This window comes from Coloeus monedula, assembly GCF_965178545.1.
Source record: "Coloeus monedula genome assembly, chromosome: 4".
NCBI classification, from domain to species: Eukaryota; Metazoa; Chordata; class Aves; order Passeriformes; family Corvidae; genus Coloeus; species Coloeus monedula.
In genome coordinates, this window is record NC_138784.1 from 44,509,530 (window position 1) to 44,581,618 (window position 72,089).

Consider the following 72,089-nt stretch of genomic DNA (forward strand, 5'->3'; position numbering starts at 1 on the left):
GCTCATAATTTATAACAACACCTTATGTCTTCTGTAAGTCTGGTTGGTACTTGGGAAAAAGCAGGCTTGGTGTTTGGTTTCTCACTTTCCTGATTTGGGCTTGACAAGTGAGTATGAAATTCTGCCAAATGTGACTCACTTGCCAGGATCTTGGGGCATTCAGTACTCACCAAGCTGAAGCTGGCATTTATTTTGTGAATCAATAAAGCTGACCAGCTGGGTGGTAGTCAAAAAAGACCACTGTCCTAATACTTGGAAAATATAACTCATCCACTTAAATCAGGATTGTTTTATTCTTTATTAATGCTGTGTGGATTTCAAGATTCTTAAATTAATGGAAAATGTATGAGGTTGCTACACATGAATAGTGGAATCCTGGTTCAACCCATGTGATAGCATCTCTGTCACTGATTTGAGTGGACTTGGGATTTCCCATGCAATTTCATAGGAAATATCTCCAACTGCTCTGGCTCAGAACAATTCTGCTGGAGCCCAGCCCACTGCCCCATGAACTGAAGGCTTCTGACCAGGCTAAGGGACGTGGCTGCCACATTCTTGTTTGTAGGTCCACCCAGTGACAAACATGAGCGTGACTCTCAGAGACACACATATGGTCACAGGTGTACTGAGAGCTTCGAGAGGAGGTAATGGAAGCAGCATTTTTTACTGTAGAGGTAGGAACTGAAGCACTGAAAATTTTGGTACTTGTCCTGCCTATTTCACACCCACAGGGCCTTCAGCAGCTGCCAAGGCATAGAAGATTTAGCCTGCTTGCTCCAGCAAAAACCTCAGATCATCAATAACATAGTCTAGTGACCTAATTATACCATACTTCCCTTCTCTCACAAGATTATCTTGATTACACATTTGCACTTGTCAGCTTTAGTGCACCACTAGTCCTCACCTTTATTTACCATTTTACAAAATATTCCCATTATTCTTGTCTGTCAGACATTAGTCTAGTTACTAAGTTACAACTGTATGCTCCACTGTGATCTCCAAAACAAGTTTCACATTGGAATAATATTGTTCTTTTCACATTATTTTGTTCTGCTGATGCTAGAGTTTTACAATGTTTAATACATGAAATATTAATTACCTTTTCATCCTGAGAAGTCAGAATTTTGATGATATCAATTTAATAACCAACGATCCCTTTATTTCAGCCACTTTCTTTCAAATTCTTACTTCTAGGGAAGAAAAAGAGTAGAAATTTTTTTACCTGGGTTTTAAGCCAAAGAAACCTACTTCCATGTTATTAATATAGGTCAAAATATCTGACCTATTTAGAGTTGTTTATCCTTGATAATGCTTTTATATTTGAGATCTGTGGTACTGCCTACTACTGCATCCCACTTTGTCCTGTTGTAAATCTTCTTTTGGACCCCAGTTAAGGTTTTGTGCTCAGCATTAAAATGACTAAGCCCACTCAGAATCCTTTCCTCTGTAAATAGATAACATTTGGGTTTAGTTTGTTTGTTTGTTTGTTTTTTCCTCAACGGTGCTTCAATGTCAAAGATTGGCGACCAATGTGTTACCCTTCCACAGTGGAGTCTTACATTTTAGAATTATAGCTTCAATTCAGAGTTAGAGAGCTTCCTTGCTGTGGCAAGTTGGATGATTCAGGATGTCCAATGGAAAATTATAGCCATTCATCAACTAAGGCTAGGCAGTCATCTTATATTATAAAACCTTTAGTTTCTGGATGATTGTAAAGTACAGCAGACAAAAATACTCCCATTGTACTCCTAAGGGACCTTTTGGTTCACAGGGAAGAAAAACAGGGATACTGATTTTTTTTCTTTCTTTCCTTCCTGTCTTCCTCTTTTTCACCTTTTTTTTTTTCCCCCCTTTGAAACAACAATCTTCCAGGTTGCTTTAAACAATAATGGGTTGAACGTATTCCAGATTATAGTCTGTGTTTATTCAGTGGCTGCTTTAATTTCCAAGGAATTTGACAGTTATTATATATATGTGCTTCCAAATGTGTAGGAAGAGTGGAAGCTGTGCTCTCTCTATTGATTGCTTTGGACAGAGATGGAAGAGAGAGTTGACTTTAGTCTGTTTTGTAGTGAAAGAATGAAAAACACTGGAAATGGGTTTTTTTGACAAAACTGTTTGGTTCACTGCAGGACAATAGAAGAGGTTTTATATCAGTTGCAATAAAACATATGGTTCAACAGTCATCCTACACAATGTGGCATGATTGCTGTTATCTTTGCTAACTCTTTATGTGTTTAATCTATTTCTTTGTATTTATGGGGAAGATCACAAAGAAAAATAGGAAAGCAGACTTTCATGAATTGAGTCTAAGCAGCAGTTAATTTTAGCTTTTGTCAGTCTCTTATCCACTATTTTCATGATTCTGCTAAAGCATTGTAAAGTTTTTGAAAAATTGTTTTAAGCAACTAGAATTCTGTTCAGGTATCACTGTGTGTAAAAATTTAAGGATTTATGTATTGCAATGAGCAGGACCTCAAGTCATTACCCAGGTGTAAAAGTAGAATTCTCAAACTAAAGTCAATAGAGTAGGAGATATGAACTTGCATCAGTTAAGGCAGCTACCAGAGGATTCCACCTAGATCCTTAAACTGCTGCTTGCACATAATTTTCTACATCTTCTTTAGTGGCACAATTTTGAGGTAGAACATATGTCCACAGTAGGGACATGTAGGGATTAATATCTTGTTTTCTTTATTTAATTTTCTTTATTGTAATTTTTTTTTTTTTTTTTTTTTTTTTTTTTTTTTTTTTTTTTTTTTACCAGTATATGCTAACATTTAGCCTTGCAGGAGTGGAATAGCCACAGATGATTTTGTTTTACATTGCATGAATTAAGTAACTGAATGAAACCAGAAGGGAGGAAGTGTATATGACTCTAGCTTTCAAGGGATGTGGCCCTCTCTTGACAGAAGACCCTTCCGGATTTAATGTCATCCTCATTGTACACTTCTGTAGTGATGTAGGAAGAGACAAAATTTCCTCTATCCATGTCCTCTACTTAAAGAGTTTTACAATTCTGTAGTGAAGGCAATCAAAGAGAGGAAAATTGTGGTGCTGAATCCCTGAGGGATAAAGATTTTAATGAAAGGAAAAAGAAAAGTAAATTCTGCCTTCAAAAGGCAAAAGGGTTAAAGCAGAAAAACAAAATTGCTAGGAACTTTCTCCCAAGAGCTGGGAGAAAATTATTCTAAATAGCTCCACAGAGATTAAAAATAACTTCCAATTTACTTCTCCTATATGCCTATGGTAAAGGTTATTGAATGTGCTATGTTGGGTGTATCTCTTTGGAATTCCGGAAAGAAAGGATAAAGTCTTTTCAGTGTTTTGAAATTTTTTGTATTTTTTTTAAAATATATTTTATTTTAGTATTTCCCAACAGAGCTGTACCACCTTAGTGCTATGTCATCATATTCATTAGGTAAATACACAGAGCTGTGGTTGTTATACTCAAACAGAGCTTGTGAATTAAGGAAATTCAGAATTAAAGTGTGCATATGAGAAATCCCAATATTGTGATATAGAAAAGAACACTACAGCACTGCATGTGAGATAGTACCTACTTCAACAGTCATGTAATTATGATGGATGCATTGGTTCTTAGCAAAATTTTAAAATTTGGGTTTTGACTTTCCTACATCCACGCTTACCCCCTTACATGAAGTGTAACTTTTATCCAGTAAAAATCCACTTTTTGCTACCATTGGTAACATTATATTTAAAATCCAAAAGCTGTGTAAGACATATCTGCTTTGGTATTTGAAAAGAGACTTACTTTTCCCTTTTCTCTTACCTTTTTTCCCTCCCTCCCTCTACTCCCTGGGGGAACTTTATAAAGGAAAAACATTCCTGTTTTAATTTCCCATTCATAGTGCTTTTTATGCCAGGATTTGTTTGTTTATTTAGTCAATAACTGCTTTTGCTGATGTCACCTAAAATTCTTTAAAAAAGAACCAGAACAAAACCCCCAAATCTGCCCTAAAACTTCCAGATGAAATACAAATTGAAGCTCAAAAGTTCTCTTAGACACATATTAAACTCATTTATGTTACTTTGTAATTATAAGCTATACAGGTCTCTTGTTTAGGTAAAATGAAAACTTCCCATTTTCATTTGCAACTCTGAAAAAAAGCTACTCAGTATATGTTTAAAGATATTTTTCTCTCAAATTGTGTTTGGATGTTTATGTTGTGGCAGCATATCTTGTCTCTAAAGCATGATGATTGTAAAACAAGTGAAAAAATGATCAAATAATCACTGAGATGATTCATCCAAGGTGAAATGAACTTCCTAGTAACCAAATCATATAACTCACGTACGTATGTCCTAGTATTTTTTTGTTAATGGTAAGTAGTAAGGTAATATCTTCAGCTTTAGTCAGGGAATTGTTTAGCCACAAGCTTTTATGCTCCAAATTTATAGGAAGAGGCAGCACACCTGATATATATTTAAGCAATTAAAATAATTTATTGTTCATATAATGGAAATCTTCAGAATCTAATCATTCTCAGTCCAGACTGAAGTGTTATTGAATAAAGAAACATTAATAATGTACTTCAAATTGTTATACACACATTTAGTTTTTGTATCTTTTCCTGATGAGCTCACCCTTCTCTGGGCTGTGAGGTTGGAGGTTTAATTCTAGCTGTGGGGTTTTAAAGTAAGTCTTTGGCATCCAGAGTCTTTCATCAGCAGGAGGGATGCGGTGTTCTTGTTGATGGTTCCTTCCTGCCTCTAGGATTCACTAGGGGTCATTTTTGTATGTTTGTCTGCACACTTTCACGCATTTCTCTTTCTTCTTTAATCTGAAGCTCCAGGTTGCACCCAGATTTGCCATGACTAGTGACTTCCAGTATGTTTGACATCAGTCTTGTGTTCTGCTTGTACCTCCTAAATGCAGTTCTGTGCAGTTCCAGGTCTGCATTTCTTTAATTGACCAGGGCTGAGTTGTTTGTAATTGTGTGGTCTCTGGTGCCAGACTGTGCCCATCTCTTACCATCCTGTGTCTGCATTTCTCAGTGCTCCATCCTGTGTCTCCCCTTCTTAAGGCTCCTGGTATCCAGGTCTATTTTTCTCTTCACTAGAATATCATGTAAGAGTCATAAATATCTCACTATACATGAAATAACTGCTTGTTACTGCTATCTGCATAAAAATTATACTATGATTCTACAATTCTGCAATACAAAGATAAACAAAAGTAAAACAAATGAGCCATAAACACCTGCTCGTTTAGAGAAACTACAGTTACAGGTAAACCAAATAAAACAAAGTTGCAGATAAGAAAGTCTGGAAAATCAGTCCTGGAACTGTGTAACCTAAGTACAAAGCTTATGGCCTGTTAATAGCTTTGGCAATACTTTTTTACAGGCTGTGTTCTTACAAAATGGACGATATACCTGTTCTTCTTCATACAGATCAGCAACTGTCTCACAACATATATAGATCATTAGAGGACAAAGTGAATAAAAACAGCACTTGTAATAACACTGCAGAGGTACTGAAAGAAAGCAAAATATTTTTTTCCTCCTAATATTTTTGCTTTTGGAAACAGTAGAATTATGCTTGAAATTCTTACAAATGAGCACAAACCAGATCTTATATGCTGTTCAAAAGGATAGGAATTTGCAGAAAGGAGTGTTCCTAAATGTCATCCTAGTGAATAGATCAATGCTGAATAATAATGACATAGCAGCATCATTTAGTATAACATGCTTAATATCCTTGTTCAATGAGTATTAAACAAATTATGTTTAGTTAAACAAGGTCTGGTAAGCAAGTAGATTATGAAACAGTATTCTTTCCATAACTTCTAGTGAAATAAACAAAAAAACTGGAGGATAAAGGGATCTTTAAATGAAAATTTTGAAATTGTAAGGATAAATGGAAGAAAATTTGAGCCATCACTGATGTAATAAAACTGTAGTGGAAATATGTAAATAAATCTTTTTTGGGTTATCCAACAAATCAGTAGAGAACAGACAAGCAGCTTTCTTTCTCAACATTCTCTCTAATTTGATGTGTTCAGAAGACATGGTCTCTAAGATATGCCTGGCTGCAGTGCACAGAAGCACACAGGAGAAAGAGCACCTAACAGCAAAAGTTTTTTAAATCTAAGAAAACTGAAGAAAGTGAGCTACATTTGTACTGATGATTCATGCTTAACCTTCGTGGTTTGCTTGCTTGCCATATGCCAGCCATCACTAACCCAAGGGTGCCAAAAATTACCATTGATCAATAGTTTGAAATTGCAGCACTTGAACTTTCACCTTTAATTCTGCTGTGCTGTAGTATGTGTTCAAACATCAGCCTTTTAGAATTATTCATTCTGGCTGCAGATAAGCATTGCATAGACATCTGCAGAATGTTAAACATACATTTCTTTCTAGCATGGAATAACAAAGCCAGTTTCAGTATAGAAACATGGTGTATCTCATATATTCTTGGTTAAAGCAGATGGTCTGGGGGCATTGGTATCTCTGTGTGGTCAATTTAAATTTTCCTTTGAATCGGATATTACAAAACTTTTTTTGACATTAGCATAGTTATGTATATGAGAGTTGGAATGGGTGTGATTTGATCCAGGGACTTTTGAAGTACATGCAAAAATTTACAGTGACCCCAGTGGGCTCTGGAAAGGAGTCACCAGACCATGTTTTCAAAGAGTCTTTAAATCTTCAGAGACTCCAGGTGTCTCTCTGCAGTTCTGAAATGTAATGCTGGGCTTTTGCAAATTCCTGCCTAATGTGTGAATAAGATCCGTGAATAACAAAGGACTTTGCACGGCTAAGGAAAAGTCCTACTTTTTCAGTAAAAAAAAAAAAAGATAATTCTCAAAACAGACACCCTATGTAACCTTATCATTGTGATAAGAAGCAATGGCTGAAACATAAAGTGCACAGTATTATAAAAGTGATGTTCATATTTTCATCTTTTAAGGATGTGGAAGAGGAAGAAAACTCTCACTAACTTAAAGGAAATTCGGTCATAGCAACATTGATTCTTCAACTTAATTTTCCCTGTTTAGTGTAGGTATTCAGTATGAGATTCACTTTAGTTGTCTAAGATTTGGCATCTGATCAAGCCATTTAATTTATTTCTTGCTTTTATCATTCAAAAAAGTGAGGCATCTCTAGCTGGTAATTTATCCCCATCCCCTTTTAGGCACCTACACAGGACTCTCCCTCTATAAGTGTTTAATTTCTACTGACTCTGCAAATTGCTTAGATAACAAGATTAGGCTGAACACCTATGCATGGCTAGAAGTAGATAAAATGAAGAGCCACTTTTAATGACGCTCCACCTTCAATATACATAGCTTTAGTAATTTCAGATGGAGCTCTGTAATATTCAAGCACAATTTAAACTAACTGTGTACCTTTATTGCTAGAGAGGTACTAATATCTCTAGACTTTTTATTTCACCTAAGTGCTTGCTTATTAAAAGCAAATGAAAAAATAATTAGGTTCTTTGTTTTCCTATGGAGCTTAGTCTTCCTGTATTGCCTGTAGTCCAACACCAAGACATTCTTTGTGTGGTTGGCAGGCTTATTAGGAACAGGAATTTCATGGATTCATAAAGCAATTTTAGAGAAATTTGTCATATCAAAAGTAGTGTCCTGCAATTCGAACTTTTTTTTTTGTTCCCTGGTACAGTGTAATGTGCAAAAGGCCAGAGAAGACAGAGCAAAATAGTAAATACTAGCCAGAACAAGAACTCAGGGAAAAAGTCATTAGCAGTGCCAATCACAGGAGTCATTACTCTGTTCCTACCTAGCCTGCAGCTTCTCAGTGCTATCTGCTAATAGATGTCGGCTTGAGTCTAAAGTATCAGTGCCTGGAAAGTTCCTATTTCAAAGAAAACAGAATCTCTCTAACAGGACAAGATATACCAGCTTTTATCATCAGCACTGCTACTACTGTCTGGCCAAAAGAAAAGGCAAATAGGTATGAGCATTAGTAAAATATATAAAGAACATAATAGGGTAAGACTTAAAATTATTTATTTCATCAGTCTGTCTGTCCTTTTCATTTCACTAGTACTGTTTTAAAACTATCTTTTTATCTGTTACAAGCATGTATTTAGTAGCTATAAACAGTATTAATTATAAATGCTGTTCTGAAAAAAATCTTCAGTGTGAGAAAATATAAATATTAGGAAGATCTATTGATTTCTCTCTCTCTCTCTCCATATATATGTATACACATATAATTCTTCATTTATACTTGCATGCAGATGTACAGAATAAAGTATGCCACCCTTCAGTTTGAGACATGTTCCATGCATATTTATATTAACAAAAGATAAGCATTTTCTTTAGAGAATCATCTGAACTTTTAATCCTCACCTTAAGACTTCCACCCTACTGAAAAACTGAAATATTTTCTTTTTTTTTTTTTCTGGTGCATGGGTTTTTTTCCTCTCCTATCCCCCATGCCGTTTCCTGGAGTTTGTTACATTCTGATGACTTTTTGATACTTTTCTATGTATCTGGCACATTATAACACCTGCAATAAAATATTGTAATATATATACCGTAAAAATTAAATATTCATAGTTCCAGTCAAACTTATGTGTATACACAGTGCAATAAAGGCACCTAGTGCCTTTTAAATTTTTTTTTAGTAATGATGTTGTAACAAAATTTTTTTCCTTTAATGTAATTCATTTTGAAAAATTTTTAAAACAAAATTTAAAACAAAACCTCTGGTTGCAAGGGTATTAAGTACTTGTTTCAGTGCTGTCCTAATATATAGAGAAAATGAATTGTTTTAAAGTAGTACACTAGGAGAAAAAAATAAAAATAAAAGAAAAATTATATATATGTAGCTTTTTGTATACCTGCAAATACCATTTCTCAGGTGAGCAATCAACTGGATGTCAGGCTAATTCTCCATTCTATTCTATCTGATAGTTTTTCCTCTCTCTTGCTTTACAATAAAGCAGTTGCCACAGCACTTCATTCAGGAGACTGTAGTAGAACTTATAACCAGTAATTCTATATTTTATGATAAAGATATAAACATTTTTGTTCCCTTATTGTTGTATTCCTCTTGTATTTGTCTTATGCATACCCATACGAATCTAATTCTATATCTAGACACAATGTAACACAGTAGAAATAAGGATTACTGCCAAGAAAATGGTATTCACATCCTGTGGGATATTGTGGCACCTGGAAATATTGCCCCAGTCAGAAACTGTGGCTCATAATGAATATTTAGTATGAAACATATTTGGAAATATTTTTACTTCTAATGGTGTGTGGATACTGTCTTGGGTTCAGTTAGTTCGAGGAAGTGGTAAGGGTGAAGTACACACACCTGTTATAAGTCGACCAAATAACTTCCCTTCTGTGCCAGCAAGAGAACAGGAAGGGAGAGCGAGAAAAAGAGTGAATGAGACCTCCAATATTGTCTCTGTTGTGTCAACTATTGCTATATTAGACTGAATGTCTGACTTTTAGACAGCTAAACATGAGAGGCAGCCCCTTCTGAACTTGTAGCTCTCTGGATGAAGCTGAGGGAAGGAGGAGGTGGCGTCAGTCTATGCCTGGGTGGGATGTATGCCTCTCTTTGAAAGCATTTCTCATCTGTGGGAGTGCAGCCAGATATCTCTGTCTGCATCCACAGTGATGGGGGACCATGAGATCAAAGTGAAGTCTAAAAAGTGTTCGTGTTTTGTCACAGAGAAGCACTAGAGGTGCTGAAAATGTGCTGGTGTCTTGGGGGTTGGTGCTAATTAGTCTCCATTGAGGCTTGTCTCCCACTCCAGCTCTTGTGTTACTGTAGTCTTCTACACTTATCAATGTAATTACTTAAATGCTGATGTGAAAAGGAGCCAAAATTAAAATGCTGGTAAAGATAACTTTTGTCATACTGTTTCTCAGTATTTGAAACTAGTGTAGGTTTATGTTTTTCTTGTAAAAAGCTCTCCTGATGTAGTGTTCACAATATAAAATTTGCGTTATTTATAGATCACACTATAGGTATAACTCTATGAGAGTTATATATTATGTATTATTGTTTGACCACTACATATTGTTGTAAATATATGGTTATGCTACCATAAAGTACAATATTTTACTAATGACAGGTGTTTACAGGTATGGTAAAATTAAAAATCATGAATTCTCTTGATTGCTTCTCAAACCTTCTAAACTGTCAAGAAATAGTTTTAAGACTTTTATCAGTGGCCTGTTTTCTGAGTGACTGTGACTTTCAAAGTCTTTTATGTCTCACAGCAGTTATAACTAGACTTAACAAATTTTAGGAACTTTACGACTGAGTGCATATTACTGTATCCCACAGCCATAGGGAGGAGAGGAGAGAAGATCCAGCAGGCAGGAATTGTGCAGCAAGATTGATTGATTTAATTATTTCACAAACTCTTTTATAGACTTTTTTCTTCATAGTCTAATTGGACAAAGGATCAGCCACCCCTGGGGTGATTGGCTAAAATCCTAAGCATTCATTGTCAAAATACTTTTCTACTGTGCCATAAATATAGTTCTACAAGGTCGCAGGTGTTCATAGTTTACAGAACTTCAGCAAATATCCTCATGAGAGAGAAAAGTATCTCACGGGCTTAGAAAGAAGCAAGAAAAATTCTTGCTAGCAGAAATATTGTATCCACAAGTGCACTCCATGATTGTAAAATAAAGGGAAAAAAGAGGGCAGATTATTTTATGTATAAGAAACTACATATCATATATTGCTGTAATTTAGTCATTATGTCCCACAAAGCTGGAAACATCATAGATCTACATTCTGGAAGTTTAATCTATATTTGGACTCCATATTTTGGACTTTGGTAACTTTCTTACATTTTCCTCTATTTCTTTTCTCCATTTATATAGGGTTTTTTCCCCTTTAAATAATATACACTAAACATTAAATAAAAAAAACTTCAGCATGAATTTTCTTTGTCAATTTATGTAAAACAGTGTAAATTGTGTAAAAGCCATTTGAAATGATATAATATTTTGAAATATGCCTACCCCCTTTTTAATACTTATAAACACAATTTCACAGCCATTCCTTAATAAAAGTTTTCATAATGTCTGTTTTTCTTATTTAGACTCTCTTCCCAGCTCCCAGATATAAGTGGGTTCCTAGTCTGATCCTAGTCCTGAGTTTGTAACTCAGCTTAAATGCATCACTAATTTGGATAACATTTGGTAGAGAAATTGGCCTACCATAACCACAATAACCTTCTGAAAAGAACAAGCAGCCTTGAACCTGATTTAAAAAAAAAAAAAACAACATACAAATATCTTTCGCCTTAGAAAGGTTTTTTTTTTTCTTGAAGATCATATTTATGTTTTTCTTAGTTTTCCCCATCTGTCTGTTTTCTTTGGGTGTTCTTTTAAATGGTGGATTTATTTTCTTTGCTCCACCATACGTTTTGCTTTTTCTTTTTTTGTGCCTATACACTTATTCATGCTTCTTCTTTCTGAAACCCTTTCACCTCTATCACCCCCTGAGACTGGCTGGTAAGTAAAAAGCAGTTTATTGACAGCACATGTGATACCTTTTTTGACTTCCTTAAGAGTCTCTTGCTTCTTAGGTTTCAGTCTAGATTTTATGGTGGAAACCCATCCTAAGATTCACTTGGATTATCCATTTTATATTTTTACATTTGCTATGGTTACCATATGTTCAGGTTAGGTGAATAAGGAGCTACAGCTCTAGATTTGTAGAATCAGTGACCAGTGATTGAATATGTTTACACACACGCACAAACCTACACACACACACACAGAACCTATCCTACCCCTCTTTTGTTTTTTTGAATACTGTTTATTTTAAGATAAAAACAATTAGCAATGTTTGACATGTCTAGATTCCCAGTCCTCTCTTTATCTTTATTGTTCACATGGAACTTATTATCTGCAGGGCTCTGCCAGCTCTAAGGTGTGGATATCATAATAATGAAAAAAAACTATAACAATTTAAAAAAGTGAGTTTTATTTCAGTAAGAATTTTTACCTGGATATATGTTCCATTTCAGTGTTCCTCCTTCCCAAATAGCATTTCAAATATTTGTTAGAGCTTTGACATATCATTTCCATATGCTGGAGAAAAAGATGCTCAGGTTGGAGGAGAAAAAATCCCAAAGAAAATTATTAGCATCATTGTTCTGCAAGGGTTGCTCAGGATACCCTTTACTATGAGGCCTTTTTTGTCTGTTTTTTAGTTTGGTTGGTTTGTTCATTTGTTTGAGGTTATTTTCCTTAGAAAGTTTACTAGAAATTCCTAAAGGCCATTACATTTTTTAATTAAAAATAAAACATATGTTCACATATGGCAACTCTGTCTTCATTCTGACCTGTATTTAGCCACACTTTGCTTTATTTTCTTATAATTTAAATCTCTTTCGCAGCCTTGCTAGCTAATATTTTTCTTTTTGCACATGTAGAGTCACATTTTCTGTGGCACCTGACTTCTCTGGTCTCCAGGTCCCCCTTAAACTCGTCATGTTCAGGGGTGGTGCCTACTCTCTCTATAAAGAGAGGCAAAAACCAGTGCTGAAGCACTGCCTAGAGAACCTTTCTGACAGGGATAAACACCAGCTGCTGCATTACTCCACTGTTTTTTGTTTTAAAGGTTGCCTCTGCTGGAGAGCTCAGAGGCTGACTAGAAAATATTGAAAGGAGCAATGATTCTATCAGAGTCTGTCTGGTGTAAGGACGTAGTGCAAACCAAGGGCTCACTTATGCATATTTTATCTAACCCAGTGGTAATACCCTTTCTGACCTAATCAAATCCAGAACTCACACTAAATCACTCTACAAAGAACATGATTTGGGGAAAAAAACTGGGATAGTCTATTAAGCTGTTTTATAACCTTTACAAATCATGTGCGTGTTTACTATTTTAAGAAAAAAAAAAATAAAAAGCATGGGAAAATATGTTGCAATTACTTGCAATTGGAAATTTAGATGTCACCAAACTAGCGTGAATTCGTTTGGCTGTAGTGCAAGGTCTTGACATTTTTATATACCAAATCAGCACTTTGGCAGGTGAATTTAATGTATCAATTTGCAGCTGCCTCCTCTCCTGAAACACTAAGTGGTAGGATATTACAGCAGCATTCCTACAAGTCTCAACAAAGGGATGATGTTGTTAGTGCATGCAAATCTCCATTCTCTTTGACAGATGAGAAAGAAATTGTTAAAATTTTTACCATATCTGAAGATATAACTTCAATTTATTCTTATTTCTATAATTTGCTATTCTGGATTTTTTTCCTTTCACAAGTTTATTCTGATTTTGTTTAGCAATTTGTTTTTTCAACAATGAAGTCGCTAACGATATTAAATGTTCTAGATGCAGATTTAAGTCTGTTCAGTACACTTTAGATTCACACACTTTGTCCTATTTCTATCAAAGTGAGGTTATGCATATGAGAGGCTAATCTGTCCGTGTTTCTATTCATGATAGCCTCCAGGAAACTTCCTTTACTGGAATGAAGATATTTCAAGCAGTGAGAAAATGAAAGCTTGTGACCCATATGGCATTCCTATTGAGTTAAAAACCCAAATACTCTTACCAGCTGATGTGACAAGAAAAGACTGTAGCAAAAATCTTCACATTGAAGAAGAACATGAACTGTTTCCATGCTTGCTGTTGCTTTGTGCTGAAAATCTTCAGATGAAAGTGTTCCTAGATGCTGAAAGGAGTGCTTCAATTCTGATAACTGCAGGCATGCACATACATTTCCTCCTGTTGCTATAAAGAAAATCCTTTCTTTATTTTTCTGTTTATTTGTTAGACTGAGATTTTCTACACTTTCAACCTTTGTCTTACTGTCTTCCCAGAAATGAAACAGTAAAAGAAATGGCAAACAACAAGTACGGCTCTCTGAGGTAGGTTTTAGGGCTTACAGTAGTGAATATACATGCAGACATGCTGCCACTGGTATATCCAGGAGTTGCCAGAACAAGGTCCCTAGTGTTATAATTCATTTGTTCATATGTAGCCACTTCAGCTTATGCAGGACCTCTGTAAATCTAGTATATTTCTCAGCATTTATCTGTTTTGGCAATTTCTTAAACAATTTGATGGCTTACCTCCCAGTCTGTCAGGAAAAACATTTTCAGAAAATGTATCAGTCCCCACTACTGTTTAAGAAAATTGTGAGCTTTTCATATGAACTCTGGACTCTAATTCAGATTTTTCAGCAGATGTGGTTAGAGGTAAATGTATCTGTGCTCTGTGACGGCATAAAATGCAGGCATTTCTCTGTTGCAAAGCTTAAAACTGTTGATTCCATAGCAGCTGGGAAAAAGGTAATGGCAAAAACTTCAGGGCTGCAAATTCCATTAAAAACAACTTGAAGCACTATAATCACTGAAACTCAACTAGTTATTTTCCATTGGGATCTTCTCTATGTATGTTCCAATAATGATGGTACTCAGTTAATTACCTAATTTAATAAAAAGGGTACCACAAATCTATAAGGATAACAACTATTCACTGTTATTGCCAAATGAGAGCCATGGAGTGTCTTGACACCCACACAAGTTACTCTTGCTGCTAGCTGTGGCCAGGTCTATACATTTCATTTAATATGGTGTTCCAGGAAACCACTGAAACTTCATTGACTCATGAACTTTCCCTGTTAAGTTCCAATGGAATGTGGTAAGAATATTGTTGGGTAGTCTACAGTAGTTCATTTGTGGCATCTTTTAATATGGAAGTAATGTCAGTTAGGATTCAGATAACATGGTTTTCACCTCCCTCTCTTTTCTTCTCAAACTTCTTCCTGACGTTTTTCTATCATGGTCTTCTCAATAGGTATAAATATGGAACAATAGTTCAGTGACCCAGTTTTCAGAGTAGTCTCCATCATGGGAGAATAAATTCCTTCTGCTTTGTTAGTGGATGATTTTATAGGCATTAAAATGGAGTTTTGATGTCCAGGTTAGAAAGGGAATGCATGGGCAGCATAAAAAGTTTTATTCTTCTAATTCAGTGGTTATAATACAAAAATCCCAAGACAACAATGGCTGCTTCTTGAGGGACCAGTGAACTGAAATACCTTAGGAACCTCACTTTTGTGGAATAGAGGAAAGGATGTTTTTCTATGGGTATTGATAAAATCTGCCCATGGCAAGCCAAATCTATTTATATTAATCAGAACATGTCTACTTAAGTTGGTTATCCCAGTTAGAAAATACTTTGTATTTGTCACTGCATGTTTGCTTTATTTAGCTTTTTATGTTTTGAGAAAAAGTTTTGATTACTTTACATTCATGTACTGATGGAAATTCAAAGTTTATGTGGAAGTTTGGAAGCACCCTCAAAGATGAGGACTTTCTTTCTGGGTTATGCTGTATGTTTGCATAATATGCTGAATTTGAAATTGAGAAAGTCATAATGCCTAAGTGATGATGTGAAGAGCACTTAAGATTTCCTCTTTGCTTTGTGAATTGCTAAAAAATAATGAGCAAAGAAATCAAAGAGTGACTGCAAAAATTCAGAAACGCACTTAATGGGGGTGGTTCTTTTAACTTGTGTAAAGAAGATGCAGTAGTTATGCTGTCTTTCATTGCAAACATGAACTTTATGTGCAAGAATGCTTAAGCATAGTGGAAACAATGTATGTTCCTTAGAATGTCCCAACATGACATACAGAAGAAGTCAGAAAGATGAACATGTGAAACAGAATCAGGTAAACTATTGCCTGGACAGGCTAATAGAATATTGCAAGAGTGTTTTAAAATGGAAATGGGGCCTGCTCTTAATTCCTCTTTCCTGTATAGGAAAGGAGAAGTGGAAACAAGATACTCTTTTCTATATGGTTCTTGATAGGGGTGAACGATATTTTATCTTGGATGCAAAGTAATACCTGTTTTATATGGAGATTATGGTGATTTCTTGGATGCTCAGAAAATGTATCTAAAATATAGTAGTGTAACATAAGCCTTTTCTCCATTTTAGAACACATCTATACATTTCTACATCTTTGAATGCTGCTCACAAGTTCTTCAGAACACAAACTGTCATTGGTCTCAGAGTGAAAATGTTATGAATTCTTAGCTGCTTGGAACCGAAGTGTGTGGAATGTGTGGCTTGGTTTAGGTTTTGTCTTGGTTTGGTTTTTTGTTTGTGGGTTCGGGGTTTTTTTTGTGAGGTTTTTTTTTGGTTGGTTGGGTTTTATTTCTGGGTTTTTTTTGTTGTTGTTGTTGGGTTTTTTTGTTGTTGTTGTTTGTTTGTTTGGGGTTTTTGTTTTGTTTTGTTTTGTTTTTGGTGGTTGCTCTTTTATTTTTCCCCTGGCATTCTGAATTTCTAGAATTCTACTTGGTTTATAAAACCACTGTTTCCAAAAGTGCTTGCAAAGAAACATGTATCACAGTCTGTACCTCAAAGACCAAATACATATTTTTTCACTAAAAGCCTGAAAAATCTTCTGACCAACTTTGAAGATGTTAGAAATAAACAAACAGGACATATTCCACTACTAAGTAAAGTCTTGTCTACATATTTGTTGGTAGCTCTAATACCTCAGAAAAACCCATGAAACAGATAAAATTTAAGAATATAAAGTGCAAGATCAAATACCTGTGAATAAATAACAACAACAAAAAAAACCCTACCCCTAAACCCAAAAACCTGAAAACCAAAAATATGTAACTGTGGACACATCAATAGAATATGATAGAGAAGGATGACTAATATTATGTTGTCACTATAAAGCTGCCATGAAAAAGGGAAATGTAGTGTGAAGAGTTACCAGGCAAATATTTCTTGGTGAAATCGTCAATTTTTGCAGGAAGGACTGATAAGAGCTCACCTGAACAACTCTTTACGTGACAGATAGTAAATGTTTAAAAAATGATAAAGCCAATCTTCAAAAAGTGTGCAAAATTAATTTCAGAAGACCATTTCAAAGTGTTGTCTCAGAGGGGACTGAAAACTCATATGATGCAGCAATAGGAAATTGAGCTTAAATATAATTGTTGTCTACTAACTGGGAACCGTGGCTGGAGATATAGTTCCACACTGTAGAACAGTGCTGCTGTAAAAAAATACAAGCTTAAAACAAATTAATTTAACATATCTATAAACTTATGAGTATTAATCTCCAGAGGGTTTTAGAAGTTTGACAAGTTTTTAAGTAACACTTGTTTATTGTATAAAAGGTTTTATTTGGAGCTTTATTATGCAAATAGAAGCAATAGTATCTGATGACATGCAATTACAGTTCATAACTTTGAAATTTCTACTAACTTTTTTTTAAAGGTCCTTGAACATTCCCAGAAATGTCATTATCCAACACTAAAATGTAATGGCATGCATAGTTTACCAAATGTTCATACTGGTACAATTTTATAAGTATACATTCTAGTCTATATAAGACACATTCAAATTAAATTCTGATAAGAGTTCTCTTCAATTACTTTCATTTCTGTTCCAGTTGTAATTCTAGCATTTTACCTGGAACTTCCCGCACCCTCTCTCTGATGCTCCTTCAGAGGTCATAGAGCTCTTCCTGTATCACTCAGAGCATCTGTGCTTGTGAGGGCAGGTCTGACACCTGCACAGGTGATAAAGCTTGGACAGATGTATAGCCAACTTTATAAAGTTCAGTAAAGTCTTGGCAAAGAATTAGTCCCCCTTCTGCTCTAGTCAAGCTAATTTTGAAACAAATAGTCAGGGACTTCAAAATTCTTCTCAAAGTGTGTAGATGTTATCTCATGCTGTTTTTATTTTTTAATGCAAAGGAAGTAGGAGAACAGGAAGGTAGCTTGTTTAACATCACCCAGCAGATTCATAGGAAAGTTGTGAATAGTTACCAGAAGTACTAGTCTGGCACTTGAGTCTTCAGACGGCACCGTCTTTAGCAGTTTGAGTTCATACATTATTTATACTTACTTACAAAATGACAGTATTCTGCAATACTGAAGAATTAAATTAGGCAACTTCCTGCATTTTGCAAAGATCAATTAGAAGCAAGGATTTTGCCAGAGCCTAGAGATGCTTTTCTTTCCTGAAATACTAAACCAAGAATGTCTTATAGAGTTATTCTGGTATGCAAAAGGACAGACTAGGCTACAAAATCTCCCCTGAAACTCAGATTTGCAACATCTAAATTGCAATTTGTTGATTCTTTTTTTTTTGTTAGTGGTAAATGTATGAAAAATTTGCAGCTTGATGTTTCAGTGACATCAAAGAATAATGATACAAACAATATAAGTAATATAAGATAATCAATAAACCTTGTGAGATAACAAAAAATATATTAATGGAATAAGAAGGAATTGAGGTACATTGTCATGCTTAAATGACATTTCAGTGTTCTTTGAAGTGCATATCAAAGATTCTTTGAGAAAATAATATGCACTAAATGACCACTCAAGAGTTCTTTAAATACACCATATGAAAAAAATATAATATATATGTATTTATTACATGTTATAAGTAGTAATGCAAGAAGGATTATTCTGAGTTTCAAATTAACTATTTGGCCTGATAAAATACTGGGGAATATTTTTCTTCTGAAGAGCTGAAGAAAAACATTACTTATATTTCAGAATGGAAACAAAAAAAGTTGTTTCTTAAACAATAAAAATCCAATTCTTCTCTAAACTCACATTTCAGTGTATTATGCATTTTTCCACTGGAAGATAATATATTTTAGACCATGCAGGAGAAAGAGAGAAACATTTAAAGAGCCTAAATAAAAAATTTGCCAATTAATTATTGCCAAAGCTGCCTACAGGCTCAGAATTAAAGAGAGATTTTGAAACATTAGTAACCTTACAGACATCGTGAAAGTGGTTAGATTTATTTTTGTCTAGGTTACCTTTCCATAAAAACAACAACAAAACTAAATTGACCTTGACAAGAAGTGAACATTAAAAATATTCACACAGTTCACTGTTCTGAGTAAAGGAGAAACATCACTGGTTCTCCTGCTACCATTTTTTATTTTCTTCTACTGCACTTCATCACAGTGTTTAAAAGGAGAGGCTTTTATATTTTAAGAGAAGGCAATGGTTTATAGCTTATTTTTACTGCTATTAGGATTAATCTATCACTTGTTCTGTCGATTGTATTTGACAAGAAGCCTCTTACACTTGAATTTTATCATGTGGTGACAGATAATTCTGCTTGTTTGTGCAATTTCCTGCTTTGCAGAAGCTTCTCTATGAAGTGTCTCATTATTAATCACCAGCATTAGATATGATTTTTATATGATACAGGCTTAAAAAAGGGAAAGAAACTTCCAGCAATAACCAAACCTGTTGATGAATGTGGAAAGGATGAAAGGAAAAATATCTTCTTAACATCACATTGAAATTGTGGCAAACATTATTTCCCCAGGAGACAGGAAAGTGCAATTTGTTGGAAGCAAAAATATACTGTAAATAAAATACCTACTTTTCAGATTTCTCGACTTGTGCTCCCGTCAAAATTGTGGAGATAATACACATGACATATTAAGTATGTTTTAAGCACCGTAAAGAAACACATCTGAAAATACTACTATTTTTGTGGAAAATATTTATGGATTCATGTGGAAAAGAAACTAATTATTGTTGGTGTGATTAATTCTGAGGAATGCAGATGTGTTTGGATTTGTGGAATTCTTTGTTTAGAGCCAAGTGTCCCAAAATATCTTTGCAGGGGATCTACACTAAATCCACAGAGCCTATTTTCATTCCTCCAGTGGACATCAACTTTGCTTTGATCAGTCATTCAGCAGTGAGAGCAATCTCTGTGCCCATTCAATTTTTTTGTTAATTTGCTAGCAATATTGTCACAGAGACTGGCTGTAATAATATGTTTTTCCCTCCTACTTTGCCAAACAAGTAAAGGGTTTGTACGCTTTCTGTCTCTTTAAGGGTAAAGAACACTGCAATCTAGGAAAAATGGCTTGCATCCCTTCTCTTTTGTCATGAGTGGCTAGACAGAGTAATAAGGGAAAGGCTTTATGCAGGGAAAACTCCCAAAATTATTCTGTTAGTGGTTTTGCTTTAAACGAAAAATTACTTGATGTTAAATTTTATTTTAAGGATTGCTTTAAAACACTGCTATATTTTAAAAAGAAACATTAAGATAGAGAATGTTTCATTCATGTTTTGGACATAACCTGGGAGATAATCTATTTATTATATTCACAAGAATTTAAATTTATTACAGTGTGAATGTCACTCCTCTGGTATATTAATATGTGCAACATTTATGTGAAATTTTAGTAAAAATCCATTCTTCTATCAATGTATCTACACGGAAGAGTTTGCTGTTGTCACACTATTCAACTATTCTGTGTGACTTTGGAGTGGCTTAGCTGAGAGAGGTTTTCATTTTTGCATAAAGGTTGAGAAAGGAGAGTAGAGCTCAAAGGGACATCCAAGGACATACGTTTGCATGGAGGCAGTAGGCGCTTGGTTTGGGAGGCCAGTCAGCCTGCACATTCCCCAGAGAGGTTTTAGGGTCCCGAGAAATTAGTGAAACAACTCATCAAGGTTAGTTTACAGATAAATTTCCTATCTCAAGCACAAAATTAATCTACAGAGAAATTCCTTGTTGCTCTGTTGAAAAATCAGGCTTTCTCTTTTCTCTCCTTTTTTTTTTTATTTAAAGTGACTCTGCAGCTTGTAACAAATCAATACAGAAATATCCATACATTTTCCATTAAATGACATCTAGGACCTAGTCTATCTCATATATTGCATGCTGCTTCAGGATGCACACAATACATGCAAGGATATCTCAGTCAATAACATGAATATAAAAGCATTGTCATTATAATTATACATGTCCCTATAGAATGCTTTGATAGACCAGACTTCACACTGATTTGACACTGACTGAACATAGATCACACACCTGTTTACAAAACGTTGCAATACTATGAACTGTCATAATGCAATAGTGCATTACACCGGACTTTGGTTATAGAAAAAGTAGAAAGGTATAGATCTACATCACTTCATGGGAACACACTTACATGAAAAAAATCTCAAATAATTCCTATTTTTATCATAAAAGATTTCCTATTTATTGAAATAATATCTTGCTGTTGTTATGTCTAGATGCTTACCAAGAAAATGAAAGAATTTTATGACTCCTATAAATTGGTTTGAAAATCTCTACTGCCATATGCAATGATAGGCATGGGGTTCTGCGAAATATTGTTACTAGGACCCTTTTCATTTTTCAGATATGAAGCATTAATTGGAATTTAAGATACAGTACCATAACATTCTGTTCAAACTTCTTAGACAAATTTCTCTAGTGGTTGCAAGGAAATTATTTTGATGACATACGCTAGAGTAACTTGTTAATCTTCTGGAAAGTACCTGAGAAGCTTTTTTGGGTTTATATAAGGTAGCATGACATGGCACGTCAGCACATCTGATCAGCAGCATCACACTTTTTTAGCAGCTTGAATAACCTTTCTGAGCTGAGATAGCGTCATTTTGAAGGGTGAATAAGAAGTGTAAGATCTTTCAGAAAACAACTTCTGCTGAGATTTAGCACCCATGGTCAGCTACTACTCATGGATTTGTACAAGCTCCACTCTTTCTGCCACAGTGCAACAACCACGTCTTGAAATATGCTGATTATAATTTTATTGTATATTCTGATATTACCTCCAAGGGATAAAAGTCCTCTAAAAAGAAGCAAGTGGAATGAAGAACACAAGAAAGCAAGAGCACAAATTTGCAAAATAATTTGCTCTCCTAATTTATGTAAGATTCTCTATAAAATGTGCACTCTGTAGTTAGAAAAACCACTGCTCAGCCACTCAGCCACTGCTCTGACTTTTTTTAAATTTTAAATATTTTCTGCTTTCTGTAGTTAACACCAGATTATCTTCTCCTAACACCCCCATAAAATAATGCAGGCAAACGTGAAGAACTGGACATGGAGCACACAACAAAACTATGTGCCTCTTGTGCCTCTTTAAAAATATCAGATCAAAAAGACCTGAGTGAGTACCAAAGGATATCCAATATTTATTTCCATTATTAAATTATTCCATAGTTATCTTCAGTACATCCAAGACCACTCCTTAACAGGTCTTTGCTCCTCCCCTCTAGATAAAGGGTTCGTAAGGCACATCTGTGAGCTAAGCCTAAAGCCCTAGAGATGTGAAGATACTCTCTAAAACTGGGATGTAATTTGTAGCTCTAAGATTGAGAGGAAAATCTTTGTTCCAGTAATTCAATGGATAAACTGTTAGTTGCAGGTTTGCTCCAAGTTAAGATCTTGAGACAGGCTCGTCCTTTGTAAATATAACTACAAACTCTGAGGTGCTTTAAGATACTGAAATTGCATTCTTTCATGAACAACATTGGGAGATTTAATTTTTTTAGTAACTTTTTATATTCAGATCTATCCACAGTCTATACAAATCAAGTTAATAATTATAGGTATGGCATGAAGATTTCCTCAGGTTTTTCTTCTCTTCCATTTGTGCCATTGGTTTATTCCTGTTGACTATTTTTAGCTTTTTTGAATGCAGTCCCAGGAATACCTGCTCAGACAGAACTTGGGAAATGTATAAAATTAATAAATTTTGTCTAGGATGGTGTCCAACTCATAGCATTTTAAAAAAAAAATTGTGTCTTAGAGAGGAACTGCTGCCAGACATGGAAAGCCAATGCTGACCCTATTTCCAGATAACAATGGTAATGACACCTAATGACCTTCTTAGGATAATAAGAAGTTTGTATTGATTTTTCAGACAATATATTTCACATAAATACTTCTGACTATAAGATGATCGTGAACAACTGGTGTAATGACATTTTATGCATCATTCCAATTTCACAAAGTTTAACATGTTTGTTATTTTTGGAAACCAACTAATGCCATCAGATATTCACAAAGTCGGTCACAAGTTAATTAATAGTTTCAATAAGTGGAAAATTTAATTAACACTAAGGATTTTTTTTCCCTGTAAAGTCAGTTATGTGACTGGAGTTCTGTAGTTAGAGAGATGAAGTTAAGAAATGTATGTGTAGCCCAAGAGCAAAGCAGAAATTATTGCACACCTTGCTAAACAGTGGCCTATTAAATAATTTTCAAAAGGAGATGGAATTAAGAGGCATACTACATTAAAGATGGACTTAATTATCAATGTTTTAAAATGTAACTTTAATGAATGAGTTCAGTGGCAACTTGAGCCATAAAGAAGAATGGAATCTGCTTTCCAGAAATTCAGAGACAAGAGAAAAAAATACCTTACCCTGCATTTTATGCTATGTAATAGGGCTGAAAGGTCTTAGGTGTAGATTTGGAGACTTTCCTTCTGCCTAAAATATAAAGAGGATTTTTTAGTACTCTTGCAATAAGGGTCATGAGAGATCTAAGTGGGATTTAAACAGCATTTCTCCATTGTCTTAACAGTGCAATTTTTTTCAGCTATGTCACACATTCAAATATATGAAAAAGTATAGAATGGTTATTTTAATACTCCTGGTAAATAAAGATGCAAAACTCAAATTTTAGGATTTGAAACCATGGGGTTTTCTACTTAAGACAGACCCTTCTCAAATGGATATTATTTACCTTGCATGGGCTTCTTGCATATAAATTATGGTTGCGTGCACAGTCAGATGGAAAACAAATTCTTTTAAGCTATCTAGTACAGTGCATGTTGTCTTTTCTTCTGTATTTTAACCTCTGATATACAAAATCAAAGTAGCACTTTGAAGCCATGAATTAAATGATTTAATGTAAAATTTAATGATTTAATACAGCGGTGCATTTCTTGTCAGAGACACAACAGGGAACCTCTTTAACATAATACAACAAAAAGGATAATAATGCTAACGAGAGTAGAGGAGTGGGAAGAGTTAAAAAGAATGGCTTTACTTTTCTACAAGTTAAAACTTGGCAGAAAGATATGGGAGGTTAACAAATAAGTCTGTACTATTGGGAAGCTGTAAGGGACTGACAGGAATGGGCAATAGTAGGTCAGAAGCCACATCAACCATGAATTACCATCATACTATCCATAACACAGGGATTCTTAATCTCATGTTTCTAAAAATCCTGATGGCAATTTTTATGATTACTTCTTTAGATTTAGTTCAGACAATCCACAAATAGATGCTGCAACCAGAAATGTTAGATCCCAGTTGTGGTCATCACAATGAAAATGGCAATGAGGCCTTTAGGACTCAAAATCTGAACTGGAGTCTGGAGGACAGGTACAGATTACCATTCAAATGAGATGGGTAAGGTTGTTATGTACTTGATACAAATTAATTAATTAAGGATAAAGTTTTGATACATTTTATATACTAAAAAATGTATCATACATCAAATGAACTTCTAGGTATACAGTTTTAGATCCCTAACAATGGGGAATAAAGTGTCGCAATTTAACAATGAAAATGGATAAAACAGCATTAGTACTACAGCTTCTTAAATGCGTTAGCTTGCATTGCTGCATGCAAAATATGTACAAATGAATAGTTACAGCATATCAGACAAAGTAAGCTGCAGTAACTTGCTCAGAAGTTTAAGCCCTGGAATTTGCAAGTGATTCCAAGGGTGAAGGGTGGTGTCAATACATTGAAAGACATGAGTTAAAAGGGGAACTGAAGAAAAAAGGGTAATGGCCTAATGGCAATGTCAGGTCATGAGACTGAATGAATGAGGGGCATGCTGCTGGAAATAAAGCTTGTGTCAAATCCTGTGTCTTGGTAGGAAGAATTGATTCCCAATTAAAGAAGAGTTAGAGGCAGAATTTGAGTTGTAAAAGTCCTTTAAATTGATTGTGTTGATTGGGACAAAACATAGCTCAAAGGTATCTATTTCTGGCCCATCTACAAGAATATTTCTGAAGTAAAATGTGACAGAGACTCCATTAGGTTCCAGAAGAAAGGAATGTGCTATTAGATGATAAACAGATTATACTCAAAATTCCAGAGAAATGGCTACAGATCTTATAATAACAATATTTTGCATCTAAGGGGAAAAAAAAGCTTCAAAAGGTACTAAAATATTGCCATTATATCTGCTGGAGAAAACCTCATATCTTTATCCAAAAGAACAGCCTCTGGACACACCTTCAAATAGGAGCTGTGCAGCTCCCCTGAGATGCCTGAAGGGAATTACAGGCAGGGAACTTTCTCCGGGGTGAAGTGAATTGTTATCAATCTTGCCACCTTGTCAAAGGCACTGAAAAGACCCTACAAAGTCATGCTGATTATTATTTCACTGAAACACTTCTACTTGGAATGAAATTTGTTTCTGAAGTACAAACTTGTACATGTACAGCTAACCATACTTTTCTACCTGAGCTGTTAGTTAACCCTACTTCAGGCAATGTGATTTCTCTTCTTCATACTTTGTGGAGGTATTTTACTACCTGTGTGTTGATAGTTCTTATAATCCTGAAGCAGAAATGAACACAGATGTAGAAGGAAAGATAATTATCATAATTATTTACAATCTGTGTGTGTGACCAGCTGATATGTTGCACTTTACAATTTTCCAGATGTTATGCTAGTTCTGCCAGAACTTAGTTGACAAATCCGTCTGAAAAATTAGGTCCAATAATATGAAATATATTGTTTGCAAAGCTTCCAACTATTTTTTCTGTGGCTTTTCAGTCACACTGCTACCACAGTCATCATTTTACAGAATGCTGAGAACACTGAAAGGAGTTAGAGGTTAGAATATATTTAATTTAACACAATTTAATTTAACACAATCTATATGAGAAAAACGTTATGAATAAGGATAACTTAGAGGCTCTGATAAGATAGAAAGGCTTTGGAAAAAAAAAAATCATTCCTTCACCTACCACATCCTTGAAAAGCTCTTGAAAATGGTTGCAAGCATTTTGCAATCACATCTGGATTTTTGAAAAATCATTTTCTGCTAGTGTTAGTTAGGCCATGTGTCTGCTCTCTGCCCTTTTTGGAGTCTTTCAGTCCAGGTTGTGCTGGAGAATTCTGGCTTGTCTGTTCTCAGCTTTCATTGCTTACAGGGAAAGAGTCGACTCTTCCAGGAGGGATCTTCTTCAGTTGAATTACATACCCTTCAGAAAAGACAACTTTTCTTTTCCTGCCCAGCTGACTATTTAAAAAGAACACAATCTACAGTCTCTAGTAACAAATAAAAGAATTTTTCTATTGGTTGGTTATAAAAACCAGGAGGCTTAAAAAAGATAACTTAATTTCATTGACTGTGCTGTGAAAGAAAAGTATGAGATTTTAATATCTTTCAAGATCTAAATGCCATTCTTGGATGTATTTTCAAAGGCTTAACAGAAGTTATTGAAAGAGTGTGACAGACAGAGAGGTAGTCAAACTCTTGACTTAGAAAGAGTCTGGAACAGCAAAATGAAGATTGAATTTTTAAGCTAACTTTATCTTCTACATCTTAAATATTTCTATTCATATCTACAGTTACTGTCCTACTTCTAATGTTGCATCACATTTTATTCAGACTTTGCTGTGCTTAATTCTCCATGGACTCATATATTACACATAGAGTTTTTCTATTATAAAATTATCATTAAAGATTTGCTGTGTTTAGTGAGAAAAAAAATACTGATCTGTACATACACATACATTAGTTATCTTCATTTGTACCCACCAGTTAGCCACATATAGCTACTACATAAATGTCTCAGTTGATATCTGAATCATTCTATTCCCTTTTTATAGAGAAGACTGCATGCATTCACAAGGAGTAATTACTAGGTCTCTTTTTCTACATGAAAGCTGTATGTATTTCTTTCTCTTGAGTCACTGTACTATGAATAATTGTGCCACTTTGCTCACATAAATTATGAACATGATTTTTTTCATTCTTTTTACTGTAACTCAAACAGAGACTGCTAGTGCACTGTGTGACGGTCAGCCTCATCCATGAAGTTCTCAGTCCTTGAATATTTTCAGGGCATGGAAACTATCAGACTCTTTAAAAAGCTCTAGAAGCTCTACAATGACACTTAACTATTGCCTTTTGTCCAGCTCTACAATACCAAGAAGAGCCAGGTCTTCCTTTCAGGCAGTCTGGTACAGAATTCCTCTGACCCATCTCTGCCAACAAAATAAATGCTGGTTCTCATGCCCTAAGTCAATTTGTCCAAGGAGGTAGAGAGAAAAAGTAATCATGGACATACAGAAAGCTCTTGAGTTACTCTCACTTGAAAGAACTTTGCGCTCTGCTTGCCCATGCCAGGGTCATGAAAACTTGGGGTTACTAAACAAAAACTAGAAAGAGATTTTAATACACATGCTGTGATGACTAAATCCACTTTAAATGTCAGGAACTCTTTTGTAAAACTGATGTTTTGTTGCAAGAGTGTGTTTGCTAAATGAGAAAAAGAAGTCCAATTACTTCAAGTGTCTACCCAATTCAGAACTTCAGAAATGTCCTCTGTAGGCTGGTGCTACTGTCTACTTTCTCAAGTCTTTTAAAGGAGGATGAAACAGGACAGACAGGTACGTATTAATGACAAAGACTCAGAAGTAAGATTGCAGTTGTGCTTCTGTTTGTAGAGGTATAGACCAAGATTCACTTAATCCTAGACATAAAAGATTTTTCCTGGCAAACTCTTAGATAATCCTTCAACTGCATGTCAGCTGCAGAACAGTTTCAAATGGATAACTGCTTATCTAAACCCTCCATCAGTAGTGGCTTACTTGCCTGTTCTCATTATTTGTGTTCAAGGTGCTTTTTCCTTTACATAGAGCAGGAGGGAACGTTAAAAACAAACAAATAAATAAAACAAGCAAAAAGACCCCCCAAACCCCCCCTGTGAATTACCTTTTGCTGAAACATGTAATAAAACTGAGGTCCTTTCACAAACTGTTTCAGTCTACAGAGACCCTATCACCTCTTTCTGTGGGAAGGAGAGTCTGTGCTCTTGAAGCTGTTCTCACCATCACACATTCAACTCCTCCGTGGACAGGGAATGTAATCTGTTCTTCCAGTGTTTTAGAAAAGGCTGTGAATGGCAAATCCTGCAAGGTCAATCACCCTCTCTCTGGATGTCTATAGGGTGTGAAGGTTGCAAGCTAGAGCTATTCATGCTCTGAGATGAAACAGAATGAGTCCCCATATGACTGTTCTGGAAGCTATTAGTGCATGAGTCTTTCTAGTAAACTAGTATTTTGTAAATTATTTCTGAATCAGAGATGGTTTCTCTCTTTTCTTTCTTCATGCCTGGGAATACTGACATGTCCACGGGGACTGCAAAAGCCCAAGGATAACACTTACCTACTGCAGTGTTTATCCCAAATGTGAACTTAAGGGTTCACCACGGTGAAACAAGAGTAAGTCTCTTTTTCTGAACGATATTTCTTCAGTTACAAAACTTGCTTTTGCTTGTTGAACTTTTAACTTTGAAGTGAAATCTCAGCTACATCGTGAAATATATTAGTTGAAAGAGTAACTTTATGTCATCTTTAAACAGGCAGAATACCAATGGGCAAAGCTTTAGATCTTTTACCTCTATATATGCTAGTTCTCCGATTTCACTTTCTTAGATGGAATTCCGTTCAGTTCAACAACTTCATTAAGATTCAATCTTAGAGATTTTTGTAATTTTGATCATACTAATCTTTTCCTCCCCCTACTCCCTATAAATACAATATTTATTTTGGAGCATTTTAGCTGAAGTTAGGGAGCTAATTATGATATTTCTGTTTAAGGTAGGATTAGTCTCAGAACTTTACTTCTGTAACTTTGCCTTTTCTTACTTATTTACTGTACTCCTGTGTATGTATTCGCTCCTTAGGATATGAACGTATAAAAATATTCAAATACCATAATAAATGCATGATTTAAGAAATGCATCAGTGTTTCTTCAGGGAAAAATATGTATACTATTGTACCTCCTCAGTGCATGACAAAAACCCAACAACCCATGACACTTATGCTATTCCAGCCATCAGTAACATTCATTTGTTCTGCTTCACATGAAGCATTGTGTCTCAAAAATTTTTGAGAAAATTTTTTTGCTTTCTCATTTATTATTTCCCTACATACAATCAACATTCTTATTGTTTTCTTACCTTCTAGGCATGGTGAATGTTTATCATTTGCTAATATTATTACTTTCAACTTCGTATAAATTGATTTATCAAAGAAAAAATATAACCATGCTATTTACATACAATATCTTTTGTGCAGTTCTTGTTTTCTTTTTCCCTCAGGATCTACTTCAGGGTTAGGAATTTGATAAGGTTTGTGTAATGAGAAATGGAAATATGCTGATTTAGTTCATAAATTATATGACAGTTACTTGATTCTTGGCAGCTTCATGAAGCAGACAGTGTCATATCACACCCAAAACATGCAACATAACTACATTAAAAGCTGTATCCTTTTACAAAACCACAGAACATATGACAGACAAAGCATTTCAGAAAATGCAGTAGTATTTATTGATTGTAGCTTGTGGGGATCTGTTATAAAAGCAAAGAAACATACCACAAGGTTGAATTTTGTGGACCTTTCAGGATATAATATGAAGTTCAGCAATGTCTTCAGATTATTCAACTGGAGTGTCTGTGACAAGGATGTGCCTGTAAGGATATGTCTTCAGAGTTCATCAACAAGTACAACATGAACCTTGAATAAGTGCTGAACCTGCGATGCCAAGTATTGGTCTATGAAGTATTTGAGAGGATAGGCTATCACTATATGATTAGCATTTTCCTCCTTTTTGCACTGATACTTATTTCCTTCTAAGTCAAAATTCAGTATTACATATGTTTTTGATTTCTGTTTTTTAAAGCTATTATTGATGGTTTGCTGCATTAGGCCATGACACATTTCGTGGGAATAAGAGGTAATGATAATTGTAGTCTTCAAGGCTCACCGTTCCTTAGTTCACTTCTTACTTTTTCTTTTCAAGAAGAATTGTATAATTTTGTATTTCCCAAAGAAACAACAAAAATATTTTAAAAATTAAATTGCTTTATTGTTCTTTCCAGCATTGCTTTGATAAGCTATTACAATAATATAAACATCTTGATTGTCACTCTTTTGATCATTTTGGTGCCAAGAAATTTTTCAAGAGATGACAGTGCCTGAGATGTCCCAGAAGCTTGATTGCCTGTCATAAATTTCCTTACAGTAGTACTGCTACTGTAAAGATTGTGTCAGCAGTTTCGTTATAATGCCATTCTTCAAGAGGTGATAACTCAACTATAAATGTTGCTATAAGCTCAGCAAGGTCACAGTTCTCAAAGCCAGTTTATCTAAATTATCAAAATATTTGATAAATTAAAGAAAATAATGCAAATTATATAAATATTTATAGTTGATCATGAAGAACACATAGTTAGGAATTCAAAATTATCTGTCATAGTTGCTTCTTCATTTTCTCATCTAATCCATTTTCAGATGTCTTTTATAACTGTGATATTGTTACATATTTTAATTCCAGAGCAATGTGGAAAAGTTCACTCGTTATTCTTAGTAAAACCACTTACAGTCGTCTAAACAAAAACACTTCCGAAGGGAAGCTGACCACTGGTGTTCAAACTTGGACACAATACTTCATGTAGTTAACCATCACTTTCTGCTGCTGGCTGAATAGATAACCTTTCTGTGCGTTTTAGCCTCCCAAGCATAAAGACAGACTATTGTAGAGGATAGTAAAGAAATGTTTTAAAGGTTAAATTTGATTGTCATTGTTGATTAGATATCAAATATCCTGCATCAGATTCTAATGACAACTTTAATAGAATGAGATCATATTTGAGGATTTGTTTAAGAAACATTAAAACACAGCCAACAGAAAAAGTTTTCAAGGGCTGAACTCAGTTAAAACTGAAGTGCATCCATGAGGCTCTAAAAAGCCTGCAACTGTACCTACTTTTGGAAATTACTTTGAAGAACGATATCTGACACCTGTAAGAATTTAATGTTATCCAGGTGTGTTGTTTTTATTCTTGGTTCGTACCTGAATTGATCTTCAAAATAATACTTAAATCTAACTTCTCGTCTCTGAGACACCCTGAGTGGGTCTTCCCTTGTATTTCAAATATGCTTCTGAAAAGCTAATGCATTTTTAAAATAATATCTCAGTTGTACTGTTGTGACATTCTCAGAAGCTCTGCTTGACAAATTGATCAACAGGCTTTTGAGAGTTTGGGGGTCTCATTACATGCACTTCCATATGAATATGGCATAAACTTTGAAATCTTATTGACCACATTGGAAATATTAGACAAATTTGACTCTAGAGAAAATATCCAAATTGAACTGCCCTCAACTATGTGACTAAAGACGATGGTAATGGTAAATGATGTAGGAAAATTAACTCCTTTTTTACTTCAGTTTGAAATGTCTACTCCTATAAAATGAGCTTTCTATATATCATGCAATGAGGAATCTGTCTTCTTATATCTATGTAGTAAACTTGATTGATTCTTAAATCAGTTTAACTGCTCCATTTCTCAGAACTGATTGCATGTGGTCACCTCAGTTCTGGCTGTTAGTGTCTTGGTTTTAATCAGTGTTTGTTATCTCTACTATATTTTATATGACCTATTTTTTATGAGGGTTTTGATAGCTTTCAAGTTATAGAGTACCTCCTCTCCCACACTTACAGTGTTATCTGTCAGTAATACGCAGATATCAAGAGCCAATAACGAAGCGTTGGAAGGATGTGGATGGACTTGAAGCCACATGTGGAGATGATACTGAAGTAGTTTAACAGTGATCATACAGACTTTATCTGTAAAATATTTTATGCAATGCATTTAAGTGTATGAATAAATCAGGGTAACAGGGTAACAGGTAAAACAGGGTAACTTGACCTTGTTAGGGCACCACATCATGCTTAAGAAGCTCAGCATACACGCTTGGTGTGGCCTACCCACTTTGTTTAAGACAAATACTGTGGAGGATTCTTTACCAGGTCAACTCAAGGGAAATTTTTTGAGCCTGGTGATGAGTTCTGAATATTGGGCTTACAGTGTTGAAATTGCCAAAGAGACATTAAAAAAAGAAATATGGATCAGGTAAGGGAAATTAATGATAAAGTGGATTAAATATTTGCAGTCATTATATAACCTGGAATGACATTTTGCATTTAATTATTTTTTTAATACCAGCTAATAGATGTGATGGAAATGTTGATAGATTCACTGTGGGCTCTCTTCACAGAAGCCTGGAATATGAGCCTGAGAACATCAAATATAGTAGATTTTCTTTTAGATTGATAAAAATTATTTTCAGTGGTAGGCAGCTGAATCCTGTTGAAAGCCATCGGGTTCAGCTGCCTCACATCCAGTTAAAACACCATGAGTCCACCTCACAGAGTAGTTTCTGCTCAGAACAAGGCAGAGACAATGAAAAATTTTTTAATCCAAAAATCCTGATTGCCTCCACTTCCAGTTACATCTAATGGTCCTACCTTCCATTAATTTTTATTTACTGCTTCAGCCAAGACAGTTCATTTTATCATTAGAGACTTTCACAGATACAGAGGTCACAGTATGTACATTTTGAACAATGCTTTGAATGTGTTTTATTTTTTATTCTTTCTTTCCAACAGTACCTCAGTGGCCCTCTCTCACTGTTCTAGACAGTGTCATCTACAACATTACCTTTTACCCTTGCCTTTATTGATTATCTATCAGAATATACAGCATCCATAATGTGAAAAAACCTGAGTCTTTATGAAAGGCAGACAGTTATTTTTAGAAGTTATGATCCTTTTGGAATACAGCAGTGCCTGCACACTTTGGCATTTAGGGGTAGCCATAAAGAATAGCATGAAGGTATAATGAACCCCTAAAGAATGACCGTGATGTTTGCAAACCTCAGTACCCATATACATACAGACAACTTGATATAAATGCAAAATATTTGCTTCTCTGAATGCTCAAATTAAATCTTTCTTTGAAGTTTTTTTTCATTTGTGTTGGATTATTTAGTCTAAACTAATAATGCAATCAAATTATTATTACTATTACTAGTATTATTATTATTATTATTATTATTATGCTATTTCAATGCATGTAGGGAAAAATGTATTTTTGCTTAATATTTATCCTACCTTGAATAACAAACTTTTTTTATTTGTGTTTAAAGGGATCATTTGTAAAGGTAGTATTTATGGTCTAGCCTCCATGTCAATTTAACATTAAAAAAGTGTTTTCTTCTTTCCTCCAAGGAATATTTCATTGGGGAAAATGAATTAAAAATATATGCATTTTATTAACAGTACATTTAAAAATAATAGTATTTTATATATAATAGATTCACTGTCTAATAATACAGGAAAGCAACCAGATTTTTAATTTTTTTTCTACTTGGTCCAACACACTTAATGCAATTTCTACTAGGAAATAGCACATATTTCCATTTGAAAATCTTTCAGACAAAATTAGGTAATCAGGTTTTTCTTCTTGGGTGTAATATTGTTAATTGTTTAACAAGAAGAATTCTTTTGCCCATTATCACAAATTTTTCGATCAGGGAGCAATAGTTAAATAGAATGTAAATGAAAAGTAAGAAGTTCAACATTACCAAACTGGGCCTTTGTTTCTGTACTATAGTAACAGTGAGCACATTCGGCACAAATATTTTGTATTTCGTTTCTATTGCTTTGGTAGCATCAAAATAGCTAATATTCAACCCCTCCCTTTTTGAATGAGAAGTATGATAATTTAATTAATGTTTAAATTCTAGGAGCTGCTGAAGATCACGCATAATCCAATTACTTTTTATTCAATTATTTTAATAGCAAACCACTTTGCTATAATTACACTTAATCCCCTGATTTTTCTCCTCAGCTGTTTATCAAGGGCTTGTATGATATCTTTGAGGAAATCATACTGGGATATAATTATCAGCAATCCTCAATGGAATTAATGAATTAAATAGTACTCAATTATGAGCAACATTGCATTGCCAAATAGGTTAGTTTGGAAGATGGCAAGAATGCAATACACTGAAGTTTCTGAGCCACTTTCCCCACAGTTTTTGGGAGAGGAGACAATACAGTTATTTATCCCACTAGCTGAAACTGAACAAAGAAATGCCAAGATATAAGCTCAAACTGATTCAAAGAAAAGAATTGCATCCAGGCCCTTCTAAGCACTCCGGCTCTTTATTGAATTGTAAATATTAGAAATTACTTTCAGCAGTACCATAGTCTCATATACATATGGCAGCTGAGAACCAGAGCAAGTTTCCCAGGGAAGTGGGCACAGCGCCAAGCCTGACAGAGCCCAAGAAGCATTTGGACATTACTCTCGGGCACATGGTGTGGCTCTAGGAGATGGTCCTGTGCAGAACCAGGGGCTGGAATTGACAGGTCTTGTGGGTCCCTTCCAACTCAGCATATTCAATGATCCTCTGATATAGGAAAGTGGTATTAGTATCTGTAATGTTGTAACCTTGACAACTAAAATCACAATTTTATTGTTTTATAGATACAAGAAGTACATGCATAATTGTGTCAAACTCTCGGAATTTGTCAAAGAAATTATCCAAATTCCCTTTTCTCATTGTGTGTTCTTTTAAAGCTGAAATAAGTGCATCATACATAGGATGCTCTATTTGCAGGAATGTCCATCACCTACTCAAGAAGTCCAGTATTAAACATGACATTAGATTATTAGGGGCATCCCATTGATAGACTAAATACTGGCTTCCTCTGCTGTCCTATACAAACCCAGCATCTTGCCAAACTTTGAATCATAAAACATAGAGAATGAACAAAAACTGAAGTTCCAAACATGAAAATAAGTGCTTATTGCTTGGATCCTCACATTGATGACAAATGTGTAGTATTTTAGAAGGAAGTTTATAAAATCTTAGAAAAAGTTATCATCTTCGTTGTCTGAATTGAAGTTTTTCTGGTTTTAGAAGACTTAATTCTTGCCCAGCCATGTAATGAAATGTGCAATAAGAATGCCTAATTATCCTTAAGTAAAAAAGTCAAGAAATAAAAAGATGGTTTCCAAGCTTATTTGTATGTGTCAAAAAGAAGTTAAGAAAGAAGTCACATAATTTTCTTCTCACTTTGATAGCCTACATGCAGCAGGAAGGAACATTTTTGTTTATCTGAAGGTAACATGTACCTATTTTTTGCATGTTACTTATCATGGCTGTGAAGTAGCCTGGAAGATCAGGTCACATGGAGGGTTTTGAATCTGCTCTGTGTTCTTTAGCTCTAGAAGTAATGTGTTGTGAAGGAGTAAATTCACTGCTACTTTTATTTTTGTATCCTTAGATAATCCTTTCAAAGCTGAAATACAGACACCACACACCTCCCCACCACTGCCAAATTTGCAGCTGGTGCAATGGAAAAGCCTAGGTTCACCCATCCTTGTCTGAAATAGGGTGTCAAGGTAGGCTCCTTTAACAGTCGATACAGTCAAAAGTCATGGGCACGTGGAGCAACACATATTTTCATCATTCTCCACTGACTCTAGTGAGACCTGAGTGTGTTAAATTTAATCCTAACTTTAGGATTCAACCTTAGATATGTCCAGTCTGAATCCAGAGACAAAGGCCATGATTCATCAGCCAATCTGTCATGAGTGCTTTACATCAAAAGCTTAGAATTTGCTAGGTCATATGTCCTGCCATGTTGTTTTTCAGTCTTTTTTTTTTTTTTTGGTAGATTGTGGAAAGGAAAGATGCTACGGGTTCACTTGATTTTGTTTCAGGAACTTAATCTTCCTCCTAAAAACATGCCTGGAAACAAGTGTGCTTGCCTGAATTTCATGTTTGACTCAGGAGACATAATGTGAAATTCTGAAGAAAAAAAGATTTTTTTGAATACATACAAAATTTTAGCACACATTTACTGAGAAAAATAAAAGTTTAATTCCTCACACATATATATCGGATTTACTCCAATATCTATCTTGGAAAAAAAGTTTGGATACCTCATCTTCTTCTCTCTTTCACTTCTAAGGACATATGACTACTTCATGAGCACCCTCTTATTACTCCACTTCCCCAAATATATATCTGTATTTAAGGTCCATTACCACTCAGTGTAGTAGAAGTGAAATAGTCTTTCATTTATTCCTTATTGTGGAAAGATGTCAAACTGTCACTGATTTTACTGTTTTACTTTCTCCCATGGTTTCTAAATAGAAATGGAAACTTAAAGAATTCACTGAAATTGAAAATTAAATCACTTTAGGACATCAAACAACATGCGTGGTAAAAGACAAAGCTTTCACTGAATTAAAAAAATGTGGCTGATATAAAGGAAAAGAGGCATGTGTCACTTCAAATTTCAAACTTCCTAATGAGGTGATATGAGGATCTGACTGTCAAAGTCAAAATGATATCACCTGCCAGTTTGATGTCATCCATGACCATATTTTATTGAAGGAAATTTAAGCATGAAAGAAGTAGACTCGATATTGATTATGATCAAAAAGCTTCTGGCCAGAGTGGTGTTAGCTGGCTGTGTCACAGCAGCAATTACACAGCACTGGTCCCTGGAGACTTTCACCTACTTGTTAGATGAAATCAATAATACCCAGACAAGCACTGAAATGACATTTTAATGTTCACAAAGAACATTTACACTTCAGGGCTGCCTTTGAAAAAGTTTCTAACATGATGGAGAGGGCAAATGGAGGGTTCTGCGTAGCAGGCAAAGACGGTTGCTCTCCGACCGGGATATCTGCTGTCATTGGAAGGGGCTTTGCAAAGACTATAGTAGCTACCTAGGGTAACAGATAATTTTGACAGAAACAAATAGTTTGCAAGTATTTTTGAGGGAGGCAGTGGGGTGATAATGAATGGAGATGAGAAAGGAGAGGAGCTGGAGGCAGCTGCATCTTCTCACCCCAAGAGATGGTGTAACTCAAGATGACGGGGGCAAAATATATAAGGTGGCAAGTGGGAGCAGTTAGCTACATTTCTCTCAGTGCTGTCTCTTTTTATTACTAGAAAAAGATACATTTCAACTTCAACTTCTTTTTTGCAGAATGAAATATGCCAGATAAAAATCTGACTTAGGTTGGTTTTAATGCCTTTATTTCAAGACAACTATAATTTCTGCTGGAGATTCAAAGTCACAAAGCCACCTCCATGTCTTTTCGGCAAACTCTCAAATATGTAGATTTAGATAATGATACACAGGCATCCAGGCATGCCAAAAAATGTACTCACTTTGCTTCTTTTGTGGTTTAACTCCAGTAGCAGCTATGCCCCACAAACGTGCTTGCTCAGTTCCCCTCAAATTGTTGTGTTGAGAATTGAAAGAGAAATGAGAAAACTAATGAGTTGAGATAAAAACAGTTATATAGGCAAAGCAAAAAAATTCACATGTGAGCAAAATAAGGAATTCATCCACATCAGAAGGCAGGGGCTTAGCCATCTCCATGCAACTACCATGAATAAAATTAACTCTATTCTATCCAAAAGGATCCCCTTCAATTTCATCTTGACTTAGGAAGAAGCCTGCTAAGTCCTTGCATTTGCCTCAGTATCCCTGTGCTGCAGGAAGAAAGAGATTCTTGCAGCCTGGTATCAATTACCTCTTCAGACAAACATGATTTAAATCCATATTTCTAATTTTTTAATGAAAGTTCCTGAAGTACTAGGCTAATGTCCAAACCCAGCTCAACCTTCTTATTGAACCTAGGGGTTTAATAAGGCCAATAAGGCCTCTCAAATATTTTGGCATTCTTGATGTAAAAATAATTTAATTGTAGTTTATTTTGATTGTTGTAGTTAAAAATATTTCACTACTTATTTCTTCTCTTGAAAAAAAAGAGAAAGATAAAATTAAACATGAAAATAAGTGGGATTATCAGAATCTTTCCCATTGCAGTGTAATATTATAAATGTAATTTAAATTCTGAACATGAGGAAAATACCAATTCAAGCTATCTTTGTTCATATTTATACATCAGCGAGTAGAGTGCATTTGCTGGAAAGGTTATCCTCTCATAATTTTCTTTTCTTTCTTTGGGTAGAAAAATATACTGAAAAATCAAATAAAATATGTACATTTAATCTGCAGTAATTCAGAACTGTAACAGTGTTTGTCGTGTGTTAGCTCAAAAAATGAAGCTTTACAAAATACAAGCAGAAATTCAAATTTCTGACTTTTAAATGAATCTGATTAGATGGACAAGTGATATGAGAAATGTCTAATATCTAGCTGAACCATGCGAGGTCTGTCACAGTTCTGCCAGTGTGAACTGAAAAAGATCCATTAATGATCAGCCTCATGCAATATTCACTGCTGCTACATCAAATGGGTCTGTTTGTTATACTAACACATAGCCAGTGCCAAGAACGCTGCTGCCTTACAGTTCAGTGAACAACGGTAAATCAGTCAACAACTGCCCTCCGGAATTACTGCATCTACCAAAAACCTTTTCAAGCATCAACAGAATTCCAACTTTCCTAGCTTGTCCAGGAGGTGCTGTGGAACAGAGAACAATGTAATTTCTGCTTGCTTTTTAACAAGCAATTGAGGAGGCAGGGAATAGATTTGTTGCTTTGCTTCTTCACCTTTATAACTCACAAAGAAAGACTGAAAGGAGATCTCTGGAGTTAAAATTTTCGGTATTCTTGTTCCTGTTTGCTCCTTCCCTCTGGAAGGGTTTAATCAACCATAGAGGACTTAACATACTTATGCTTAAGAATTCAGTTCATCTCTTTCATAGACACATGGGTATAAGTCTTATAAATAAAGATATCTAGGTTTGCACGGACTTAAACACATTTGTGTCCTTAAGGCCTGGTTTGAGCATGTCCAGTTTCAGTGTTACAGTTGGGTACCCCCTTGTGGTCTCTGAATACTGTACCTCCATCAGAGCCCTTCTTTTCTGTAACGGAGTTGTATCAGTCAAACTGCTTATGATAAAACAAAGGTTAAAAAATCCCCCAGACCAAATACTCAAAAATTGTGCATACAACTAGGAAGATAAAGTTCTCTTCACTGTTTCAAAGTTCTTTTCAATGTTTCAAAGTGCATTTTATCTTTGTTTAATAATCTCTTTGGAGAAAGAAAATACTCGTGAATGAAGCAACAACAAACCCCTTAGATAAGACATTTAGTACAGCACTATGCATTCTCTCTCACAGCACATCTCTCTGATGTTTTGTGTAAGAAGGGAATACCAGAGTTGATATTTTCCTTGAAAAACACAAGAAATAAAATGTATCCATTCCCCTCCCCTATTAGTAAGCAATTCTCCTGTTTTCTTCATAAGGACTTCAAAAAAGTTACTTTAAAAGTCACCCTTTTGACAATCACCTTTATGAATGACAGTATGCCATGCTTAATTAGTTTTTATAAAGGGAATTATAATCTTAAAAGTAGAGCAGTTCATAAATATGTTTGTTATGAAGTAAATAAAATTATGTATTCAAATGCTTATTATAATTCTGGATGCAGATGCCTTTTATTTTGGAATATTAGTAAAACAGTTTTTTGTTAGAAAATACTTTTGCGATGAAAATATTATTTTTAGATTTTCATTGAAGAAAATACATTTGTCCTTTCATGTATTATTTCTTACTCACACTAATCAGGATTCTATATTTCCTACAGGTTGCAGTGTTTTGCATTCATTTTGCATTCTAATAGCTGTAGGTGGTTGTGCACATTGAAAAATTGAATATTAATATAGCAGCTATCAATGAAATAAATCCTCAGATCTGTTGAAGTGGGGACCAGGAGCAGAACCCCTATTCCTACATATGTATATCATCTGTACTGGACGTGATCCTGTAAAGTATTCAAGTCCATTCTGCCTAGCAAAAGAAGGTGTATCACTTCCAGTGTTTTGAGTAATGCCATTAAAATAAATGTTTGGGGGTTGGTCCGTTGTTTTTTTTCTTTTAGTGGAAAACCTCTGTTTTTGAAAACAAGCTCCTCATCCTCTCTAATTTCTAAACTTTGCAAGTTGTCATTGAGGAGCAGATAAGCTACTAGCTAATATAGATATGATAATCTGGGGCTGGTCAGAATTATTTAATTAGGTTTACTGAGCAAAAATTTGATTCTAAACAGTTTCTCATTTGAAAATAATTTTGGAGAAGAAGAAAGTGGCATCAAACAGAAAGATTAATATGAAAATGAAAAACTACAAGATATAAAATCCTAATTACTTACTGTCAAGTACTCTCAACTCTCCATTTTTTATTTACATTGTCATTTATGTTTTTGCAACTTAAATGGAAATAAAATTTCAAAACACTCTACCCAGTAAATAGAGGCAATTAAGACTTCTCTCGCACCAGCATTTATGGCTCTGCAGGACACAAAGCATTTATGGATGAAGCTCATTTCATTCAGTGTGCAAGGGTTGTCATATCTTGCTCCTTGGGAAATACTCTGATGGAGTAACTAGTATCCCATTTGAAATTTCGTGACCATTTTAAAGGAAGAAGCCTCAGGTTAACTATTATGACTTTATTGTGTCACTAACATGATTTCTAGAATAAGATGAAGGTGTCATAAATAAAACCAGCTGATAAAAATTTTACACATTTTTGTGTGTGTGTGAGATATCCTGTGGTAATATGATTCATCTGTGTCTGTGTGAGGGCATGTGTGTGTCCATGTTTTGTCCCTAGAGGAACAGCACAATCTAGATTGTAGGGAACCCATAGAGGTCACTTGGTCCAGCTCTCTGCCCAAAATCAGACCACAACTTAGAACAGGTTGCTCAGTGCCTTGTTGAGTTTTGAATGATTCCAAGGATGGGAATTCTACAACCTCTGCAGTCAAACTGTCCCAAGGGTTAAACCTCTCTGTAGTGAATTTTTTTCCCTTTTGTTGAATCAGAACTTCTCTTGAAGTCTCTTGTCTTTCCGCTGAGTGTCTCCAAGTAGTCTGTCTCTGCCTCTTCACAGCTCCTGTTATTAAAAATAAGGTTAATATCTTTTAATTTTCTCTTTTCCAAGTCCAGTAAACCTGACTTCCTCAACTTCTTGTTTGTTATGTCCTCCAGCCCTCTACCAATCTTGGGGATTTTGCTCTGGAATTGGTGCAGTTTTTCAATGTCTTTATTGTATTGAGAGCCCTCAACTGGATACAGCTCTCCAGATGCAGTTTAGTGAGTACTGAATACAGGTGGAAAAACATTTCTTTCCACTCCTTGTATGTGTTCTTGGCCATGCAGTCCAGTATATGATTAATCTTCATCACCAAAAGGCATTGCTGACACATATCCAAACTGTTGACTGCTATGATTCCCATGTGGTTTTCTACAGAGCTCTTTGCTAGTTACTTGGTCCCCAAGATTTAAGACTGGACTTAATCCATCCCAGGCAAAAGACATTGCATCTGCCTGTACCAAATTTTGTGAGGGTCTTGCTGGCTCAATCCTCTAGTTCCCTGTAGCTGCAGCTCTCAATTTGTTTTCACTTACAAATTGATGAGACAACTTGCATCCCATCAGGTTGTGGAGACACTTTGCCCCCATATTGATCTCCTATTTCGAATAAAAGGGCAAATGCCTTACTTAGACCAAAAGAAAATTAAGGCCCTACCTGTTCTACGAAGTAGGTGCTCAAGTTGGGGACATAAATCCTCATTGATTTTCTGATGGAGGGAATGGAAGAGGAGTGAAGTCATATTTTTATAAGGAGGAGGAAGTTTTATACTAGACAGGTACAACTGGACATAACTCTGAGGAAAGCTATCTCAAAATTTGCTCTACAAGTCACCAGGAAATCCAGACAAGAGATACAAATCCAAGATAAAACTAGTTTAATTACCTAAAAAGCTTGCAGTGCTACTGTTTTAAAGTTATCTGTAGACTTCAGCAGTTCAGAGTTTTACCCAGGTAACTGAAATTACTGAATTTTGTGGCAATATTCATTAATTATTGTGGTGACAATTAGCAGCTGCTTGTCACATCCAGAGGTTTTTAATAATTTTCTTTTAATTGATTTTAAGAAAACACCAAGTTAATTAAAATGGTAAAAATAAGCTGCACATGTTTTTGTTTTCTTTTTTGTTTAGCCTCTAGTCCTAGTGCATATAGCATTTAGATATTCTAGGTGGCCCAGCATATACGTATTCTGGACTTTATACGCTTTCTGAAAATGTTTAGAATGTTTAGTTTGATTTTGATTGAGATTATTTTATTTGGTTTGGGCTTTTTCTTTTGGCATGGCTATTCTATTACTATTCTGTAGTGATTGCCTTCCTGGGTTTTACTAAATGAGTTTGGATCTTGAGTTTTCAGTCTAGATTCAGTTAGGCTTTTTGGAAGGTCTGCTATCACCTGTAAAGACAGCAGGCTTTCCGTGAAATAGTTGGCTGATTTTTATACTGTTCAGTCTTTATATTGCCTAAAAATGCATTGGATTTTGTCCTTTACCACCAGGGAAACTTTTCATTCAATATTAACATTCTACCAACATGTTTCATAAATAGTATTTCTTTGACAAGATAAATAACTCCAAAAGAAAAGTATTTGGGATTTTCTAAGGATTTTAATATAGCTGTAAAAAAAAAAAGAATTTAATTTTCATTCTAAATGGAAAAGTAGTACTTTAATCTAAAAATAAATTTTATTTGTAATACGAACTTTACATGAAGTAAGAACTTGATCAATGAACAATAAATACTACTGGAAACCTTAACTCAGATGTGCAACCATTCCCTTCTGCTAAAATTTGCACTTATTTTGGCACAAACCTGAGAAAATTTGTTTGCATTCTTTTATGGTAACTAAGTAATTTTGCTTAATCCTGTAATATCTGAAAACAGATATATCTTGTATAAAATAAAAAAAAAAACCTGTGATCAATGTTATCATGGTAATATTTAAATGCACAATAATTATGGGAAATTTACTTTATAACAGAATTAAAATTAATTCTTTTTTCCATATCTAGAATTGCAGGAGGATAGCAGAATGCAAATAGAGAGATGCTGAGTGCATTAGTGGAAAGACAACATTACACTTTAAATTGTTCATGACAGAGTTGCACTAGCAGGCCAACAAATTATTCACCTATGATATAGCTGCTCAAAGATGAGACAAAAATACATTGCTTTTTTGAGACTCCAAATCTTCAGTAAAGTCAGAGAAAATAATATTCAAATGAAGCTTCATTTCTGCTTCTTCTGAGCCCATTAAAGCAAAACAAAACTTAACCTGATACATGATCAGGAAAACTGAAAATACGTCGCTACTACATCTTCTGATGCCTTATTAGCAAGTGTTTGCTTTTCTCTGATTCTCTCTCTCATCTACTGTAACTCCTAAGAAATGGAAGAATGGAACCATAGATAAAATCCCCACTGCCATATGGAAATATTGTGTGGCGAAAGACCCTCTCTAACTTCTTAAAGAAGTAGATACACAGCAAACCAGATTAACTGAAATCACTGAGATACTTTAGTACTTTAAACTTTTCACAAATGCCACAATTAGACCTGGATTTATCTCCTTCATCTTTGTTGTTTCAGAACCTCTTTAGGAAAGATATTATGATGTATGGGTTGTTGTCCTCTTCTCCAGCTCTTGTTTTTCCTCTGGCAGTGCAGTGTTTGAAAAAAATGGTCATGACCAAGAGATGAATAGCTTATCTGAAGTAAAAAAAATAAAAGATTGTTGTTTTTCTTCACCGGATCACACAGACAGAAAAAAAGTTACAGTTTCTGTCAGCCATCTCCTGATGTTTGAGTGGTGAATCATGGCTCTGTGACTGAAAAGAGTTCTTGTGTACATCACTGAGGGAAGAAAAAATCATGGCTTAATTTAGGCATTCATAATTTTTACATTCAAAAAACCTTTTAATTCTTATTTAAGTGATAAATTAAATGGTCATTTATTCTATCTTTGTATATTGTTTACATAGCATTTATAACACTGAAAGCTAGACTCCATTTCCACACTGTCATCATCTGAGAATATGGGATATCAGTTTCATTTGCTTGAAAGTTAATCCTCAGATTCTATTTTCAGCTGTGATATTTACTCCCTCTTCACACCAACATACAACCTTGTGAGCAGGAATGTTGCCAAAACTAACAACCAAGTAAGAATACATTTCTAAATGTGGACCAGCAGGTGCTTCAGATAACAGGAGCAAGAACCAGCCCAGTATCAAGACAACAACACCTCCTGAATATCTGCCTCTACAAAAAGAATGATGCTCTCGAACAATAATGAGGAGTTTAATTAACTTATTTTTAAAAACATGCAGCCACAGAGGACAGAATGGTGGCCTACTAGAAATGTCTGCTACAGCTTGAAAGAAAACAGAAATACCACATCTAAGTCTTAAAATTATATCAAAAGGGGAGTTACAAAATACTGGAATATAACAGAATATATTAATTAGATCTGATTAGCTGCTGATGTTTTAGTAATAGTCATTATGATCATCTTATAGATGCAATACTTCAGAAAAAGGTGAAAAATAATCAGAGAGGAAAGTGAACTTGTCCTTTTACATTGTTCCTTCACAAACAAATACCACAGGTAAATCCTGTTAAAATATTAACTCCTTGGGTCAGGAACAACAAATGTCTGATACAGTGTTGGATGTAAGAAAGCTTAGTTCTGTTTCATTAAAACAATAAAAGACAAACAAAAAATTCACCGGGATATTTATGAATGAATCATTTGAAATAAAACATATTACAGGGTTTGACTCTTTAAATAAATAGGGATTTTTTCCCACAGAATATTCAGCGGTGGAGCAGAAAAAACACATTCAATAGCTGAAATAGGTATGAAAGTGTAGATTCTGTATACAAATAATATAACTGATAATAATAGTGGCAATAATATGACTGATTAAAAACATAACAGTCTAGATATCAGATAAAAGCAAAGTAATTTGAAATTGTGTGAAGTGTTTTCTTCCATCACATCATCATTGTTAGATAGGATTAATGTTGCTTGGACATCTATTCATGTATCAATCCTGGCATAAATTTAAAATTCTATTGATTTTAACCATAATAAGATGTTGGAATAAAACACAGGAATTCCCTTTATTTCCAAAAGCCAGAGAAAGGTGCTGTTATGTTTAAGTAGATGGTCAGATTTTTAACTGAAAATAATTGAAAATTTTGGTCATTCGTGCAGGAGCATGTACCTTAAGTACAGGCAACTAAACTGTAGGTAACATTTTGAAAGCACCCAATACTTCACTGATGCCTCCCATGAAATTATTTTTGCTGATGAAGTGGCTTTGTGTATGAATTATATCTCTACTAAGTAGCCATTAATCTAAATATATGTAGTGTGTAAGCAATATCTCAGGAAAATTTTAAGTGTGGGAATTATGAGTAACACCTTATTCTGTTCTTACTTTCATTGTGTCTGTTAGCCTAAAAGATTTTAGTTAAGAGGTTTTCATTAGCTGTTAAATAACCTAACTGTGGAAGAGATGTTAGACTCTGATACAGTCCTCATAAATTAAGAATATATATTAATAGGTTAGTAGAGTAAAAAAACTTCCAATTTATTCAAATATTAAATCTAACATTGATTCATAAAGCATGCCCAATAGCAGTCCATATTAATGCCTTCCCCAGTGGCATTTTTATTCTTTCATATCCAGCCTTTAAATCTGTTAATCAAGCTAGATACTTATAATAAGTGAACTGTACTTATCTGTGTGATGCCCATTAGTTTGAACCCAGAATTGCAAGTGCAGCTCTTTAAAATCTCTGCAATTGTGACTTAAGGTTGATGCTTAAGGTTTTAGCTTCTATATTTTTCAGATCCTGTACTGCTTAGTATGTAACTCTGAAACTTCATATACTCTGTTAGCCACTGTTCCCTCATTCTGGTTAGACATAACAAACCCTCTCTAGGTTTGCACTCCAAGGACACCTTGTTGTCCCAGGCCCCAAAATATGTAAACTAAAGCCTTTGAATGGGGGGGCAAACTTGGGGTAATTACTTCATTGCATGAAATTGTAATTGGAGAATTAACCCTGATACGCAAATGGACCAAACTTATAAAAGTGTGAAAAACCTGTGACCCAGGGTCCATCTTGGGTGTAGCCTCTTGACTGCCCAGGGTATACCTTTGAAGTCCCTTCAAATAAATACCTGCTCTTATTCTCTTAATGTTGTGTAGCCTCTGTTTTCAGGTAGCCACTTCAAGGCATCAAGGTGGAAATGTACTCCTAAAAGATAAGCTGATATGGCTGCAAATGTACACATCAAAGTCTTATAGCAGAACGCACCAGCTCAATCCTTTTACGCTTTTTCCATTAACATTTGAATGAGAAAATTAAAGAAACAGAGCAGTTCATTTCTATAACAGTACACTACTCCAGCAATATTCTTACTACATATTTTAACATTCAGACTGTGGATGACCCAAGCCATCTAAAATGTTATGCTCTGTGTAAAACAGATGTTTCTGTTGATGTTTATGTGCAGTTTCAGCTTTTATTAACAGAGAGACACAATTCCATTTCTGAAACTCTCATAAATATTGTTATTAACAAAGTCCAGTTTGTTTTGGTTTTATCGAGCTGTAACTGTTAAGGCAAGGTAAGAAGTTGAAAACAAAGACTAAATTTGTTTGAATTGAACGAACAATGGCATAACACTAATAAATAAATAAAATTAAAATAAAAAATCTAAAAATAATAATAATACATTAGGTATATATCAGAGTTGATAAATTTTGTAAAGGCAAAATTAGAAGTGATTAATTTTCAATTTACTCTTGGCTATGAATACATTTAATCCTGATCAAGTGCATTCCTTTCTAACCCAGAGAAATTCCTCATCATAGCAGTTTCACAAAATGAGGAATAAGGAAAATACAGAAGTCAGTGAGAGTTTGACTGAATGAAAGTGGAAAAGACTCATTAAAATTTCCACGATTTATTTATCTTTAAAATTAGTTAAAGGTTAACCATATTGATAAGATTTCTCTGCTCAAAACTGGTTGCCATGCATTATTTTATAAGAAATCATAGACATGACCGGCATTTGCTTTTAATTTGACTATTATAAAAGAGTATCTTAAAATTGCTGCTCAAAACAATTATTCTCCTGAATTAGCTAGAGCCTTTTTTTTCCTTTGGAAACCTAGCAAGTAGAGGTAATTGATTCAAACCAGCAACCCTCTCTTTCAGTTATGAGCAAGGTAATTGAGAAGGGACAACAAAATTAAGTAGCTGTCACAGTTTCCTCAGCTATTGTCTTTGGAATTCAGGAGATGTGCAAGTTGCAATGTATGTGCAGCCTGCTGCTACTGTGACCAAGTAATATCACAGTTTAGTGAATAATTAAACGTGCTAATTATGTAAACAGGGTTTTATGAAGAAACAAAGGCATCAAGGTATTTTTTTAATCTAGAAGTTTCCCCGTGGTATCTCCATGTGTGTTATCAGCATTTATCATCCTATACATTTTTACACATTCTCATCTCATACAATATTGCTATTATTTGTAATACTAAGGTGTTATATCCATAGCATTTATATAGAAAATTGTTTTTACTCATTTTACAGTGCAGTGAGTCAATGATACTGAGGTTAAATTTATGAAAAAGATTGTCTACACTGAAGGCTTATACTGTGAAGGACTGCAAAATTAGAGACCTATAGATTAATATATAAAACTCTTCAGCTTTAAGAATGACACAAAGTTCTCTGATAAATTGGACTTTCTTGCTCATTCATTTTATCGTAAGTCGTGAACAGAATATTAAATGCTTGACCTTCATTAGTACCTTGTAAGAAGTCTTGGGCACTAAGGTTTTTCCTTCTTCAGGATAATCCCTATTTCTGGTTATGTGGTCAGCAGATATAGTTGACATGTGTTGGTCTCCCCATCCCACATTCTCTTTCTAATATTGATTAACTGCTTTCCTTTCTGTTATGGTTTCTTTGTTTTAAATTGTATAAGAAGAGATTGTTGAGGTCAATTTTGGTAATTTCAAGTGGATCACTCATGTAAAATAATTTCTAACCTATTACATTAATAACAACATGTTTTTGGGAAGATAAACCCATCTATATTATTTTTGATAATTCCTTTGGTTTTCTGGGGCTAACATCTTCAAGATGTAAGTAGCAATATCACGTTTGGAGGGAAAATTTATCTACCATCTCTGTTTCTCACCACTTACATTGTTGGTATTTCTTTTTGCCTCAAATATTGCCAATATTAAAACCATTATCTTATTTCAGGTAGTGTAAAGTCCTATCTTTTCCTGTTTGTACCCTTGCCGTAGGCAACTTAGTGGTAGGGTGGATGAAGTTATAAATATGTGGTTAAAAATAGCAGTGGAAAAATCTTATAATAAGTATTACCTTTCTGATTTCACACAATTACTGTAGCAATTATCTTCTCTATGGTAGAAAATCTTTGTATCGAATACATCAATATAATTTTGTGCCTTTGTAAAAACTGGATATTGGTTGCTGCACTAAAATTAGATGAAATCCAGTTGTAGAAGACCAAATGAATGGTTGACTTGCTCAAAGCAACTAGGTGGGAAGTGGGGGAGGGAACAGGGAGAGCTCTGCACAGGTGGGATGGCCACTGCTCCACACCCCTTTCATAAGTGCAAGCCTTGTTTTGTCTGGATAAGGTAAAGCTGGATAAGTTAAAGTTTGTGAAGTGCCTTGCTTTGTCTGGATAGTGTTTTAAAATTTGCTATGTACCTTATTCTACCTTAATGTTGTAAAGTTTGTTAATTGAACCTCCTGAGAATTTTGTTATTTTTCTCATGCAGCACCCAGAGTATAACAAACTACCTTCCCTTAAACCAGCTGAGTGGGCCAGGGCATTACACTCATCTGGATAGATTGTGTTTGATGCTGAAATATGAAGGATATGGTATTTCTGCTGACTGCTCTGCAATATTGCAGTCAGACAAAATCCTGGGAGTGGTACCTTCCTATAGAAAGGAAAATGTAGCTACTGGAGAGCCTTTCTAGCTCAGTGGGATTTCAAAATATTGCATTACTTACCTGCTCCAGAACAGCTCACATCTGGTGACTTTCTGGCATAACACGAGGGACACAGATGATATTAAGTGAAAGAGCAGGGTAAATATGTTGAGGGAAGGGAAAATGAAATTTTGTAGGTGTTTGGTGGACTGAGTTCCTGACCAAATTCTTTGAACACTGATTAATTAAAGCAGTGTTTTTTATTACTAAGAGATTTGGTTACCATACAGTAATTGTTTTTTTAGAGACAAGTAAGGTATGCATAACCCTTATTGTACAGAAGTGTCTAACTTTAGAGGCTTCCATTTTATTTCCTTGGTGTAGGACAGATATCTAAAATGCCAGAAAGTCTTCTTTCTGCCATATACCCCGAATGCTATTCAATGCACATGGGTCATATGAAATCACTTCAGCATGTAGGAGGCCCACTTACACATTATTTCAGTATGAAATGTTTTGGGGGGTGTTATAGCAGGGGAAGAACATTTAAAATTATAACTGTGAATCATGGCTCCTAATATAGATAAGATTTTGGTGACTGGAGCTACAGTGTGGATTCAGGAAAAGGTGGAAAGAAAAGCCAGAACCAATAGTCCACATTAGTACACCAAAACCCCAAAAGCCGAATCCAGTTATAGTTGCATTTCCTTTTTTTGTAAGAAAGCAATTGTGGAAATGAGAAGTGAGAAGCCTTCAAAAATAAGCCAGGTTTTATTTTCATTGAAAGGGAAGGCATGTATTTATGATCTTTTTTTTTTTTTTTTTTTTTTTTTATGGAGCGTCCTCTTTCTGCTCCCCTGAACTGACCAGAATATTCAGCCTGTATCAAAACTCATAACAATTTACAGGTTGTTTTCTTACAGACTTGATAGCATTGGTTCTCTGTGGTACTTAACACTGATCAAATGATTTTCTTGATTCACTCATCAACAGTGAAAAAGAGACTAGCTCACCTCCCAGATGAGAAGTTTAAAAATTTAGGTATAACGTGTCAATGAACAATTCTTTTCTCTTTATTTGTGGTCATTCTTACTGTGAAAGTCTCCATTTCTGTATGAATGCATATTTGTACATTTCCCACTACATTAGGATGTTTTAGATGATTTTCCACTTAGAAAATCTAAAGGCCCAAGCCTGTATTGGATCTTTGTATGTAATTGTGCACGTTTGAAAAGGAGACAACTGAATTAGTATTGTCCTCAATGAATTCCAAGCATGATGGCCTATCACGGGTGATAGGTAATGAAATGTATTCTCTAACAATGGAAACCAGTTCAGAGCTACTGAACATATGTTAGCATTGTTATTTAAAAGGGTTCTGCATGCCAAAGACTGGCAATGAAGCAGTAACACATATTGTTAAACTGTTTTGTAAGAGAAGAGGAAAAAAATGGGAAAAATTTTGTAAGTTTGAGCTCTTCTGCATCTGGTTTCATTGGCTGAACATTGTGCTATTGTGTAGCTTTGGCTGAAACAAAATGTTTTTTCAAAATATGTGAAAGTGTGTTTAAAATTTCAATGTGTTACTTGGCTGGCTTGGAGGTTTTAATTATTGCATTTGAATATACTCATGGAGAGAATGTTAAGTGTAAACTTCTTAACACATTCAAAATGGATTTATTAGGACCATAATCTTTAAAGAATGATTTCCACCTTTGGTGCTTTGGTAGTGTGGGCCAATTTTTTCACCTATGTGAAGCCACTTCTAATCCTGTACTTGTCAACAGCTAGTGATGACAGACAATCAATACATGCAAACATCTGTTTCAGGTTATACATGTGCTTGGTAAGAGTAATTGTGCTGGTAATATTTCATAATATAATAGGTTGCTAAAGGTCCCTGTTTCCAGCTTTACAGAAAAAACCTGACATGCTCATGGCTATAAACACACTGGCATTTGGACACTGAGTCCTTAAAATTTGTGGAATTACATCTGGAATGCCATTTTTAACATGTTTCTTTAGAACTTCAGAGTAGAAGTTAGAAATTCCCTCTCTTTTTGATAGGCTGCTGCTCCCTGAATTCTTCCCTATTATAGAACAGATCATATGTGTGATCACATGGCACATGCAGGACAACCAGGGGATCAGGTCCAGCCAGTGTGTGTTTGGGGAAGGCCAATCCTGCTTGATCAACCTGGTCTCATTTTATGACCAGGTGATCCACCTAGTAGATGAGTAAAAGGCTGTGGATGTCCTCTACCTGGACTTCAGTAAACCTTTGATAGTCTCCCATGGCCAGCCCTGTTTAACATCATTACCAATGATCTGGGTGAGAGGATTGAGTGCACCCTCAGTAAATTCTCAGATGACACTAAGGTGGGTGGGAGTGTTGATCTGTGGGAGGATAGGCTCTGCAGAGGTACCTGAAATGGCTGGATTGATGGGCTGAGGCCAGTTGTATGAGGCTGACCAAGGCCAAGTACAGAGTCCTGCTCTTTGGGTCACAGCAACCCCAGGCAGTGCTACAGGCTGGAGGCAAAATGTCTGGAAAGCAGCTCAGTGGAAAAGGACCTGGGGGTGCTGGTTGACAGCAGCTGAGCATAAGCCAGTGTGTGCCCAGGTGGCCAAGAAGGCTAATGCCATCTGGGCTTGCATCAGCAATAGTGAGGCCAGCAGGACTGGGGCAGAGATTGTCACTCTGTACTGGGCACTGGTGAGGCCACATCTTGAGTGCTGTGTCCAGTTCCCAGAATCATTGTGTCTAATCCAGGATATTCTGAACAAATGTAACACATAAGAGCCTATAAACAAAATAATGCAGTTATTTTCCAATTAGTAGTTGACCCCATTACTGGACCCAAATTTCAAGTGAGAACTACACAGAATTTAATTTGGCGTATCCCAACATTTTTGAGGTAAAGGAGTTGTGTAGAAGCACAATAATGAGCTCCTGTCTTAGACCATAATTTTTCAAAGTAAATAGTGAATTGTTGTGTGATCGTGCCTTGGGTACGCTTTTGCAAACCATATTATCTGTGGGGAATCACAAAAGGTGGAAAGGATTTTAGGTGTGAGAAGTAGAAGCAGTTTGTCAAAGATTGCCAGCAATTATCATGTACACACACATGCACAAATAATACCAAAACAGTTTCAGTAGACACATCTGACAAAAAATATAGATAACTGTAAAGCAGATGTGATTTTAATGCTAGTCATATGTTTTGTGTTAAACACAAAATAAAAGGTATTTAAGGTACTTATAAATGAAATACTTTACATTTACATTCCAGGAACTCAAGTATAATATGGTCACTCAAAAAGTCAATTTTTATTGCCAGGGAAATATTTTTAGGGGGGCATACAAAAATCGAAACAATTAATGTAAATCTCTTTTCATCACGCAAACCTTGAGATAAATGGCTTAATCTTAAAACCAGAGATATTTTATTACCTCTAATATTATGGTTAAGATTAAAGAGCTAAATTTTCAAGGTCAGCATGTTTTTTAATATACTAGCAAATACAAATTCAGGCTCATGGATAAGATTACTAGTAGACCCTATGGTTTTACAATAAAAAAGTAAAATCTATATGCAATGTTTTTTAAGGAGGAATTAAATATGATCGGTACTGGAAATGTCATGGATGGAATAATTTTCATCATTGGGATTAGGAGCATATAATATGTTGGTTTCCAAATAATTTTGTGTAAGAACAGTAAAACAGTTTACAAAAAGTTCTGTATTGGATAAATAGCTGGTTTAAAAAAAAATTAATCCCCCCAATTTAAACAAGTACTATTGTTCAAAAGAGCAGTTATGGAGCAGCCATTTATGGCCATCGTTTTTTAAGCTTGAGTGTTATCAGCAATAAATTTGGGATAATAAAACCTGATTCATTCTTTAGATGATATAAAGATAGGTAAGTAGCACAAGGTACTCTGGATTATTTGTATTTAAACAAAATGTGTGTTATTATAGTCAAATGCAAGACCATAAATGTAGGAAGAACTTTGCAGTCATAACTGCAGAATGAGAGACTGTATCCTGGAGAATGAGGGAACTCTGCATCCTCTTTTTGGGCCTCCTGGTATAAGAAAGACATTGATGAACTACAGCCAGTTCAGCAGAGGGCCACCATGACAGCTTGGGTTGGGAGACTTGTTTTGTGACAAGAGACTGAGGGATCAGGGCTTGTTATCGGAGAAGATATTAAAAGCCATATTAAAAGAAAGTACAATGTGAACTACAAGTAAGAGCTTGATCCAGAACAGAGCCTAATACGTGGCTATATAGAGAGGTCAGTAGTAGTCAAACCGTCATTCCTTTTTGTACTGGATAGGTTTTGTTTTATCTCATCTTTCATAGGATAGGTACAAAATTAAGAGTGCAAATAGAATTTTAAAATAAGAAGTCTCGAAAATCTGCTTTTAGTGAGAAATTAAAATTGCACTCTAAGCTTATCAAGGAGTAGATAAAGATTCGATTTGATTTGCTTGGTTTATCATGCACAAGTACCTTTGAATGAAAAAAAATACCAGCTACTTAAAGTTATTTCACTTTAACAGAAAAGAAGTTAAAAATGTACCCCTACAGTACTTTGATGTGCTTGATCATAATGATGGCATTAATAATAATAATAATAATAATAATAATAGTAAATAATGTAAGCACTACCTGTGGAAGAAAAAGCAACCCATAGAATGAGGCAGACATTTTTTAACTGTGTAGATCACAAACTCTAGAAGAAAAGGAAGTGGTGGAATTTTTTACTCTTAGTTGCTTCCACTCAAATGTGAATAGAAGGTATTGTAGACAAACTCAAATTACTCAAGTCATTAAAGGCATTGTCAGGCTAAATTCTATGCACCTTTTGAGCAACCTACTGCTGGAACTCAAGCCGCAACTGAGTCATTGCTGGAATTCCTTCAGTTTCCAGGTGGAACAACCACTAAATTTCTCCAACTATATGCTTCATATCCTCATTCCTATTGATTTCTGTATAGGAAAAAACCAAAAGAGCAAGAAAACAATCAAAATCAAATGCAGAATGCAATATCAGCAGTAATAATAAATAATCAGTAGTAATAAGAGGATGCTTTCTTCCAGCACCCAATTTCATTATTCTGTTCAGATCTTTGACTTCTGAACTACATGTGGTAGGAAAATATTCCCCGATTCTCACAAAAACCATTCTCCATTCACCTTTATTTTGTCACGTGTGATTGACTTTGCCCCTTGCTTAAATCATGCAGTTTTCAAGAAATTTACTGCTATCCCCAGCCTTTTATCAACAAAACAGTACATTAGTGCATGGTCTGTACTGTATCTTTCAGATTGCTGACAAATATACTGAGAAATTCTGGACCAGGCACTGGCTCCTGAGGGAGGAGGTGTAACACTCAAACAAAGTGCTGATTTTAAAGCAGTAAATGCTGTTTTTAAAGTAAAGTATATATTCTTTTTTTGCTTGTACTTGGTTCATCTGAAGACAGAATACAATGAGCTCTACAGTCTTTGATTGCCTACTTGTTCTCTGACCTTTTAGTCTGCCCTCCTGCCCTTATCCACTTTCTAATAAATTAAAATTGGGCCTTCCAAGCTGCTCTTGCAACATCTCTCTCAAGATAAAATGCTGCAGAATGTTGTTTTGAAATTCTTTCCCTCTAAAAAAAAATAGCAGATTTCTGAAGATTAGTGAGCATATGTATTCAGTCCGCACTTATCCATGTGCTTTCTGATTGTGCTTTTGAATGTTTGCACTTATAGAGACATATATTTCTGATTAAATTCTTGAAAACTGGACTCCTCACAAAGAGGAAAAAGGAATTGAAATCCTTTTCAAGAATCACAGCCACACAAAAAAATCTTACTCCATTTGCTCTTTCATCAACATGTTTAATCCATCTGTCACCTGCTGCTGAACCTGTGAATTATGTATATTTACAAAAAGAGGGTAATAAAAATAATGCAGTGTCAACATGCTAACAGGGGTTGTGATTCATAGTTCAAACAATTTTTTTTGTGCCGCACTTCACTAGCTTTGCTGCTTCATTCTGTGCAATAAATGATAGCTTTGCAGTCTATTTGATTTTAGAATCTTGAGGGGAAGTGTATAAAAATTTGTATTTTTTTTATATATATATATATATATATATATATATATATATATATATCCAGTCAAGCTGCAAATCTGTGTAGGACAATATTTTTTACTCAAAGAAACAACAATGTCCCCAATTTGGCTTATGTTTCTAATTCACCATTGATTATGTCATCCTACTTATTCTGAAATGTTGATAATGTTGAGAATAATTTCTTTTGATGTTCCATGTTCCATTATCAAAAAGAATATGGCATATTCTATCCTTGTGGCTATGGTTCCTAATAGAAGCTGTATTCTTATCCCTGGAATGGACAGCATCTGAAACAAAAAAATGGCAATTAATCAGTCAACAGAAATATCAATTTTAAGGCCTGACTTTAAGTACAGAGCTATTGGGGAGTTTTTATACTTGATTCGATTAATATATTCAACACTGGGCTGACATTTTCAGTGGAGATACAGAATGCAGTTTGCTCCTGGGGCCCAGCTACTGCTGACAGAGTTGGAGTGGCAGACAGACAAAATTCAGTGGAGATTTGTAAAAGAAAATAATGTTTTTCTTACAGCTTAAAATGTTGGGGAAAACAGATTAGAATCAAGTGGTTTGTGATTCAAAGACTGTGAAAACTGACAATCAAATTCTCAGGTCAAATGAGACCAGTAAAGGTAATGGGCAATGGCATTTGACACTAAAGTAATTGTATTTAGGAAGCTTACATATAAATTGATGATCTGATTATTGTTAGAACCAAACACTACTTGCCTAATACAATGTCATGTGAGAAACCTACTATTATCTTGTACATATGTCAATACAATCACTATCTAAAATAAGTTTATACCAGGTCTGATTTATAGTACATGTGAAAGGAGAGTGGTGCCATTTGAAACTTTAAACATTGTATGCACCAGAGGGATAATAACACAATGTATAAGTGAGTAAATTAATTTTTTGTTTTCCTAGACCCAGGAATTGAAAGTGAGCAACCTAACCTATCAGCTTTTTTTCTTTAAAATGTACCACTGGAATAGTATCATCTATTCACATTTTTGTACCCAAAAAAGTGGTTACTTTGAGTCAGAAATTTTTGTTTGGTGCCAAAAAATTAAATGTTGAATAATGCCCCTCTCAGTATTTGGTACCCAACATGTGGAATAACTTGGTACCCAACATGTGAAAAAACATACCACAGTGCCAGTAAACACACACAGCAAGACTGGGGAATGCTCTTCTCATTTCCTGACATAAAGTGGTGTTCATTTGGAAATGTGTATTATGTCTTCTGCTCTATGCCCATTTGTTGATACTGCAAGATTCAGCTTGTGGGAAAGCAAAATCTTTTGATTTTAGGAAACCTTTAGGAAATTTTGTCTGCTTCACGTTGTCTTGCTTTTTTTTCTGTTTTGCTATTTTTTTTTCTTAATTTTCAGGTTTCAATACTGAGATTGCAAATGCAGGCATCAGTGTCTATGCTTTCCTTTCTGAGTAGCCTCTCGATATTACACCAGTTGTCACTGCCTTAGATACCTTGATCATAAACCGTTTAAAAAAACCCCAGTAAATGGACTCTTCTTAGAGTCCTTATGACAGTAATAATTTTATAGCTTTGATTATGTCTTGTAGACATCTTTTCATCCTGTCTGAATCAATTAATACATAGTACTCAACCTAAAGATGGCTCTGAAGATTCTAGGTAATATCGTAGACTATAGATCTTGAAAGAATTGAGAAGTAGATCTTCACAGGGAATGATTTTAATTTCTTTTTATATTTATATTTATTACATAAAACTCTAAAAGTTGGAAAACTCATGAGTTTAAAGTGCATTTAAATATTGTACTTTTGAAACTCACTAATTTGACTTGTAGTAAAAACAGAAATAAAGAAATAGAAGGTACAAAGTGAGAAAAATATTAAAAGAAAATATCTTTCAATTCTAAAACAAGTTGTTAAAATTTTTTAAAATACCTAAACAGCAAACCCTTACTTTTTAAAAGTTGATTATATAAAGATTGTTAGGAAATATTTAGATCTTTCCAAGAGTACCTCTGTAGTGCTGTCTGTTCATATATTTTTATGCTTATCTCGTCCTTGAAAAACATATCTAATGGAAATGACAGACCATCACTTCTTCTGTAATACATAATCGGTTTAACCAGTGATTATGACAGCTGCATTTAATTTCCAAATGACAATTAAACCAATGATGATTATAACAGACCCTATGTAACTGCCCAGCATCTATTCAAAATGGTGATTTCCTTAGAATTGGTACTGTCAAAAAAACAGAGTAATATTTGCAAAATGTAGTAATCTTACTTAAAATCCAATAAAACTGCTGTGGAAGAGCTTCACACTTGTGCTCAAAGACATTGAATTGTACCATGAATAATATATGCCAAACCCCAAGAAAAGATGGAAGTTCACAGTGGGCTCTGCAGGTGCAGTATAGTGGAAATGCACCCAAACTCCCTTTAGAATTACTTGCATGAGCAAGCAGAATGTTCTGGCAGCAGCAGCAGCACAAAGTTCAATACAGCCTGAAAAATCTTTATAGGCATTGAAAAAATTTATTAATGTCCAGCTTATTGTCCACGTAGGTGAGGTAGCTCATTTAAAACTGATTTAGATATGCAGGCTACAATTAATCATTCTAGACTTGTAAAAATAGTTATACATTAGCCATTAAAAATAAGTGAAAAGGAGTTTAACGGCTTAAATTGAGGTTTAAAAATCTCATTACTGCCCAAATCTATTCCAGTAGAGGAGATGATAGCATCCATTGATTCAACTCTAGAAGATTTACCAAAGTATCAGGAAGGTTTAATTACACTAGAGGCAGTCAAAGAGAAAAACTCTCAAATGACACAATAAAATCTGAAATAAAGTTAAATATTATTAAGAAGCTAGTCCTCAATAGACTTAAAAGTTATGCAACAGTTTAATTTAATGAATTGAGGTATACTTAAAAATATTCCAGCTGGTAAAATTTCTAACACTCAAGCGTGTTAGAAATGTTAAAGCATCTGACTAGGATTCAAGCCTAACGTTACAGAGAGCAGCACTATTTGCTATTAAAGATAAATCTATTATTGCAGGAGATAAAGTCCATTGGGCTTTCCATTGTCCATGTCCATTGGGCAACCCACCATTTAAAAACTGCAGTACACTATAATGCTGTGTGTTAATAAACAGTATATAGTGAGTAAACACTGACAGTGGGTAAATTGACCTGAATAAAATTTCTGTTGGGCTGTTGATACTGGGCTATCTGGAGTCAATAGCACTCTTTTGAATTACATGATCAAATTTTGGAACATTCAAAAATATGGTACATGAAGCTTCTCTGAAATACAGTAAGGGTTATAATTTACATACGCTCTTACCTGATTTTAACTACCTTAAATATGGACTATTTTTTTGGTTTAAAAGTGGTATTTTTTACTTCCTCCATATTCTACAGAGATGAGTAAGCATAATTAGAATGTAATTCATCTCACCCTAAGGGAATTTCATTCGACCATACAGTGTATCCACATGAAGATATTGGCACAGGGCAGTAGTGAGGTTCTGAAGCAGATCTCCCACTCATCTTTCACCCCGTACACTGACTCAGCTTGCAGGGCAGTTTGGTGAGCAAAACTTTGGTTCTTTCCTAATGATGCTCCAGTCTGGGCACACATGAAGGTGCTTCTACTCTTCCTGGGAGCAAAGTGCCTGTGGAGATATGCTCTAGAATGATTTTAATCTGAGGAATAAACCATGGTGTATGCATATAGTATAAGCATATGGACCTAAGCACCAAGTGCTTTGATCCACTTCTGCAACAAATTACTTTCTAGTATAGACACAGCTGAGTAAATTTAGACTCTGCTTAGATGAGATGCTGATCACATAAGATGAACTTGTATGCAACTGGTTCCTAATGAAAGACTTCAGAACTTATATGGGAGAGGAAGAAAATTTTGCTAGAAACAATAATTTTCATATCCCGTGTCTTGGTTTTGGAGACAAAACTTCAGGAGGAAACATTCCAGGACAAGTGTCTCCTCCGAAGGGAAAAGGGCCTCCCCTTTTCTTCCACCAAAAAGAGAAGTGGGTCACAGCAAGTGAAAACGGAAAAAACAAACTATTTATTGATGCCAAACAAACCAGGGTAGAACAAGGAAAAAAAACCCCTCAAAATACAAAAAAATTCCTGGAGAGGAAACAGACACTCGGGCTCTGACCAGACGGGGCCAACCCTGCGGGCTCCTCGGACCGGTGAGGAGGTAACGGAGGCAGTGAGGCAAGGGAAGGGAAAAAGAAGAAGAAAAACTGACAGAACCTTTTTCCAGCTAGCTGGAACACAACAGAAACCAAAAAAAGCAGCACAGGGCTCCTGGCACACTCCCTCCTGAGCCCTGCTGAGCCCCAGAGCCAAGCCGCTGGGATGAGCCCTTGAACCAACCTGCACTTGGGTCTGGTGGCTCCGGCCCCTGGGTCTGTCCTAAAGGCACTGAGTGGACAGTAAAGGAATAAAGCAGCTTCCTAACATCACTCCAGGACATCCAGATTCAGAGTAATTTTGGAAAAGAGGTGAGTTTACTGGTGTAGGGCATATCTCTGTGTTGATTCAGTGGATCTAGTAGATTCAAAGCAGGAGTTGAAAAGCTGAGAAAACATTTTAATAAAATAATTAATAAATTTTCTAGAAGACAGGATGATGTAAGACCTGTAAAGTAAACAGGTAAAAAGATAGTTCACTTTTTTCCTGATCAAATGTTTATTTTTAGAGTCACAGAACCAGATGCGTACATCCAACTAAAATAGTAAGGTACATGCTTTGAAATATATGTGTGTATTAATAGACACAGAGTTTACTCATGTAATACAAAAATTCTCACTGTTTAAGCACATCTTAAAGGTTTTTTGAAAGAAATACATATTTTTAGAATGCTTATATTTCAACATTTTAACTTATTTAGAGTCACGTTTCTTCCACACATCTCTCTGTCTTATGCAATCGATCTCAAAATTTGAAAAAAGTAATTTGATCATCTACATCCACTCTTGACTTTTTTTTTTTTTTTTTTTTTTTTTTTTTTAACAGCATGCTCTTTCGCTATTGTCAGGACAGTTTAAAAATTCCAGTCAGAGGTGATTCCATATCTGTAAATGACAATGTAATAACTATAATCACTATTATCCTGTTTAAGACAGTTCACCATGTGGCTAATTTTAAGCATTCCAAAAGCATCATTGACTTCAGTCAGACTGCTAGACTTACCATTACGCCTGTTTTTAAATGCCTCATCAACTCGGACAACTACCAGGATGAGAAACCTTGTCAGTCTAAGGAAAAGTAGATCATGACCAACATAATTTAAATGTGTATTAAAATTTACAATGATTTTTCCTGAGAGTATTATACATCAGGACTAATAGTTTCTAAATCCTTTTTAATGTGCAGAGACAGTAAAAGTATCAGTGTCAACCTTAAATGAAAATAATCTCTGATCATTATAGTTAAACTTGCTGATTATTATAGTAATGCTGATTATTATAGGTAAATTAAGGCTAAAGGTCAAACTAAGCATTTCAAATGAGTTTGCTGCATAAGTAACTTGATTTTTAAACAGAGGCTGAATATAGTCAAAAAAATTCAGTCATCTACTAAATCTGAAATGTTTAATCAAATTTTAAGTATGTTAGTGTACTTGGGCATCTACATCAGTCTAGTAAAAATCCTTGCCAACTGATTGAAATGATAAAAAGGAATATTGAGGGTGCATAATGAAAGCAGAAATAAGTAGATCAATGATTAAAGGAATATTATACTGCATTTCTAATACTCCAAATTAGTGAAAAGAGTCTGTGACATATTGTGGATTTACCAGGAAAAAGTATTCATGTTCTGTTTTTACTATCTTGAATGTCATATTTCTGTAAATTTGTTGAAGATGTCTATGATTTTAGTGTCTTCTCAAAATCCCAAACTTTATGAGGGATTTTGTTCCTGGAAAAGGTAAGCTGTTAAAATGCAAACCAATAAAAGTAATAATTACTTTAAAATTTGGAGACCTAAATTGGACTGATGACTGAAACGCAGGTTTTGTAGGCAAAGGTTTTTACAGTGCAATTTCCTCAGGAAAAAAAAAAATTAATTATGCTTTCTGGGAATTAAACAATGCTCCTGATGAAGATACAAACGATCTCAATATGCCATTCATGGCTGTCTGGCCATGCAATAGTAATTCATTCAGCTCGCAATCATGCATTGTCAGCTTGAATTCAGAGCTTGGCAGAAAACAGGGGAAAAAGAGGGTTGGTACAATCTGCTTTTGTTAAGGGGCTTTAACTAGGGTGAATACAATTGAGTGAGGCAGAAAATTCATGCAATATTCAGATTATTTTCTAAAAGGTTATTTGTTGAACAAGCATGTATTCATTGGGGGGTGGTTCTTATAACTGGTAACAGTTGGGTAAAGCGATTGAGAAGGATAAAGATACTGGTCAAGTGAGTGAGGCTGAGGGTGGCTGAGAGATTAGATATAGGAAGATGCTGGCAGATCTGTTTTGCCCTTGTTTAGCAGTGGTAACCCACTCTGGACTAAGTGCTTTTCATTGCTTTTGGATTTTCAGAGTCTTGCTCCTGAGGTCCCTTTTTAACAGGGCGCCATTTAGAACTGCTTTGAGTGAAGTAAAACACTATTTATTAAAAATATTGGCAGCTTGACAGACCTTGCCTTCTAAACTGTACTCAAAGGAACTGTGCACATTTGATACTGCTTTCAGTTCTACCAAAACGGCTGTGATTTAGTCACAACACTGGGAAGTTTTTTGTCCAGCTTGTTTGTTCATAAAACCTGGACTTGTTACAGCCACTCCAAAAAAATAATCTCTGAGAATATCCCAGTAAAAGTGGGATAGAATATTTAGCTATTTGAGAGCTTCACTTTCTGCATAGTCAGTATACTTTGCTGGCCTTCCTTCAAGAGCATTCAAATGCATTGCCTTGGAAAAAAATCCAGTGTAAGCGTATAGATAGTATGGAGCAGTGTGGCAAGTCTTAAGGGAGAGTGTCTTCCTGCAGTGGAATTGCAAGGTGTATCCAGATGCTAGAAGAAAATTAATAAAAAATGGATAATTTATTTGATGATACACAAGAGGTTCTCAGGAAGAGATGCATGCAGCTCAGATCAGGACAGTAAATTTGTTAGTTTGTTTAACAGTCTGTCTAAATGCTACAGTCAGGGAAGGCCTTGAGCACATTGTAAACAGAAGTGATATTTTGGCTTGCCCAGATGCCTCAGAGTCTTTAGCCTGGACTCATGTTGTCTAATCTTTAGCAAGGAAGACATCCAAGATTACAAAAGTGACTTAGATCTTATGTAGTGTGAACTGTCCCATTTCACCCCGTAACTGGAAGGGAGATGCAGTAACAAGATTCTCAGGTGCTTCAAGGAATATGGGACAAACATGAATGAAAATATCTACAGTTGGTGCCATGTTTACTGCTAACTAAGCTGTCTTTTTAAAAGTGTTTAGCTTCCATTTGTATAGTTTTTTGGCATGTCACAAAGTCCTCAGTGTTAGCTGTGCCACTTCCATACCAAAGTCAGCAGAAGGTGATTATCCCTGCTGGTGTCTTGAGGGAACATGGAGGCTAACTCCACTTCGTGTGGAAAAAGACAACTAGCAGCCAGGCCTTCCTGGGATGCTGGTCCTGTTATGCATAAAAATAAACAGATAAATCAATGAGATTGCAATTATAATCACAAGGAACTGCAGGTCAGGGTATCCACAAATAATAAAATAATAATTTTCTAATATATGTCTTTCAATCATTTTTGGAAACTTCATGACTGACTCAATCAGCCTGTTTTATCTCTTCTTTCCCATAGACATGGTGTTCATTCATGGGGATCCTGCTTGTTACTGCCAGAACATAGTTCACAGTTTATAGAACATTCAGTAGCTGTTGATATTAAAAAAATGGTTAAATCCAAGCTTCATCTAATAGCTTATTTTCACTAAAAAAATCTGCTAAATAAGCAAAGCATAAAATTAATTACATTTTAATTAAATTTTTGAAGCTAATCACTTTAGAGAGTCCCTGATAATACAGCACATGGGGGGCACTAGATAACAGATTACAACACATTGCAATGAAATGGAAGTTGAGTGGCTTTTAACTGACTTAAAACTAGGGAAGAGCTAAATTTTGTAAGTAAACTATGATCTGATGTAGTCAACTTCTTTACAGCGTCATTGTGGTCTTATTAAAAAATTTCATGTTGCTGAGCTCACCTGAGGTTTATTAGAGCATTAAAAAGTTGTAGAAAGTGTGCAGTTATCTAATTTCTAGAGTTTTGATACTCTGTCAGTAGGCTGCATTTCTTTCTTAACATTTTGAATCATCTTTGGTCTTTACATGGAAAACTGGGAGCTTTTGTCAAGATTTAATCACTAGTCAGATATTAGCTGTGTATCAAAAAAGGAAAGGAAGGAGGCAAATTCATACTTAATTGTAGGTCTCATCAATTAAACTAAAATAGCAGTAAGTGCTTACAGTACAGTATAAAAATGAAAGGCATGAGCCACCTTCTTTCACTTTTTGTCTGTGTATCTTGAAATCTGTGTTCTTTTTTTTGTACATTCTGATCTCCACTTTTTCTAATTAGAAATATAAAATTTAGCAAAGACATTCAGTTAAAATTTATCTTACCTTTATTTCTTCAAGTTGAAAACCAGACGCAAGAGCATTTGAACTGATGCAGTTGGCATCAGGATAAGTTAGTGAAAAGGTCAAGCAGAGAATTTTTTCAATGCATACTTGAGTGATTGAAGCAAAATTTGTAGCTCAATGGGAACACAGAAACTGCTTGCATTTTTCATCATTAAACTGTCATAAATGTCTGTTTACTATTAAATTGAAAGAGGAACTTTAGTGATTACAGATAAGTTGTCAAATTAAAGCAAAAATAGCACTACCAATGTATCTGTGACTATCAGAAGCATAAATGCAACATGTGTTTATCTGATAATGAATTTTTGTATGCTAATGAACTTAGCTGTTCTCTTTGAACTGCGTTATCAGCTGATACTTGACTTGAAAGCTGCTCTTGAGCATCCAAGAACACACAGAGCTGATTTTCCAAGATATTCAACAATATACAGTACATCAGCTAAAAGAAAGGTGACTGAACATTCTACTCTTGAATGCAAAGGAATTATGAGCATACCAAATCAGGTACACATAAAGAGATTGGGAGGTGAAAATACAACATTGGCTAAAATGACCAGGTGTTGGCTCCTAAAGCTATTCATTTAAAATTCACCAACACTTTCCTATATTTTCTCTTCCCTGTCCAGCTGTGGAGGGAAGTGATAAAGAGGCTTTGGGGGATGTCTGTCATCCAGAAAGGGTCAAATAACTACAATCTTTTAGGAATTTTATTTTATATGGGTTTTTGTGGTTTCATTTGAAAGCCAGAGCTTTTGATAATCATGTTTCATTTACTTCCGCTATAAAATTGAGATATTTTTAGATAGAAGATGGATTTTTTGCACTGATTTACCCCTGACTTCTAGAAGGAAAATCAAGATTTTTTAAAAATTTTTGTTCCTGATTTTAGGTGCCAATTTCTACTCAGTTATACTGACTGTTCAGTTTTAGATGTATATATCTATACGGAATCAGACGGGGTTTTTTTCTTCACTAAATAATAATAATTATTTAGGATAATCTCTGGCTGCAGAACTCTTTATGACAAAGTTTTATATTTCTAATATATTTTAATAGTACTTACTGTTGAACATGCACATCTAACTGGTGGAATACTGATTGAGTAATTCCTTATAGAGCAGTTGAAAAAGTGCACAATTTCTAAACTTTGTGGAAACGTAATCATGTACCTGGAGCTTGATAGCTTGATTTTTGATAGGCAAATGGAAACCTATATGCAATTTATTAAGGCATAAAGCAGTATGGGAAGCAAAGGAGCTTACTAGCGTTTTTATATGTCTTTGAAATCCAGGGGTTAAGAGATGAGAGCAATTGAGAGGAAAACAAAAGTAAATTATAATAACAGTGTAAATTCTGATTTTTTTTCCTAATAAATATAGTAATAAAAGAATTCAGTGAAACCTAGAGATTTGTGAAAAAATGAATTAAAATTATTAGAATTTTGATTTCAGCACTGAAAGAGAGCATAGAAAATGCTAGTTTTAATAGTATCACAAATATCTAAAGAGCGTGGAGTCAACATCATAATATGAGACAACTACATCTGCATGGAAGTTTTTCACACTGGCTGTAAAATACAGTAGAAGGAAAGCTCAGGTACTTCAGAATAATTGCTCCTGATTGATCATAAACTACTTCAGACCAATGATCCTTATCATCTGTATCATCATCAGATGAAGGCTTGATAATTAATGTTGCCCTATGGAATACTATAATGACTGGCTTCCTTTTGCATTAAAATCAAATTTTTGTTGTCCAAAAGCAGAGATAGGTAGATATTTAATCTGTTAGGAACAAATAGAATTTTATGTTTGGTCTTTGCAGATGGTTGGTGTGCAGGTGGCAGATCATGCACTTTGATTACTTTGGGCTGGTTGTTAATCTCCTGAGGATCTTTGTACAGGGGAGAGTAAGTTACATCTCAAGGTAATTTGGAATACACAAAATAATTCTGCTCTAAAACATCAGTTCCCCCAGGCTTGCTCTTGAAATCCAGGAAGAATATTTTAATTAATAAAAAATATACAGTACACTGTTTTGACAAAAGTACATTTTCCGCCTTCCATTTGCATCTCTTTTCCACAAACTCAAGGGAATTTGTGCTTGTCATAACAAATAAATGGTGAAAGCCTTTTTTTTACTCCATGTTTTTGTTTTATAATGAATCTAAATCTTCATTGCCACAAAGAATAAAACAACTTTTTCGTCATCTCAGCTTGTGAAAAGAATTTCAGGTTTCAGTAACTTATTCCAGTCTGCATCAGAGGGCTGGGTTTAGATAAGACAGTTGAATAAAGAGTCCTGTTTCTGTGGCTTTTCTGAAGTAAAATTCTGAACTCATTTCTCTCTGAAACTTAACGTGAAAAATGCAGAGGTTAATGTCCTGCTTTTGTCTCACTAAGAACTTTGTTCATCAATTATAACACATATAAGGAGTCACTGTCCACGGTCACCTTTAGGAGTAGTACAAAAACATTTGGATGATTGCTTACTGAGCCATAGAAGCATGAAATTCAATAATTTACCAGTTATGGACTTCTACTTTGCTTACCAGCTCTTGTAGATGGTCTTTATGTACTTTATGTCTATAAAGTACAACATTGCTCAAATGAATTATTAAAATTAACACCCCATCTTTATCACTGCATTCTCCTCCTTCCTAGATATGTTTCTTTTGTGGCTGGATTGTCACATTTCATGGAAAATATGTGCTTGGATATTTTGTTTTTCTCTTACAAGGAGATTCCTTTCAGGAGAAGAATGTTTTGTGAAGTTTAAATTCAACAAAGCTGTCAGAGGAAAGGGCTGAAGATAAGAAGAAAAAGAAGAGTGTTTTTGTACAGTTGCACAGAGTTTAATGGAGTTAAAAACAGCAAAAAGAGATCTATAAAAATTTAATACAGATTCTGTGGAAACCACTCTAAAGCCTTGCAAAGATTAATAGAGAGTGCTGTGTTCCACACCACCTCACTTTTAACCTATAATCTAATATCATAGATTATATTCTGATGTTACTCTGAGCTACTAAATGTTATAAAACTGGTTTAAAAACTCAAGAAAAATGGACCCACACAATCATGTCCTGGTCTGTGTGGAGTAACTCATCATTTGGGCTTGGGAAATTTACTTATTTTCCTATCACAATGTTGTCGTTTGGTGACTTATAAAAGCTACTTGAGGAGCAGCTGTCAAAAGTGGTTGTACTTTGCATTGTAAACTGGAGGTTGTCTCTGGCAGCAAATAATTGGGGTAGCAAAATATTTAGCAGTAGCAGGTAATGTAAAGGATTGTGATGGACATGGAAAGGGCAACAAAGTCTATACTGAAGATGCACTTGACTGTATTCTACAGTTTTTTTATGGAGACATGCACCTAAAAGACTAGTAAGCATGGTGTAGAACGCTGGTACATTTCTCTTGCTTTATTTTCTACCCAATCTCTTAAAAAGTCTTTTGATTTTTGAATATGAAGGTGATGCCATGATGATTTTTTGCCTTTTCTTTTATATAACTTTTATATACCCTCTTATGTATCCTCAGTGCTTTTAGCATGCATACTTGCAATTTCTTAAGTCTGATAACTTAGCATAATCCTAATATTCCGTTAAGCCAGGAGATCAAACATCCTGGAGACCTCGCAGCTGGAAGCCAGAAAGCCCTACGCTATCCTGAGAAACCAAGGTCCCTTCTAGAACACATCCTGTAAACTAAGATAGGCCCATCCAGGGTGTAATTCCTCAGGATGATTCAAGCCTCTCATTGGGGAATCTTCGATAGATGTGCTAATTTGCAAGGCCTATAAATTGTATGTGCGATTTATTGTGTGGGTACATTTTGGCGCATTCCACCTGGACGAAGAGGTGCACCATAAGGATCCTTAAATAAATACCAAGGTAAAAACCCCTTTTCCCTTAATCGTGTTTGGCTCTTAATTTTAAGACCAGGGAAAGGCAACAAAGGGATTCATGATACAGACCTATTGCACCCTGAGCCTAGTATTGTGCATCCTTTTCTGTAAAGTGGGAAATACAGCTTAAGAACATGTGAGTAGCAATGGAACAATAACAAATAAACAGTGTAACTTAAATTATATTGTGTATATTCTGTGGTTTGAGAACATTAATAGATGCTGGAGCTCTTTTAGTCTCTGCTGCTGTATTTGTGAATTACATGGGCTCTCCTGATATAAATCTCTGTATGGCTCTATGAGCCTAATTTATGTCTAATTCATAATCTGGTGGTGAATGATAAAAATATACATGCTGCAAGACACTCTCTACTCTGAAGAACGTGCAGTGTCTCATGTTGCTGAAACAGGAAAAGATATCCTGAAAGCTGGTGAAAAAAATCTACATGAATGTACAGACATCCCTGTGCTCATGCTGACAATGTTCTGGATAAGGTATGTGTCGTAAGTGCCAGACAGCACCAGAATGACTTTGCTGGCAAAGTTAGTAATGCTAAAAGTAGTGTGACCTTACTGATTTACTCCCCCTCTCAAAATATTGCCACCAGTACCTTTTTACAGTTTAAAACTGAATGTTGCCTTCAAGTTTTAAGTCAGCCAAGATAAAGCAACAAGAGACACAGATGTACAGCTTTCTAATAAAGTTTTTTAAATAGTGATTTTGAAACAGACTCTATATTTGAGTTCCCTCATTAGACACAGACTAAAAGCATTTTGCATTTTGAATTTGTGGAAAAAGATAGTTTTTTGGTGGCATTATGGTGTCAGAAGAAGGTCGAATAGTATTCTAACTAAATCGCTTTCAGCAATGAAGCTTATACCACTACCTTGAACATGAATCTCATGAAAATCCTTAGCACAGTGGATCCTAAAGGTCACAAGAGCCTGGTTCTTTTAGAACACAAGGCCTTTGTTAGGGAGAAAAGATAGAAAAACAGCTAGTCTTCCCTATTTCTTCCCCATCTTGGCTCAGATCAAGAAAGTTTATACATACTATTTCCCAAATCTCAAGGAAGCTTCATTTTAAAGTGAAGATGTTAAAGCAGTCTGTGGAAAATTTTCTCATTTCTTATGTACGCAGTCAGAAGTGCCAAACATTGGCTCTGAAGCTTCTGTGCAAATTTATTGCCAAAAACTGGGGGTCCAAATTTGCAAAGGACTCTTGCTGTTAACCCTCTACCCAGAAGATTATTCCAGTTATAGGCTTTGAGGGTCTTCATTTGCTGTGTTCACATACAATGTTAAAAATTTTCCACTTCAAATTCCCTTTGTATCTAAATGAAAATGTTCTTTATCAAAAACAATGTTGTGAAATCAAGATAAATGTCTAAACATCAAAGGAACAAGGCTTGACACTGAGTATCAAAACTAATGGCTAAAACTTGGTTCGTCTAGATCTTTAAAAGTGGTGTGTTTTTTTCTTTTTAAAATGTCCTTTAATGCTCCAAAAATTCCAGTAAAGGTTTGAATTTGATAGTATCAAGAGAGAATTTTAATCTTTGCTTTAAATTTCAACACTGTAAACATTTTGTTGTCTAAGGAGAATTTGAATAATGCAAGGAATGTTATGTACACAACATATTTTCCCCTGATTTCTATTTTTCAAGGAGAAAAACAAACTTCCATTTTCTTAGTTAGAATTCGCTGCATCAAGCTAAGTGTGACTATTTGATTATTTAGATAAAGTACACTTTTTTTCTTGAGAAACTCTGCAAATATTAAAAGGTTACCTTGTTATTTCTAGGTTTAGTCAATTGTAAAATAAATTACCCATATTCTCATGCTTGTTGCTTTACCATTCATACACATGATGCTTTATAAGAGGAGTAGAGGAAAGGTTGTGCATACAGAAGGTTCTCTAGTTCAGACTAAAGAAAAGAATAAAAAAACCCTATCTCTTTAAAAATTTGATGTACATCTCCTACCAACAAAATAATGTCTCATGGAGTTTGTCCAAAAATGTATTAAAGAAAATCTTTGATGCCTTTTTAACTGTCCCCTCAAAACTGATTATACTGAATCTTTTAACATGCATGAGCACACACACAGATATGTGTTAATTTAAACAACATGATGTTGTTGTTGTTATTATTATTATTATTGTTATTATTATTATTATTGCATTGAGTTATATTGGACTCAACAGAAACATGAATACTAAACTGGTATATATATTTCCATATAGTAAACAATATATCTTGAGCAGACTCCCTTGGACTTATTCACATGAGTAGTTTCAGGGAAGTTAAGCGTGTCACACTGATAGGTAAAGAAGGTAGGACTGCATAATTAATTTTATTTCCAGCTGTTGAGATTTCAGAATATAATTCCAAGCTCTCTAAGCAAACATCTTCTTTTTCTTACTTCTTTCCAGGCAAACTGATCAGAGTGCTTTGGGGATTGGCTGTGTGCCCAGTTTCCACAAATGCCAAAGACTCCTGCACACTGAGTTAATTAAAATTGACTGCTTGTCTTAGGCAGAAGAAACAGGCTAAATTCTGGCTTGTTCTAAAAAAAAATGATTGAACAATTTAGGCAAACAAAATAACTTTCTACCAAGCTAAGGAATAAAAATAACATATTGCTTTTCTTTGAAAAAAACAGATAATATTTTTATTTTGTTTTCATTTCTACCTCAAAGGCTTGGTTTTGTGTTGTGTTTTGTTGGTTTTTTTCTTTATCCTGCTGCAGTGAATTGTAAATTGTTAGATCTGTGTATCCCAAGGACAGGAAGACGTATATCAAATGAACGATATAGACAGATTTTACAGACTGAAGCTATAAATGACAATAAAAAGTCTAATCTTGCAGATGTTTAAACCTCACAGGTGTCTCCCCTTTTGACTGAAACTTCCCCAGTGCCTAGTGTGACTTTCTTACTGAAATGCACCAAAGCTGTTGCAGTCTTCAGAGCTCAGCAGCTGTCACATACCTAAAACCAGCCAAGCACCAAAGTCTCCAAAGGACATTTAATATGCATTTCCTAAGAACAACTGACTGACATTGACAGTAGAGCTCACAATGAGCTAAAACATGTCTAAGATTTATAGCATTTGTACACTCAGGTTCAATGATCTCAGGATAGGGGGGTAAAATTCACCCATTCCTGCAGGTGTTTTTGTTTACTTTTAGTGAGTACTGTGGCCTAAGGTTAGCAAGGGAAGCACTCCCTTCTTCTTCCTCTGCTACTCTACAGGGAATATTATGTGACTCATAGGAATACACAAAAAGAGGTAAAAGAAGAAATTGATGGGGAGTCAGAAGCCCTAGAATGTACATCATTCTATAATTCAGCTTTTATAGTGTTCATAAATTCTGTCTTTGCTTCAAGAGGCTCTTTTATGCTTTTTAGTAATCAGTATTCTGGGGAATAAAGATGAGCAGACCTGACAAGAAACCCATAATTGACTATTTCCCTGATGAGTCCCCGCCCCACAAGGTTACAGAGTCATGTGCAGGGTGTTTCTAATGGATCTTGAATTCTCCTTTGTATAGTTGAAAATGTCAGTCTGCCATGTAAAGAAGATTTTTAAAGAAAAATGGCCTATCATTTGTTAGAGCATTCTTCAGGGGAAAAGTGACATGAATCTGCTAGTAGATGACATCATTTCACAGCTTTATTTTAAAAGAAATGGCTTTGCCTTTTAAAAGGCTCTATATCAGTATAGGTTTCCAGCCTCTGGATATGAAATGAACAGATCCGTCTCTTTAGGGGACTACGTCCCTGGGAACTCCTAGGGTGTCCTATTGATTTTATATTTGTGACTTCCCCAGCACATTGGCTCTTCTGGTTTGCTATCTAGGATTTAAGCATCTCCCTGGAATATAAGAGATGCCCTCAAATCAATATATAGCCTCAAAATACATTTTTAGTTGTATATTCTTGTGTTTTCCCAAGAGAATTTGATTTAAAATCAGATTTTTCCATTTTTTTCTAAAACAATCTACTTGCTAAGTGATGTCACTGCTCTATCTACATAATTGTGATAGTGTGAAAATGTGTCAAATTTTATTCATAAGGGCAGTGTGATATTAATTTTACCTCCTTTAATGCTCTGGGGAATCTAAACAGAATTATTAAGTAATCCTAGTAGGCTATTCACAAAACAAGCCATAGAAGGAATCAGGCAGCCTAATGTTTAGCCAACAGATGTTAATCTCTCCAGTGTTTTTTCAAGACATGGGCTTATAGGCCTTAGGGACCAGTTTCAAAGCAGGATCCAAGACGCAAATAAAATTCTTAGATGACCAAAGGTTAAAACATACATGACATCTTAAGGAATTTATTATAAAAGATAGATAAAGATGTAGATATATAAATTTAAATGTATAAAATAAAATTAGGGAGAGAAGACATACACTTGGTCCTAATTCTGTGATGAGTCCTATGTGGATCCACAACAGAATTAAGCTTTTTATTGTTCTAATATTGAATTATTTTACATACTTACAGGTGTTTTTTTTAAAATACATTACTTAGGTAAAATGCTGTGT